This window comes from Hemitrygon akajei, chromosome 3, assembly GCF_048418815.1.
Source record: "Hemitrygon akajei chromosome 3, sHemAka1.3, whole genome shotgun sequence".
NCBI classification, from domain to species: domain Eukaryota; kingdom Metazoa; phylum Chordata; class Chondrichthyes; order Myliobatiformes; family Dasyatidae; genus Hemitrygon; species Hemitrygon akajei.
In genome coordinates this window covers 58,454,769-58,526,857 of record NC_133126.1, presented here as the reverse complement: position 1 = coordinate 58,526,857, position 72,089 = coordinate 58,454,769, and positions in this window count along the sequence as shown.

Below are 72,089 nucleotides of genomic sequence, written 5' to 3'. Positions count from 1 at the left end.
TTGACACCCAGAAGCTTAAAACTGCTCACCCTTTTCACGGCTGATCTAACTTGCTCCTAGAAGCCTCCTTGTCACCATCTGAAATTCTGCCAAACAGAAGTTATGTCATCAACAAACTTACAGATGGTGTTTGAGCTGTGCCTATCCATACAGTCGTGGATGTAATGAGAGTAAAGTAGAGGGCTAAGCATGTATCCTTGAGGTGTGCCAGTGCTGATTGTCAGCGAGGAGGAGATATTGTTTCTGATTGGCACTGACTTTGGTCTCCCAGTGACGATGTTGAGGATCCACTTCCAGAGGGCGGTTTATAAGCCTAGATACTGGTGCTTGTTGATTAGAACTGAGTGTATGGTTGTGTTGAACGCTGAGCTGCAATCAATAAGCAGCAGCCTAATGTAGGTATTGCTGTTGTCCAGGTGTCTGAAGGCCAAATGGAGAAGGAGGAGTTGATTCTAGCCATGACCACCTTCTCAAAGCGCTTCATCAGAGTAGATGTGATTGCAAGTGAGTGATAGTAATTGAAACTGTTTAACCTGTTCTTCTTGTGCATCTATTACTCTTGCTTTCTACATTAATTGTTGTATAAGCAAAAGCTCATTTTTAAAATTGCCATGTATGATTCTCAATCCCTTTATTGTCATGGTCCGGTCTGTAAAGTCCGCGTTCTGGTTCGTGGTCCGGTCCGTGGACTTCAGGCTCTGAGTCTTCCAGCTCTCCCTTGTTTCATTTGGGCTTAATCATAGGCACCTGATTTTTGTCTTGGGGCTGGGAATATAAGTGGCCCTGGGGTCGAGTGTAGGGCTGGTTTGTCTTATTGGTATCCTGTCCTCACCTCTGTGGGTATCAACCCCTGCTGTTTCCTGCCCAGGAAGAGGAGATTGTGGTGCCATCAGTCCAGGCCCATATACACAGGTGCTGGAAAATCTGGGAAGACACATGCATGGCCCTGCTTCGCTCAGTCAACCATAAAAACCAAAAAATTGCTGACCGCTATTGTACTCCTGTTCCTGAATATTGACCTAGGCAGATGGTGTGGCTCTTGTCTAGAGACATTCCTCTCAAGAATGAACCCAAGAAGCTCACCCCCTGCTTCCTGGGACCCTTCGAGGTTGAGAGCATTATCAATCTCACGGCAGTCTGGCTCAAGCTACCTACATCTATGAAGATCCATCCTACATTTCATGTCTCCCAGTTAAAACTGGTTTCTTTCAGTCCCGTGTGCCCTCTGACCGAACCCCCTCCACATCCCTGGATCATCGATGACCATCCGGCGTACATTGTCCGGCAGATATTGGATGCCTGCTGTCGGGACAGGGGTCTCTAGTACCTGGTTGACTGGGAGGGGCACAGCCCAGAAGAACATTCCTGGATTCCCCGCTCCTTCATCCTGGACCCTTCTCTCATCCAGAATTTCCATCGGGACCATCCAGACAAGCCTGGGGGTTGTCTGGAGGCTCCTGTTGAGGGAGGGGTACTGTCATGGTTCTGGTTGGCTGTTCCCCTTTAATGCTTCTTTCTCCCTGATTATGCCCTAATTTCAGTCATTAGATCTCCATTGCTGCTAGTTTACTCAATTACAGTACACCTGGTTTTCATCAGAGACTGGGAAATAAATACAATGGCGTCACTATCACAGGTTGCCAGTTTGTTGGTCTATTCCCATGTGATAACTTCATTCCTTGTCTGCTTAGAACCGTTTGTCCTAAGTTCAGCTCCAGTTTCAAGATATTCCATGAGAACCCCATCTCTGTGTCAAGACTCTATATCAGAGCTCTGTGTCAAGATTCCTCCAGTTTGCTGTTCAACGTTCACGTCTGCGCCCACATCCCCAACTCAGTCTGCATGTCCATGTCCTGGACTTGGGTTCTGCTCAGTTGCTCTGTGCAACATTTATGGCCTGGCCACAGCCTATATCTGTAACTTCCTCCAGCCATATGACCTCTGAGATTTCTGTGTTGTTCTAATTCTGGATCTTTATTTTGTTGGTCAATTATTAATCACTGAGAGTCATTCTTTTATCTGCCTAATTTCAAAGTTTCATTATCCATTCCTAAATCTTTCAAGATCTCTACATCTATTCCCCCTATATCTATCCTAAAAAGTTAGTGTGAAACTTATTACTTTAATCAAGGTTTTGATCAATCACCTTAATATGTTAGTGGAGTTGCAAGTCAATTTATGACTGATCATTCTATGGCACACCTTATCATTGCTAAGATTGCATAGAAACTTAAGATCCTATTTTGTCAACAGGGACACTTCGACCCAGCAATTAGATCCATGTATGTATTTTCATACGTAATTATTTCTTGTCCAAATTGTGTATGAAAGTAATTTCTTCCAGGGGAAAATGGTCCAGTGAAGAAATTGGAACCATCAGGAAGCTGTCAAACATGTCCATGAATGCTGTTGGCATTTTACTATTACTTGGTGCTATTACTAAAGGAGAAAGTTCTTGGAAAGTTTCCCAAGGTCTAAAGGTAGATCAGTCACCTGGACAAGATGGACTACACCTCAGGGTTCTGAAAGAGATAGCTAAAGAAATTGTGGAGCCATTAGTGATGATCTTTCAAAAATCACGAGGTTCTGGCATGGTTCCAGAGGACTAGAAAATTGTACATGTCACTCCACTCTTCAAGAAGGGAGGCAGAAAAAAAAAGGAAATTATGGGCCATTTAGTCTGATCGCAGTGGATGGGCAGATTTTGGAGTCAATTGCTAAGGATGAAGTCTCAGGGCACATGGAGGCACAAAATAAAATAAGCCAAATTCAGAACAGGTCTTTCCCAACAAATCTGTTGGAAATTTTTGAGGAAATAACAATCAGGATAGACAAAGGAGAATTGATGGATGTTGTGTGCTTGGATTTTCAGAAGGCTTTTGGCTGCTTATCAAACCGAGAGTCCATGGTTTTACAGGAAATATTCTGACATGGGCAGATGATTGGCTGATTGGCAGAAGGCTGAGTGGGAATAATGACTGAGCAATAGTACAAGAAGAGAGCTACCTTTTCAATTAGGTCTGCACTCAAGATTAAAGAGGCAAAACTTCATGACAGTTTCCTGGCGTTTGACAGTAACCAATCACTGCACAGGATTAATGAGAAAGGGTGAATAAAAATAATACAAGCACAAGTGGAGCAGCCCTTCTTGGAGCAACCATTGTTGTGAGTGGGTCGGTCTTTACAGTGACTTTGGCTCATCAGACTGGGTGAGGTAAAGTGTCTGGTAATTTCTCATTTTTTTTCTTTTTTTTGTAATTTTTTTTATTGAAGTTCATCATCAAACAAACATTTCCATAAGATGTATTTCAGAAATTGTACATATATCATATAATCATATATATCACAAATCTCCACAAAGTATTTATCTGAGGTATACACTTACAGAAAAGAGCGGAAAGAGAAAACAAGCAAAAGGAAAAAACTATGTACAAGTAGGGAGTGATCTTTTTTTTTTACAGCATATTCATTGATTTGTGAGAATAAAATCAGGCCTATGAGGCATTATGTAGTTAAACCATTTTTCCCAGTATGAATCAAATTGTTCCAGCTTATGATTAACAGATGCTGTTATCTTGGGGCATAATAGTGCAATGAGAATGGCTTCAGGGGCAATGTTTGTACGGTGTATGAGATGAAGAAATTCTGGATGACTTCCACACCTACACCAGGTGCTCTGAGCTGCAACACCTCAGAGAATGTATTAAGGAACTGGAACTGCAACCAGATAACCTTTGGCTCATACGGGAGAATGAGGAGGTGATTGATTGGAGCTGCAGGGATGTAATCTCCCCTAGGTTGCAGAAGATAGGTAATTGGGTGACTGTCAAGAAAAGGAAAGGAAATGCATGACCAGTGCAGATTACCCTTGTCGCTATTTTCCTCAATAATATGTTTATCACCAGGTCTCTGGCTCTGAGTCTGGTGCAGTAGCTCAGAAGAGAAGAGAGGTGAAGAGGTCTGCAGTGGTAATAGGAGATTTCATAGTTAGAGGAACAGAGATGAGATTCTGTGGGCATAATAGAGACACCCGGATAGTACGTTGCCTCCCAGCTGTCAGGGTCAGGGATGTCTCAGATTGGGTTCACCGCATTCTAAAAGGAGATGGTGAGCAGCCAGTATTAGCACAAGGTGAGGAGGTCCTGAAGAGAGAGTTTAGGGAGCAAGGTAGAAAGCTGAAAAACAGGACCTCCATGATAGTAATCTCTGGATTGCTGCCCATGCCATGCACCAGTGCGGGTAAGAATAGGGTAACTTGGCAGGTAAATGCATGGCTGAGGAACTGGTGCAAGGGGCAGGGGTTCAGATTTATGGATCATAGGGATCTCTTCTGGGGAAGGAACGAACTGTCCAAAAAGGACTGGTTACACCTGAACCCGAGCGGGACTACTATCCTTGTGGGCAGGTTTGCTAGAGATGCTCAGGAGGATTTGCCTAATTTGGCAGGGGGATGCGAATCAGATTGATAGTGCTGAGGATGAAGTAGTTGGTTTACAAATAGAGACAGTATGCAATGAAACTGCTAACAAGGAGAGGTTGATGTTGGGGCAAAATTGCAATCAACAGGATGTTGCAATGTAAAAGACAGACAAAATTGAAAAGGGTGAATACTGGACTGAAGGCGTTGTATTTGAATGTGTGCAGTGTACGAAATAAGGTAGATTAACTTGTAGCACAGTTACAGATTGGCATGTATGACATTGTAAGCATCATTGAATCATGGAAAAAGAAGATTATAGCTGGGAGCTAAACATCCAATGATACTCATTGTATTGAAAGGACAGGCAGGTAGACAGGGAGTGGCCTGGCTCTGTTGGTAAAAAGTGAAATCAAATCATTAGAAAGAGGTGACATGGGGTTGGTAGGTGTTGAACTGTTGTGGGTAGAGCTAAGGAACTGCAAAACTTTAAATACCCTGATGGAAGTTACATACAGACTCCCAAATAGTAGTAAAGATGTGGTCTAGAATCTACAATGGAAGATAAGAAATGCATGCCAAAAGGGCAATGTTACAATAGTCATGGGGGTTTTCAATATGCAGGTAGTTTTGGAAAATCAGGTTAGTCCTAGATCTCTGAGTGTTTGATAGTTCTAGGCGGCCTGTACTTACTGGAATTTAGAAGAATGCAGGTGGGGGTGGGGGGGAATCTCATGGAAACCTATCAAATGTCGAACGGTCTAGATAGATTTGATGTGGAGAGGATGTATCCTATAGTGGGGAGTCCAGGATCGGAAGGTATAGCTTCAGAATAGAATGGGTTCCATTTAGAATGGAGATGATGAGGAATTACTTAAGCCAGATGGTGGTGAAGCGGTGGAATTTGTTGCACAGGGGGCTATTGAGCCTGGTGATTGGGTGTATTTAAGGCAAAGGTTGATAGGTTCTTGATTAGCCATGGCTTGAAAGGTTATTGGCATGAGGGAGGGGAATGGGATTGAAAGGAAAATAGATCAGTCAGGATGAAATGGCATAGCAATCTCGATGGGCCAAGATGGCTTAATTCTACTCCTATGTCTTATGGTCTTAAGGTCTTATTTCTCAGGTGTTAGCTAACCATTGCATATTTCTTCCTTGGTACCATAAGGAGAGTTTGAGTGTAATCTGCAACCTCTTGCTCTTACACTGAAGAACTACGAACAGAATATGTAGGATTGGCACACATAATTTGTCTGTCTCCAATTTCTGTGTTTGAAATAATAGAGCCTGCATTATCAGTTGTCCTTTCATTACAATTCTCATCAGAGCTGTAGGCTACAATCTCTAGCTGCTTTTACTGCCAATGCTTCACCGTGGTTCAGGTTCCCTTGCAGCATGGGATTCAATTAGGTTGGCCATTACTAGGAGGATAGCTGCAGATATTAGAGATACATTTATCTAATTCCATACTTCATCTGCATTTTCCTTCAACTAGATGACAATGTCTCTGTGGCTGCCAAGTGGGCAGAGTACTTTGAAGACTCATGAGATCAGCCTGGCAATGATATAGCAGGAGTGAGCTTCACAAGATGCTCTGATGGCAGCAACATAGGTATTGTCTCAGAATGTGATTTTGTGTGAAAACTCCAAAGCCTTGTCCTTAACATAATATTGCTCAATATCATAATATTTTCACAAGGGATGCAACTGGACAGAAATAATTTAAGCAGTGCATATGCTTGATCCAACACAAGAGGGTAAAATCAGATTTCTGGGCATTTATCTAAAATATCTATGAGATAGAGCCACATGGATTGAACAGGTTTGAGTTTAGCAGTAATCAAACACACTCATAAAAATTTAAAGAGGACTATTTGAATAAATTCATGACAAGTGGCTAGAGGCAGTTCGAATTGATTAGAAATGTTAGCGAAAGCACAAATTAAATTGTAAATGCACTGAGCACAAATAACTCAGACGCTGCTGATTTTGGGTGCAAAGACATGCACATGGCCATAAGGTGCACTTGAAACAGAACACTGAGATAGTCTGAAATTAGCTTAAATCTCATTAATATTAATTGGACAAACTACAGGAGGTTGTAATACCTCCATGGGCTGCTCACCACTGGGAGAACTTAATTCAAGTTATTCAATTTACCAATAGTTCAAAGGTAACTTTTCTGAGAATGAACAATAAACTGCTTACTTCACAACCTCAGGCTGCCCAGATGACTTTGCTAAAGTAATACTTTTAAACTATCATTTTTGTTCTAATGTAGTTAGTGAGGTGGCAACCACCCACCAAACCATAATTTGATAATGACCAGACAACTGTTCCTTGTGATTTTATTCAATGGATTATTATGGGCCAAGACACTGGAGATAACCCTGTTCCTCTTTAACATAAAGTCAAGGAATCCTACTATACTCACCTAACAAGACAGATAGTATCATAATTGAGCACCTCATCCAAAGGACAGCACCTCCAACCATGAAACACTATTGCACTGGAGTGTCAGCCATAGAGCATAGGCACAAGAGCAGAGTTTGGCCACTTGACCCATCGTGTTTACTCTGCCATTCCATCATGACTGATTTATTATCGCTCTTAACACAATCCTCTGACTTTTGATGCCCTTACTAAACAAGAACCTATCAACCTCTGATTTAAATATATCCAAAGTCTAGGTCTTGTGTTCAAATACCAGATTTGAACCCACAGAAGTTCAGAGGTCAGGATGGCTACTAATTGACAAATATGGTCAGCACTGAGTCCAGATAAAAGGTCTTGACCCAAAACATTAACTGTCCATTTCCTTCCATAGATGCTGCCTGACCTGATACAATTTTATAGCAGTTTCTGTGTTGTAACTGAGCCTCATAGAAACTTGTGACATAAGAATAGGTTAGGGAATAAAAATCTAAAAAAAACACAGATGCTGGAAATCTGCAACAAAAACAGTTCAGGTTGCATGTGTTGGAAGACATCAGGTTAGAAATCCTTCATCAGAGTGAGGAATAACATTTAATTGTAGAGTCATAGAGCAGTACAGCAAAGAGACAGGCTCTGCAGTCCATCTAGCCCATGCCAAAGCCATTTAAACAGCCTACTTCCATTGACCTGCACTGCGACCATTGTCCTTCATATCCCTACTATCCTTGTACTTATCCAATCTTCTCTTAAACACTGAAATCGAGCTTGCATGCACCCCTTGTGCTGGCAGAGAATTCCACACTCTAATGACCCTCAGAGTAAAGAAGTTTTCTCCATGTTCCCCTTAAACTTCTCACCTTTCACTTTTAACCCATGACCTCTGGTTGTCGTCCCACATAACCTCAGGGGAAAAAGCCCACTTGTATTTACCTTATCAACATCATTCATAATGTTGTATACTCCTATCAAATCTCCTCTCAATCTTCTGTGTTCTAAATAATACAGTGCTAAACTATTCAATCTTTCTTTTTAACTCAGGTCCTCCAGACTTGGCAATATCCTTGTAAATTCTCTCTGCACTTTGCTAACTTTTAAAATTTTTTTCTTGCAGGTAGATGACCAAAACTGCACAGAAAACTCCAAATTAGGCCTGACCAATGTCTTATACAACTTCAACAAAACATCCCATCTTCTATGCACAATACATTTATTATGAAGGCCAATGTGCCAAAAGCTTTCTATATGACCCTATCTACCTTTGATGCCACTTTCAATGAGTTATGTTCCTGTATTCCTAGATCCCTTTGTTCTACTACACTCCTCAGTGCCCTTTGATTCACTGTGCAAGACCTACCCTGTGTGGTCCCACTAAAGTAAGAAACCTCACACTTGTCTGCATTACATTGCATCTGCCATTTTTCAGTCAATGTCTAATCCCATTTACTATCTCATCCTGAATGCCAAGGGACTAAACCTGCAATTCCATTTGGTGATGGTTGTTAAATAGTTGTTTATCCGGAGGAATACTTATGAGCCACATTTTCTTACATTAATTGTTTCCAAATATGTGTTTCATTTTGCAGTGTTTTAAGATATGAAGCATACTATTTAATGGGAAATGCTACTCCAATACATTTGAGACAACAACAGTAAATAAGTACGGTCTCTCCTATGTCCATCATAATTAAACTTTGCTGGGATAAGGGCACAAATAAATATAATTTTCAGATTAAAAAGTAAGAATTACTTCATTCATGTCTTTAAGGATTTAAGAGTCTCACTGCCAATATAAACCGACATTAATCATAATTATGTTACTTGTGGCCTCATCAAGTTGCCTTGGGTTAGACTATATGAAGTTCTTCAGGGAACTCACTCTTATGCTTCAGTAGATTGTGAAATTTGGGATTGGAAATGCTTTAGGAAAAAGGAAAGGCACATCCAGTGGTGTCTTTATTAGATACACTTGTACACCTTCTTGTTAATATAAATATCTAATCAGCCAATCATGTGGCAGAAACTCAAATTATAAAGCATACAGTGATAGTCAAGAAGTTCAGTTGTTGTTCAAAACCAAACATCAGAATGGGGAAGAAATGTGATCGAAGTAACTTTGACAGTGAAATGATTGTGAAAGGCAACCGAGTGTGCCTTTCATGTCTCTGCAAGTTCACAAAATTATTTCTTTCACTTCTTTTACATGTTTTTCAAATATGGTTCTGCCACTGTTGGAGACGGTGAACTGCATTTTGGTGGTGTGTTTTTGTGCTGATTGAGCAGTCTGGCACTTTGTTTTTTTTTCCCAAAAGGCTTCCATTAGGATTGAAGTGACGCATACGGCCTCAAGGCCAAGAAGCCTGGAGATGGAACAGGAGCCCATGATCAACTGCATTTCTTGCAGATATCACCTGTTATGAGTGATGGACAAACCTGATGGACAATGGGGTGCAGTGTTAACCATTCCCCCCCCCCCCAAGAACTACGAACTATTGCTGTTGCTAAGCTGCTCATGAGAGAGAGATAAAGCCCAAGCAAGAACATCTGATACAGATAAGAGAGGGGAGAAAGATTTACTGTATTATGACTCTTCCTGGATCACTTACCTTCCACTACAAGGACTGTACTTTGCTCGTTAACATTCCTAAGGAGACAGCAGGGGTGGCCTGATTTGATGGACACGGTCATTCAGAGTTGATGGATAACTGAGACCCCGTGAGTGGGGATTGTTATGAACCCCATAACTGGGTTACTTACCAGCAAAGATAGAGAGGTCTGCTGAAGTCTGATGGTACTATTTTTAAACATTTTTATTTATAAAGGGGCACAAAAGTAAGGTTAATACAAACATTCAGATAATATACGTCGTCAATACTCAATCTAAAGCACGGGTATAGTAGTAATCAACAATAAGAAGTAGCTCTATCGTTTGTCTAGGGGTAAAACTATTGTCCGATGGAAATATAAATGTCTCGCCAGTTCATGAAGGCTTTTAGCCATTTGAGGGACCGCTGGGTGTTCACGGGTTGGAGAGAGAAAATAAACTTGCCAGCCTTTTGGACTCAAAGCATTGAATCGGGAATGTGAGTTCCCCGTTGTCAGTTCGGAATCCTTTTTGGGGTTATCAGCCACGTGTGTCCCAAGCTAGGGGAACCGAATCACACATGGCTCCCGAACAGTTTCCCGTCCTTACGGGAGCGATGAGCGATGGTGTCTCCGTCCGGTGCGTCGCTGGGATACTGCCTCCTGCAGTCTCCTTTTTATCATGACTGGCAGATTTGAAAATGTCAATCAAGGTAGGGTGATACAATCCCCACCCCACATTGCCCGAGGGTGTCCATGTCCCTGATAGCTGGCACGTACTATAGAGTTGCAATTCACACAGGTGCCTCTAAGAACAATGGTCAAATCCGTTGCATTGTCTCTCATTTCCTGGGTCCAAGACCCGAATTAATAGCGATCTTGCGATTCTCCGGAAGGAGGGGGCTGGTCCTGCACCCTTCGGCCCCTCAGAGCTGTGGTACATTCATAACAGGATAAAAGACAGGTCTGGAGAGACACCCTTCAGACACACCAGTGGACACTGACTGAGTGTTGGGAACCCACAGAAAGGTGGGGGCTTTGGAGACCAAACCAGGAGATCGGTCAGTAAAGCTCACAGTGTTACTGCAGGGCCGGTGGGGACTTGTGTGTGTGTCCACTCATGCCAGAGTGACGAGTCCACCACAGAAGAACGGTCTAGCTGAAGACCAGAGGGGTCATAACTGAATGACCACAACAATATGACAGATTATGAAAGCCACAAAAAGGTTTGCTTGCCGCAACTGTTGCTGTTACATCTCGCTCGCTCTCTCTCTCTCCAACGATTTCAACACAACAACCATAACTACTTCAGCATTTATGAACTGAACTCTATACTTTCCTATGACAACTCATTTACCCCTAGACATCGATATAGCTTGTTTATTATTGATTATTACTATCTCTACACTTTTAGGTTTATTACTGCTAACTTGTTTTATATGTATATTTGCATTTTTGATATTGTACTGTGTAGTTTACCAAAAAAAACCTTTAGTTTGGTACCACCAGACTCCAATGGATTCTTCTTTCTCTGCTGGTCAGACACCCAGTTACGGGGTACATAACAAATTGGGGGCTCGTCTGGGATTTGATTACCAAATTGGGGGGACAGTGAATCGGGATAAAAGTCGCTTATCTGATCTGGTTGTGTGGATAACCAGAGAGGAAACCAGCAGAGATGGAAATTGACAAATTTTTAAAAGACCTGACTTCGGGGGCATTAGAGGATGCCAAGAAGGTGGAATTGGTCAGCTTTGCAAAACAATTAAATCTCTCTGCGGTGAAATCGTCGATGAGCAAGTTGGATGTACAGAGAGCAATAGCTGTGCATTATGTATCCAAGGGTGTGTTCACGTTGGATGTATTGGACCTGTTCCCTGAGAAATAAACAGTCGAGGGTGAGCTTCAGACACAGACAGAAAGATTAAGGTTGGCTGCAGAGAAGGAGGAAAGAGAGGATGAGCTACAGATACTCCAGATAAAGGAGATAGAAGCTGCAAGGCAGAGGGAAGAAGCTGATAGGCAGAGGGAGGACAGAGAGAAAGAGAGGCAGTTTGCGCTGGAAATGGAGAGGTTAAAGGCATTGCAGGGAAGAGACCGGGCAGCTAACCCAAATGAGGGGTTCAAGATTGGTCAGGAGATCCAGTTAGTACCTCCATTCGAGGAGATGGATGTCGATAAATTCTTCCTTCATTTTGAGAAAGTGGCTGTGAATCAGAACTGGCCTAAGGGGAAATGGGCTGTTCTGTTACAGAGCGTACTTAGGGGGAAGGCTCAACAAGCGTATTTGGCATTGTCTATAGATGAGTCTAAGGATTATGAGGAAGTAAAAAGGGCTGTATTGAGGAGTTACGAGTTGGTGCCAGAGGCATACCGGCAGAAGTTCCGGAACTTGAGAAAGCTGTGGAACCACATGTATTTAGAGTTTGCCCATGAGATGCAAATGTGTTGTGAGCGTTGGTGCACCTCAAAAGCAGTCGTTGGAGATCATGATAAACTGTTACAGTTAATACTGATGGAGCAGTTCAAAGGTTGTATCCCTGAGAGTATGAAGATGTACTTGGATGAGAAGGAGACAGTGACTCTGTCTGCGACTGCCAAATTTGCAGACGAGTGTGCCTTAACCCACAAAACAAAGTTTTCCCGAAATAAGAGCTACCAGAAAGGCAATAGGGACGGTAGAGAAAGCCCACCAGCTAAGACAGAGAATAAGCCGAGAGCTAGTGGAAAAGGTAAGTAGGAGGTAAAACACACCGGCAGGAAGATTCCCAACTTTACGTGTTATAATTGTGGGAAAGCTGGTCATATAGCATCTAAATGCTTTGCTCCGAAGAAGGAGACAGGAAAAGGGAAAATAGCAGTTCCGACTGGTTGCATTGAGTCGGTCAACAAATCGATGAGGAAGGCAAAGGTAGATAGAGCCCAAGAGGGGCGTGAGAAGTTTATTTTGGAAGGGACGGTGTCTGTGAAGGAAGGAGAAACCCCAGTTCCAGTGCGGATCTGGAGAGATACTGGGGATGTGTATTCAGCAGTGAAGCTGACAAGTAAGCCTGTAAACGCTGAGGACCCGCCCATAGATTCCAAGATTTATCCCGCATGCCCAATCACTCACAGCATGTCTAGAGAGGCGGCTGAGAAAGGAAACAGTTTAAATGAGTCAAGTATTGATTTAACAGAGACCTTTTTACCAATCTTGTACCAGGAGAAGTTAGAGGATGGTAAAACGGAGAATAGTGGAGCTAAGGAAAGTAAAGGAGACGAAGCAGATTTAGTGTTGTCAAGGAACAAAATTTTGAACCTGACACATAAGATACCTCTAGGTGGACACTTGGGAGTGAGGAAGGAGGTTATGGAGGCACAGAGTAAAGATGAGAAACAGATGAGGCAGTTAGAAGGTCCAGGGTTGGACACAGATGATCTGACTGGCTTGACAGAGCTGTTTTCAGTTGAAGAAGTTAAGTGTGTTCCCGATGATATGAGAGCAGTCCTAGATGAAAAGGATGCCGCTCCCTTGAGGGAGTCTGCTGGGTTAGCAGACAAAGTTGTCTTAACCTGCAAGGTTGAGTTTACTCCGAACAGAAGGGGAGTTGCCCAGAGAGTAACTGGGAGGATCAGGGGAACTTAGAATTTAAAAAAGGGACTGGTATTGAAAGCCTAGGAGAGGCAGATATCCTGTTTGCTTGTGTGCAGGATGTGAAGGATGTGGAGTCACAGGATACTGAACCTTGTGTGGGAGCTCAGAAATAGTCTGAGGTATCTGATTTAGTTGAAAAGGAATGCAATCCTTTTGGGTCAGATAGACTTGGTTCAGTGAAGAAAGGGTTAACCATGGCACCGGGAGAGAGTAAGAATTCTCAGTCACTTGTGTTAAAAGTTAGTGAGGAGATGAAAGCTGGTGATGTGAATATTATTGAAGGGAAAGCAAAAAGTATTGATCCTAGACTTCTGAATAAAGAAAATTTAAAGTCGAGTTTGGTGTCAGAACTGTTGACAAAAGTGAAGGGACCGTTAATTAAACAGTGACTTGTTAACAAGGTGATTGCAAATCAATTACAGTTTGTTTTGGAATTTAAGGATAAACAACTCAGTGATGTTGTTCAAGGATGTGATATTGGAGAGACAGAACTTAAAGTGTTGTTTTGACCAAGAGGGATTACCTGCAGATGTTAAATGAGAAACTAACAGAATTAAAGATCCTGAAGATAAAATTAATGAGTGGTGTGGAAGTTCAGCAACTGGGCTTCGTTTGGAGAACATTGGTGATAAGCTAGCTCATGGGAAAGGAGTCTGTGAAGGCCTGTTCCAAGCTGGTGAGCACACTAATCACATGAGGGATAAGTGGGAAAGAGGCAAAGGTTGACCAAATGCCACTTTGAATAACAGGATCTGGTTTTGCGGGAATTTGATTGTTTTTTGAACAAAGAATGTGAATAATAAAGACAACATCATGGAAGATTGAATGTTAAGGTTAAAAGTAAAATAGAGATTAGTATTTGCACAAACTTCTGTAATGTACCACAGTATAATCACACATGTATTGGTTCACAGTTTGTAATATACACCTAAGCTAAGAACACAATCCCTGGGTATTTTTGGCTAACATGAAAAATAAAAATAGGAGGTTATTAAGATGGAGTCTGTTGCTACAGGAATTCAACATTAAAATACAAAATGTAAAGGGGAGTAGTTACTGATTGTTTATCCAGATATTAATTTGAAAGTATATCTGTATTATTCTTGTAGTTAAGACCACTTCTGTATTTTGTTAGATAGATAGATAGATAGATAGATAGATAGATACTTTATTCATCCCCATGGGGAAATTCAGCATTTTTTCCAATGTCCCGTACACTTGTTGTAGCAAAAACTCATTACATACAATACAATACTTAACTCAGTAATAATATGATATGCATCTAAATCACTAGCTCAAAAAGCATTAATAATAGCTTTAAAAAGTTCTTAAGTCCTGGCAGTTGAATTGTAAAGCCTAATGGCATTGGGGAGTATTGACCTCTTCATCCTGTCTGAGGAGCATTGCATCGACAGTAACCTGTTAAACTCTGTAATTCAGTAATATGCTTTATTAGTTAATTTTCACCCTGGTGAAAATTTCCAGAAGGATGGGGGTGTTATGAGTGATGGACAATGGGGTGCAGAGTTAACCATCCCCCCCCCCCCCCGAGAAGTATGAACTATTGCTGTTGCTATGCTGCTCATGAGAGAGAGATAAAGCCCAGACAAGAATATCTGCTACAGATAAGAGGGGGAGAGAGACTGTTGATTTACTGTATTATGACTCTTACTGAATTATTTACCTTCTACTACAAGGACTGTACTTTACTCATTAACATTCCTCAGGAGACAGCAGGAGTGGCCTGATTTGATGGACATGGTCATTCAGAGTTGATGGATAACTGAGACCCCGTGAGCGGGGATAAAAGACAGGTCTAGAGAGACACCCTTCAGACACACCAGTGGACACTGACTGAGTGTTGGGAACCCACAGAAAGGTGGGGGCTTTGGAGACCGAACCAGAAGATTGGTCAGTAAAGCTCACAGTGTTACAGCAGGGCCGGTGGGGACTTGTGTGTGTGTCCACTCATGCCAGATGATGAGTCCACCACAGAAGAATGGTCTAGCTGAAGACCAGAGGGGTCATAACTGAATGACCACAACGATATGACGGATTATGAAAGCCACAAAAAGGTTTGCCTGCCGCAACTGTTGCTGTTACATCTCGTTCGCTCTCTCTCTCTCTCTCCAATGATTTCAATACAACAACCATAACTACTTCAGCATTTATGAACTGAACTCTATATTTTCCTATGACAATTCATTTACCCCTAGACATCGATAGAGCTGGTTTATTATTGATTATTATTATTCCTATACTTTTAGGTTTATTACTGCTAACTTGTTTTATATGTATATTTGCAGTTTTGATATTGTATTGTGTAGTTTACTAATAAACACCTTAAGTTTGGTACCACCAGACTCCAACGGATTCTTCTTTCTCTGCTGGTTAGACACCCAGTTACAGGGTACGTAACACACCAATTAAAGCATTGAGCAAGATTAAAATCATCAAAGGTGAGTGCAGAAGGTGAGCACTGTTCAGCACCAACTACAATCCTCTTGCTCACTGCTGCTGGAGAAAGGTCCCTGTCTTTGAATGGTCCCTCTCACCCTCAATGCTGTTGGAGAAAGGTCCCTGTCTTTGAATGGTCCCTCTCACCCTCAATGCTGTTGGAGGATGATGCTGGAGTCCTGGGTCTTTGGCAAGGATTAATCAATGTGGTTTGTGAATTTGGCTCTGTGTTCAGGTTATGATATGTTTCTGGTTCCTGGTTGCTTCTTTTTTGTTGGCATTCTGAGTCACTTTAAATAGGGGTGGTCTGCAGATAACAAACACTAAGCTGAACTAAACATGCCTGGACTCATTCAATTTTATGCTTTATATTCTGAGTTTTTCACTCATTTTTGTTTGTTGCCATTAGTGCGATTTGTTTATTTTTTTGCATTGGGGGGTTGGGGGGGGGGGTTGATGTTTTTCTTTGAATGGGTTCCAGGGTTTTCTTTGTTTCATGGCTGTCTGTGAAGAAGACAAGTCATGTATACTACATACATACTTTAATAATAAATGCACTTTGAATCTTAACCTTGGAGGTGAATTCTAATGCTTCCCTCTGTTTCCCATATGTCTTCAGAATTAATTAACTTTTGAACTCAAGATTCTTTTTGTATTATTTTTATTACTTTAAGAAAACCACTATACAATCTCACTTGGGTTGATCTCCAGGGTATATTTCTCACTTTCATTCCCTTAAAATGAACGATGTGATAAATCTTAGAAAATTACATGGTCCAAGGTGACAATGGTGAGATAGAACTGAGGGTCATCATCATTCATGTGAATACAACATGATTATTTTATAAAATAACAAAATTAAAGTATGTAAAGTTCAAAGTAAATTTATTATCAAAGTAAATACATGTCACCATATAAAACCCTGAGATTCATTTTCTTGTGAGCATACTCAATGAATCTATGGAATAATAACCATAACAGAATCAATGAAAGATCACACCAACTTGGCTGTTCAACCAGTGTGCTAAAGACCACAACATGTGAAAATACAAAAAGGAAGACATCACAATAATAAATAAATAAATATCTAAAACCTGAAAAGAAGGGTCTTTGAAGGTCAGTCCATAGATTGTAGGAACATCTTAATGATGGGGAAAATGAAGTTAAGTGAAGTTTTTTCATTTGGTTCAAGAGTCTGACGGTTGAAGGGAAATAACTGTCCCTGAACCTGGTGGTGTCCATCCTGAGACTCTTGTGTCTTCTTCCTGATGGTAGCAGCCAGAAGGGAGCATTGTCCTGGGTGGTAGGGGTCCCTGGTGATGGATGATGACTTCTTGCAACAATGTTTCATGTGGATGTGCCCAATGGTGGGGAGCACTTTTCCCATGATTGACTAGATGGTTTCCACTAGTTTTTGTAGTATTTTCCATTCAAGGGGACTGATGTTTCCTTACCAGGCTGTGATGCAGACAGTCAATATACTCTCCACTACACATCTATAGAAGTTTGTCAAAGCTTTAGATGTCAAGTTGAATCTTTGCAATCTTTGCAAGGTAATGATACAGTTGTCATGGGGGATTTCAACATGCAGGTAGACTGGGAGAATCAGAATGGTACTGGACCCCAAGAAAGGGAGTTTGTGGAGTGCCTCTGAGATGGATTCTTAGAACAGCTTGTACTAGAGCCTACCAGGGAGAAGGCAATTCTAGATTTAGTGTTGTGCATTGAACCAGATTTGATCAGGGACCTCGAGGTAAAGGAACCATTAGGAGGTAGTGACCATAATATGATATGTTTTAACCTTCAATTTGAGAAGGAGAAGGGAAAATTGGATGTGTCAGTATTACAGTTGAACAAAGGGAACTATGGAGCTATGAGGGAGTAGCTGGCCAAAGTTCAATGGAACAATACCCTAGCAGGGAAGACAGTGGAACAACAATGGCAGGTATTTCTAGGAATAATGCAGAAGGTTCGTTCCAAAGAGGAAGAAAGATCCTAAGGGGAGTAAGGGGCGGCCGTGGCTGACGAGGGAAGTAAAGGGCAGTATAAAAATAAAAGAGAAGAAGTATAACATAGCAAAGATGAGTGGGAAACCAGAGGACTGGGAAGATTTTAAAGAGCAACAGAAGATAACAAAAAAGGCAATATGCCAAGAAAAAATGAGACACAAAGGTAAACTAGCCAAGAATATAAAGGAGGATAGTAAAAGCTTCTTCAGGTACGTGAATAGCAAAAAAATAGTTAAGACCAAAATTGGGCTGTTGAAGACAGAAACGGGTGAATTTATCATGGGGAACAAAGAAATGGCAGATGAGTTGAACAGGTACTTTGGATCTGTCTTCACTAGGGAAGACACAAACAATCGCCCAGATATAATAGTGGCCAAAGGAACTAGGGTAAAGGATGAACTGAAGGAAATTTATATTAGGCAAGAAACGGTGTTGAGTCTGAAGGCTTATAAGTCTCCGGGACCTGATGGTCTGCTTCCCAGGGTACTTAAAGAGGTGGCTCTAGAAATCGTGGATGCATTGGTAATCATTTTCCAATGTTCTATAGATTCAGGAACAGTTCCTGCTGATTGGAGGGTGGCTAATGTTGTCCCACTTTTCAAGAAAGGAGGGAGAGAGAAAACAGGGAATTGTAGACCGGTTAGCTTGACGTCACTGCTGGGAAAGATGCTGGAGTCAATTATAAAGAGGAAATTATGACATATTTGGATAGCAGTAGAAGGATCAGTCCAAGTCAGCATGGATTTATGAAGGGAAAATCACGCTTGACTAATCTTCTGGAGTTTTTTGCAGATGTAACTATGAAAATGGACAAGGGAGAGCCAGTGGATGTAGTGTACCTGGACTTCCAGTTTTTGATAAAGTTTTTGATAAAGTCCCACATAGGAGATTAGTGGGCAAAATTAGGGCACATGGTATTGGGGGCAAAGTACTGACATAGATTGAAAATTGGCTGGCTGACAGGAAACAAAGAGTAGTGATTAACGGGTCCCTTTCGGAATGGCAGGCTGTGACCAATAGGGTACCGCAAGGTTCGGTGTTGGGACCGCAGCTGTTTACAATATACATTAATGATTTAGATGGAGGGATTAAAAGTAACATTAGCAAATTTGCCGATGACACAAAGCTGGGTGGCAGTGTGAAATGTCAGGAGGATGGTATGAGAATGCAGGGTGACTTGGACAGGTTGGGTGAGTGGGCAAATGTATGGCAGATGCAGTTTAATGCAGATAAATGTGAGGCTATCCACTTTGGTGGCAAGAACAGGAAGGCAGATTACTATCTAAATGGAGTCAAGTTAGGAAAAGGGGAAGTACAACGAGATCTAGGTGTTCTTGTACATCAGTCAATGAAAGCAAGCCTGCAGGTACAGCAGGCAGTGAAGAAAGCTAATGGCATGCTGGCTTTTATAACAAGAGGAATTGAGTATAGGAGTAAAGAGGTCCTTCTGCAGCTGTACAGGGCCCTGGTGAGACCCCACCTAGAGTATTGTGTGCAGTTTTGGTCTCCAAATTTGAGGAAGGACATTCTTGCTATTGAGGGAGTGCAGCGTAGTTTCACAAGGTTAATTCCCGGAATGGCGGGACTGTCATATGTTGAAAGATTGGAGTGACTGGGCTTGTATACACTGAAATTTAAAAGGATGAGAGGGGATCTGATTGAAACATATAAGATTATTAAGGGATTGGACATGCTGGAGGCAGGAAGCACGTTCCCACTGATGGGTGAGTCCAGAACTAGAGGCCACAGTTTAAGAATAAGGGGTAGGCCATTTAGAACAGAGATGTGGAAAAACTTTTTCACCCAGAAAGTGGTGGATATATGGAATGCTCTGCCGCAGAAGGCAGTGGAGGCCAAGTCTCTGGATGCATTCAAGAAAGAGTTAGATAGAGCTCTTATAGATAGTGGAGTCAAGGGATATGGGGAGAGGGCAGGAACAGGGTACTGATTGTGTATGATCAGCCATGATCACAGTGAATGGCGGTGCTGGCTAGAAGGGCCAAATGGCCTACTCCTGCACCTACTGTCTATTGTCTATTGTCAGACTCCAAGGCATTCTTGTGCTTTCTTTGCTCTCATGTGTTGGACCCAGGGCAGGTTATCCAAAATAATAACATCAGGACATTTAAAGTTAGTGGCCCTCTCCACATTTGATTCTCTGAGGACTGGCTCACAGACCTCTGGTTTCCTTCTCCTGAAGTCAATAATCATCTCCTTAATCTTGCTGAAATAGACTAAGAGGTTGTTGTTATGGAATCACTCAGCAAGATTTTCTTTCTCCTTCCTATATGATGATTCATCACTACCTTTGATTCCGCCTATGACAATGATGTGAAGATTAGAAAAGGAAGGATTAACTATAGGCCTGATGGATTCTAGAAATAGAAATGCTGGAGTGGCAAATGAGACAATTATGCAGTAGAGAAAAACAAACTGAAGGATATTCTGATAATATTAAATAAAAAAGAACAGGAGGGAAACTATATGGAACATGAAAGACAACGTGGACTACAGGAAGTGGCATACTTCAGTACTTTAATTCCAATGTAAATATTTCTTACTGCAGGTTTTATCGCACTTAGCATCAAGTTTATTGCTTTATTCCAGATCCCTATTACTAAGAAAGTTGTAGACCATAATAATTTCAAAAGTATTGAGGAAAAGTACGATAAGTACTTCCTGGTCAAACAAGAGAACTACAAAGTTTCAAAATATTAATGTACATTCAAAAATAATCTTGAAAGCTGCAGGATTCTTGCCTTATCAGATCATTGTTAATCACAGCATAGAAATATGGCTTTGGTCTTTTAGGGCCAGCTTAGCTCATCATTTTATTACTCCAGGCACAGAAGATATTCTCTAAAAATAGAAATTATGTTTATGCCTTGTGTATGAATAGAGATCCATGACCTTTACTGCTGAGCATTGCCCATTCATCAGTTAGTTAAAATATGGTATTCTTTGTAGAGAACAAGTATATTATGGGTGACCTTGAGAGCTCTATATTGACCAACATTAAATAATATCATGTACTTGGAGGTATTACGAAATTCTAAAAAAATTACTTGACTCTCTTACTTCACCATCCTTTCATATGGACGAACTAGTAAATGTATTTGCAACACACACAAAATGCTGGGGGAATTCAGGAGGCCAGGCAGCATTTTTGTAAGTGAATAAGCAGTCGATGTTTCAGGCTGAGACCTTTCATCGGGACAGCAAAGTAAGAGGGAAGATGCCAGAATAAGCAGGTCAGTGGGGATGCCAGAATAAGGAGGACATTCTAAAGGCCCTCAGTGGCCGGGGGGAGGGAGAACAAAGTAAGGAGCTGGGAGGGGAATGTATTTGCAATGCAGGTGACACATCAGTGACCTACTTGATGAATCTGCATCAGATGATTGAATGAAGAAGCTGGAGACATGTAATGGTAGCCTTCACTACCAATAGCAATTCCAAAGCAGAGTCAAAATTGTCTGTGGGTTAGATTACAACACAGACACAGCTCAGTCACGGTCCCTTGATAAAGTAGAGACTATGAAAAGCAGTGACATAGATTATTATAGTGTCTATTAACCATGCCACTTTATTATCCTTCTGAATGGAATTATTCTAGCAGTGTTCCATTAGTCCCTTTAGGATCTCTTAAAGTAGATTTATTTTCTTTCCAGAAACCTTTGCTGGAATGCATCCATAGCAAAAGGGCTCCCCCTGTCACACACATTTGCTTTACCTTAAGATGGTTTAAAGAAACAATATTCTGCTCTGCACATGCAAATGAATATATTTCCTTTTAACATTTGACAGAATTAGCTGTGCTTTTGGATATCAAATGAGATATATCTCAGTTGCTTATGGAGTTTAAGCACCAGATTGAAAAAGTGAGTGGGACCTGTCAGGACTTACTGTGCAGTTTGAGATCACACAGGTCTCTCTCTCTCTCTCTCTCCCTCCCTCCCTCTCTCCCCCCCTCCCCTCCCCCTCTCCCGCCTAGGAGGCTGGTCCAGATAAGACAGTCACTTGGCATTCAGGATGAAGTAGTAAACTAGATTCCACATTAGCTTAGTGGGAGAAGCTGGGGAGAGGTAGTAGACGGTTGCCTCTTGAACTGAAAGCCTGTGACTAGTGTTGTGCCCCTTAGGTTGCTGCTGTGTCTGGTGTTTTCATCTATATTAATAATTTAGATGATCATGTGGTAAACTGGATCAACAAATTTGAGAACGGCACTAAGATTGAGGGCATAGTGGACAGTAAGGGTGGTTACAAAGCTTGCAATGGGATCTGGGCTAGCTAGAAAATGGGATGAAAAGCGGCAGATGGAATTTAATACATTCAAGTGTGAGGTGTTGCCCTTTGGCAGAACAAACCAGTGTAGAACTTAACACAGTGAGCGATAAGGCACTGAGGAGTGTGGTAGAACAAAAGGATCTAAGAATACAGATCCATAATATCTTGAAAGTGGCATCACAGGTAGACAGGGTCGTAAAAAGATGTTTTGACACATTGTCCTTCATAAATCAAAGTATTATGTAGAGGAATTGGGATGCTGTCTTAAATTTGTATAGGATGTCGGTGAGGCCCAATTTGCAGTATTGTGTGCAGTTCTGGTTACTTACCTACAGGAAAACTATCAAAAAGATTGAAAGAGAATGGAGAAAATCTACAAGGATGATGCCAAGATTTGAGGACTTGAGTAACAGCAAAAGGTAGAATAGGTTAGGACTTTATTTCCTGGAGTGCAGGAGAATGAGGGGTAATTTGATAGAGGTATACAAAATTATGAGGGACATCAATAGGGTAAATGCTAGCAGGCTTTTTCCACTCAAAGTTCAAAGGTTTATTTTATTGTCAAACTATGCATGTACCGTACAACTCTGATAATTGTCTACTCCAGATAGCCATTAAATACAGAAAGACCATAGGTGTTGATGATAGAAAAGACATCAACTCCACCACCCCCCACCTGGCATGAAAAAGTAAAAAGGAACAAAGCAAAAGTAGCCCCAAACTCTCAAGCTCCCCACACACACAAAAAATTAACAGATCACCCACCTATCAATCGTCGAAAGAAAACATCGAAAAACTGAAGGAAGTCAAGATAAAATACAGACCAATAATTACATAAATCTCAGGGTATCGAAAACATCATTTCATCTATCTGCTAATGAGGAGACCAACTGCTCAAGCTCAGTCCTTCTGTGAATAGTGATCACCGACCCAGTTCCGAACACCACTGATCTGGCTGCTGACCATCTCTTTTAGGATCCATCACTGATCCCGTCTGCATTCACTTCAATGCTTCAGTCTTCTTTGCCACTTCAAGGTGGAGTTATTCATGACCCTGTGCCTCATCTCTGATCTTTTCCGTGAGTCAGCTTGCCTTCTCGGTCCTTTTTGAAAGCCTCTCCTCCCACAATCTCCAAGAGGCAGCTCTCCAGGACACAGCATAGTGCTGGATCCTTTGATCGAGTTCCAAACTGTAGGTCACAGGCTTCAATTGTTTCTATAACACAAACAAGACAAAAGGAACGGGCAGAAGGCATAGAAAAAGTGAAATAGTTTCAAAGATTTGCTACCTGAAAAATGTCATCCAAGGAATCGTTGCTCGCAGGTAGCATCCTGAGTTTGGGTGAGACGAGAAGTAGAGGCCATGGCTTAAAGGTGAAAGGTGAAATATTTAAGGAGAACATGAGGGGGAGCTTCTTCACTCAGAAAGTAGTGAGTGTGTGGAATGAGCGGCCAGAGGGGGTAGTGGATAAAGGTCCAATTTTAACATTTAAGAGAAGTTTAGGTAAGTATATGAGTAGAGAGGTATGGAGGACTATGGTCCAGTGTGACTTCATGGGACTAGGCAAAGTAACATTTTAGCATGGACTAGATGGGCCAAAGTGCCTGCTCCTGTGCAGTAGTGTTCTATGGTTCTATAGCTCTATAACAGGTGAAGATTTTGTTGCCACTAGTGCTTTTTTTTTTCTTTTGGATTAATATCTATTTATGGCCCAACAAATGGGCAATCAGCTTAAATTAAATTAATCAAGGTCATGTGAAGTGAAGAGTACTATTCATGGAAGATATTTCCCTTGAAATTACATCACCACAATTCTGAAGCATAGAAGGGGACCATTTGGCCCATTGTTTTTCTGAGGGTGTGTTAAGCTATCAAATTAGTTCCAGTCTTCCTTCCATTCTTTCACCAATGCCCTCAAGCTTTTCCCTTTCAAGCAAAAATTGAAATATCTTTTCAATGTCATATCTGTAGCTGCTTCCACCACCTTACATTTTGAGTACTGTGCACATTTCACTCCATTTTCCTTTTTCACTGTGGTACTGAAGATAAAATAAGTGTTTGCAACCTTTTCTAAGTATCAGATAACAAATTACAGACAACTATGTTAAATGCCTCCCCACTTGCATTCAACTGTTTAATTTCAAGCCCAATATACTCAACTGTCCAAATTAATTTTATAGGTCATAAAGACATACCAGTTACCCTTCATCTAGCATGGCATTAGTTGAAAAAATAGAAATGTATATTTCTTTCTGTGATTGATTTTATGAAACCAAAATCTGTCTACATTAGTGAAAGAAAACTAGTCAGTCATGATTCACCTGTAATATAAGCTAAAGTCATTGCTTTAATGGTTATTTCACTCTTCTCAATTAGATAATCAGCCACTTAACAGATAACACTGATGAATTCTGTAATCTGGCTGTGCATAATAGCTCTGTGAAAATGAAGGGAGTAGATATTTACTTAGCATTGTAAATCTTCATGAAAAGCACATTCCAAGTCATATCTTCCGAATTTCTCCTCAGACATTTCCTCTTGTCACTTTTACGCACAAGCCACGCACCTTTTTCCAAAAATAACATAGAATGAGATTATATTCAGTGAGAAGACTGCTCATCTCCCTACTTTGTGAATGATAAAGGCATTAGATCTCACATTCCACCTATTGAAGGAAAGAAATGGCTGCAGGTCAAACAAGGTGTTATCTACTTTGTCGATTGATGCATAGTGTACATCTGGATAGTGTGCCTTCAGTATTTGCACAAGGAAGAGGGGATCTTTAAATTTATCCTAGCTGGTGTCTGTCTGTCCCTTACCTGAGACATTACTGACTGCTGGTAGCTAGTACTCACAAGAGGAGTCAACATATTATTCATTCTTCGTTGTGTCTGGTAAAGCCAGCCATTATGTTTGTACCTGATATAGCGTGCCTGTGTTAATACAGTTACTGGCACAAGGTGAAGATTAGAGCTGAATCCACAGCCTTGTGACCTCATTTTGAAATGGTGTTGACAGAATGTGCTAGACCAGCAATCAAAGTCCCAGTATTTGTCGTCATCTCTTCCATTTGACCAAATAGATGGAGAATTGGCATCATATGCCTGAATTTTCTGGCTGGGATTTACAGTAAATTATTTGATGCTTCTTGCACTAACTATTGGTATTATTAGTGGTAGATAGTCACAACATAAAACAATCTTTTAATCGCTCCTTTGTCTTTAATATCAAAGCACATATATTTTGTGTGGGATTTCTAGAGCCCTCAGCAAACAAAGTAGAGAGAAGAATGTTCTTTGAGAATAATTTATGTTCAAAGTATTTCCTAACATCCTTTAAATTTTGCAGTGGTATTTGTAATTATAACTTAAAAAAAAGATTAATGTATTTAAAAAATATGAACTTCAATACCAACATACTTGGGACTAAAATTATAAGAATCAACATTTTAATTCTTAAGTTCTGTTCTAATTTATCATAATGAATCTCTTTTTATGGATGCTATTATGGCAATATGTGACATTGGTCCAATAGATTAATTTATGTATTTTCTACTGTTGAACCTTTACAACAACAGCTTGAAGATAATGTAACAAATGTTCCAAGGCACTTCATAGCATCATTATCAAACAAAAACTTGATATCAAACCACACAAGGAATAAGTAAGACAGAGGAGGTACAAGAAAATTTTAGCCTGAGAGATACAATAATAAAGGGTATCTTTAGGAAGGAAAGAGAGGCAGATAAATTTCAGCAGGAGTTGGTGGCTGAAGAAATAGTGGTAAGTGAAGAAACTGTTAAATTCTGGGGTGGTCAAGAACCACAGGAGCATATATACCTTAGAGAATTGAAGGACTGAAGGCAAAACCATAGCAGAATTTGAAAACAAAAATTAGAATTTTTAAACTTGGGCCTACCATAACCTGAAGCCAATGTGATCAGTAAACAAATGCGTGACAGGTGATGGTATTCGGCATAAATTGAGTTAGGACACAGGCAATAGAAAATTGGATCATTCAATTTACAGAAAGAAACCTGCCAAGAGTGTATTGTGCTCTAGTTACCCACAAGCCAAGCCAAAACAGCTGTCATGTCAAAAGCAATTCAGACTTCATCGTGGCCTGCAACTGAGAGAACATCAGGTTTGGGGAATGATCTAGGCCCAGAGGTGAAAACATGGAAGAACAGGCTAGAACAGGAAGAGCTTTGAATGTGGCTGACACAATCAGAAGAAATAGAATAAATCAGCAGTGTTAGTGATACGATCATGACAGCAGGATTCTTAAGTTGTTTTTACTTTAGGCGACCTCTCAAGCTGAGCTGCTGGAGGCCAGAAAATGCAGGGAGGAATAGGGAAAAAGGAAGAGGGAAAAGAAGGAAAGGAATGAGACTGTATCTGACCTTCTCTCTTGTTACTCACTGGGTCAGGTATTATTGGGTATACAATGAGGCATTACTGTTATCTGTAAATCCTTAGTGCTGATTCAGTGTCAGCAGGATGGTAGTGAAATGCAGGGCAGGGAAATGTGGAAAGTCAGTGAATCTCAGAGTTTTGCTGATGAAGACTCATCTGTGGGAAGGGCAATCTGATGCAGTGCAGAACTGACTGGGTCAAGTCATTGGAGCTGGAGCTGGTGTGGGATGTACTCATAACCATCTGGGAGACTGAACACTTTGTAGCTGTGACTTTGGGTGTGACTCTGTGACACCCGGAGAATAGGCTTCAGATAGGTGGATGGCCACTGGAAAAAGGAAGTGGAGTAAGGAATCAGAGCAATGTTCCCTGTGGCTGCTCCCTCAGTGAAAAGTATACCTCTTTGGATACTGCTGGAGGTGAGGTGACCAATCATCCACAGTAGCGTAGTAGTCAGTGCAACACCTCGAAGCATCAGCTGTAAGATTGGGCTTCAATTCCCTCCTCTGCCTGTAAGGAGTTTGTATGTTCTCTCCATGACGGAGTAACTTTCCTTTGGATGTTCTGGTTTCCTCCCATAATCTAAAGATGCACAGTTAGGGATAGTAAGTTGTGGGGATCCTATGTTGGTGCCGAAGTGTGCTGACACTTGCAGGCTGCCCAAACAGTTCCCACTGATTCAATTTGATGAAATATAATGCATTTCACTGTAGGTTTCGATGCACACATGACAAATTAAGCTAACCCTGTTTAGCACACAGTTGCAGCAGATATCAGTGGTATTGTGGCAGGCTCTGAGGCTCTGCACAGAAAGGTAAAGTCAAGCAGAATGACAATGATATGAGACTAAATAGTTTAGGAGACAGACAGTTCCTGCAGCTATGAAAGGTGTTCCAGGCTCTTTGTGTGTTCTGCATGGATGCCAGGGTGAAGTGTGTCTCGAAGTGACAGCAGAATATTCTCAAGGTGGTGGATAAGCAGTCAGGTTTTGTTGCAATGGGCATGAATGACATACGTAAAATGGGGGAGGAGAACCTGGACAGTGGGTAGAGGGAGTTGGTAAAGAGACTGAAGAGCAGGACTTTAAGGTAGTAATTTCTGGATTACTGCTGGTGCTAGATGCTGTTCAGGGTAGGAATAACAAGATAATAAGATTATATGTGGCTGAAGATCTGGTGCAGGGACAAGTGTTTGGGGTTCTTGGAACATTTGAACCTCTTTTAGAGCAGGAATGACTATTACAAGAGGAAGAAGTTGTCCTTTAAACAGAGGAGACCAATACCTGACCAAGGGATTTGCCAGTGTTATTATGGAGGGTTTAACCTCATTTGGCAGATGGATGGGAACCAGAGCACCAGGTAAAAAAATGGAGGGACTGAGATGAAAGTAGATGTCATGACCAGTAGACACAATGAGATGGACAGGTTGAAGTGTGTGTCTTTTAATGCTGGGAGCATTATGAGTAAGGGCAATGGGCTGGGGCTACAGATTGCAGCTGAGGCCATAACAAAGACCTGGTTGAGAGAGGGACAGGAATGGGTGTTTTTTATGTTCCATGGGTTCAGTGTCTTAGAAAAGATAGAGGAGATAAAAGAACTGAGGGGAGTTGCACTATTCATCAGCAATTTTGTTGTCTTGAGTAATAATAAAATATTTCTATTCTAATTAGGAGCAATGTTGAATCTGTGTTCTAGAGGGGTCATAAACAGGGGCTCATTGACTGAGTCTATATGTGTAGCATTCAAAAATAAGGAGGGTACAATTACTCTGTTGGGATCCTACTACACACCCTTAACTGAGGAATAAAGATGCAGGCAGATTGGGGAAAGCTAAATATGGATATTCAGGGGACAATCACATTGGAGAGGGGCAAATTATGACAGTGTTAGGCTGGAACTAGGGAGAATTCATTAGGATGTGTTGTTTCAGGAAGAGGTAAGGACCCAGCAAGGTTAGGGAAGATTGGAGGTCAAGACAGGAGGTGCATTGAGTCAAGATGAAAAAGAAAATGAATGTAGAGTTGAGGAAGCTAAGATCAAACAGAGCTTTTGAGGATTATAAAGAAGCCAGAAAATAACTCGAGAGAATTAGGAAAGCCAGGAGGAGCCATGAACAATTCTAAGTAAGTCAGATTAAAGAGAATCCCAAGGCATTCTGTACATAGATCAAGAGCAAGAGGATAGCTAGGGAGTCGGTAAGACCACACAAGGATAAAGGAGTAAGCATTTGTTTGGAGGTTGAGGTCCTATATGCATATTTTGCATCAGTATTTACCAAGAAGTACATGGGGAAAAAAGGAGATCAGTGTGGAACATACTAATTTGCGAGGCCATTCTTAGATAAAGGAGGTATGTTAGGGATCATAAGAACATTAATGTGTATAAGTCCTCAGGGTCTGATGGGATGTACTCAGGTTAGTAAGAGAGACAAGAGATGAGATTGCTGAGGTTTTGATGAATATCTTCCTGCCCTCTCCAGCCACAGGAGAGTTCCAGAGAACTTACGTGTAGGTAACACTGTTCCATTTTTCAAGAAAGTAAATGGGGATAATCCTGGAAACCATAGACTGATGAGTCTCAGATCAGTGGTAATGAAGTTACTGAAAAAGATTCTTAGGGATGAAATTTATCAGCAATGAGACAACCATTGTCTAATTACGGACAGTCAGTATAACATGTGACATCACCATTTCCTTTAAATTTTTGAAAGCCACCTCACACTGCTTTTCCCATTGCCATTTCATCCCAATCTGCAATAATGAGTTTAAGGGGTCGAGCATAGTAGCCAGAATTGGCAGAAGCCTGTTCTAATAGTTGAGAAATCCTGTAAAGGACTGCAACTGTGACACATCCACTACTGCTTGAATATTCTCAGCACACTGGTGTAATCCTTGTGCGTCAGTAGTGTGACCATTGTGCATCAATAATGTAACCACAGTAACTGATGCTTAGTTTAAAGAATTCACACTTGTATTTTGTGCTGAGCCCATAATCTTTTAACACTATCTTATGGTTTTTGAGATTATCCTTGTCACCCTTACCAGTGACACTGAGTGTCTGAACAGCCTTCCAGCACCTGATCAATACCTTTTATCCAGAGTGCAGGTGCAGATGCTAATCCAAAAATAAGTCTATTATAGCAATAATGTCCATTGTGAGTATTTACGATGATAAACACTTTGGACTTTTCTTCCATTTCCATCTGTAAGTAGGCCTCAGGTAAGTCTATTCTGCTGAAGTGCTTTTTTCCAGAAAGTTTTGCAAAGTTATCTTCTATCCTGTGCAGAGATATTGATCTACTTTCAGTACTGGGTTGATCGTAACCTTAAAATCACCACAGGTCCTGACAGACCCATCTTTTGTGGCTATGGGACTACTGACATTACCCATGGGCTCCACTCAATCTTGAACAGAATTCCTTCAGCCTCCATGCAATCTAGCTGCTCTCTTGCACATTGGTAAATTATTATTTTGTATATTATTATTATTTCTAAGTGTATTTTTAAATATTGCTGCTGGAATGTCATGATTTTCCACTTGGGATCAATAAAGTATTTTTTATTATTATTATTACCACATTTGGTAACAGACAGGCTTTGCAGAATTTGGATGTGGCTTTTTTATTTAACACTATTTTACCCTTGATTGTTTGAGAGTTCCATTGACATCACTGAATATTGCTGTGGCATCATCCAGTACCAGTCTTAATTCACATTTGGTTGACTCTGTTGCTGGGGGTGTGGCATGCAAATAGTGGATGGCTCTGCAATCAAGTTGTAGTTGTCTCAGCCAATCACATCTTTGCAAACTCATCCTCCTGCTTTTACCACATACAAACCCAATGTGGCTTGTTGGTTGTTGTATTTCACTGTACAAATGTCATTCCCACAGGAGTAACCTTTTTCTTCAATATAAGTTCTTAGTTGGATATCTGCAGGCTTTAGTTTATTATCTTCAAATTATTGTTCAAACTTATTTTGCGGAATGACTGAAACAGCTGAGAGAGTGCTCAATTCCATTTAAATTAATTTGCCATTCACTTCTGGTATAGGCCATATTACTTTTCTGTTATTAGTTTTCACATTGGGAATCTCAAGGCTACACAGTCCTGTTCACTCTCATCATTGTCAAGTTTTTCATCAAAGGTATGCAGATTAGTGATTTTTATGAAACTGCAACTTGACTTTTCATCTTTCTCTCTTCCCAGTCCAGACCATTAATTTTTACCTGCCGACATGCTCTTTGTATGTGTCCTACCTGGATGCATTTTCCGCAAGTTTCGCTTCTAAACTGTATTGGTCTGGAATGTGAGGCCTGGCCAATTTGTTTGAACTCAATTTGTTCGGACTGGCCAGTTTCTGATTAGACATTGTAATTTTGTTCATGCTCAATTTAATTCCTGACTACTATTCAATTGCATCTCTGTCTACTGTTTTCATTGATACAGCTATTTCAACTACTCTTTTAAATGTAAATTGTGCTTCAGTTAGGAGCCATTTTTGAATACTTTTGTGTGAGATTCCACAAACTAAATAATCTCTCAGTGCATTAAGCTCATTACAATGCTCTATCTCTTCAGTTCAACCACTTACTTTGATATGGACTCCCCTTATTTTTCATTCCAGTGATGAAACCTAAAGCATTCTGCAATCAACAATGATTTTGCTTCCAAATGTTTCTGCATTATTTTCATGATATCAGCAAAGCTAATTTCTGCTGGCTTGCTTGGAGCAGTCAAACTCTGAAGCAAACTGTGTGCCTTTAAACTCAATACACTCAGCAAAATTTTACTTGTTTCTCATTGACTTTAATTTGCTTCAAGATACCATTCAATTAGCTCAGTTTACATGAGCTAGTTGCCTGTTGAGCAATTGATTGCATCTGTCTTTCCAATTTAACTTGCTATTTCTGCTCTTTTTAACAAAAATTATGATTATCATCATCTGGTGCTCAATGTTTATGTTCCCACGCATTCTTCCATTTTCTGCCTTTTAAAAAATTTGATCATTTCTTCCCTTCTGAAGAATATATGCTGTGTTGCATTAAAAATCAATTATCATCTCACTGCACTTCAACAGTTTGGTAGCCATCTTGGGTTTGTTTTAAAATTACCTCATTGCCACTGATATGTTTTGTAACTATAAAACATTAAGCAGAAAACAAGAGTTAGGAGTTAAGTCATTTTTACTTTAAGCACAGTGAGCATGTGTCACGTGATATCACATTATGTGTGTAATTCACATACTTTTACATAAAACCTATACTGAATTCTTTAAACAAGCAAAGAAGAATTAATTAGTAGTATATTTACAAGATTAATTAAATTGTATCTGTGCAGCTATATATCAATTAAATAAAACCATTCACGGGGAGATGGGTTTTTTACTGGTGTATTCACTTTGCAGTGGGAGAGAGGGGAGGCAGATCAATGCACATAGGTAAGTTAGCAGTCCAGTCATAGTGCTAAGGGGAGTCATTGCTCTAAAATAAGTAGATCCATATATTACACTTCCTCCCCCTTTAGATTGTGTGTGTGTGTGTGTTTGTTTGTGTTCTACTTAACCCCTGGTGGAGTCATCAGGGTGCTGTCATGACAAGATATTTGCACTGATCTTTCTGGTGATTGGTCATCATACGATGTGCTGTGGGCACCTGAAACCTGGCAGAGCCCATCCCTGTCCAGGTTTTTGGAGCCAGCTGGATTAAAACTCAGGAGCCTTTGCTCCAAAGTCTAGCGCTGATGCCACTACACCACCAGACAGCCCTTTAGATTAATGTAACATAAAACTGTATATGTACAAAACATTCAATTTCCTTTTCACAATCATACTCAAATAACATACTTTCACAATAATGCTCTATGGTTAACTTCATTAAACTAAAGAGTCAGTCTTTTGTTTCTGTCAGGACAGCGTCTCTGGACCTCTGGAGTGGCATCAGGTTTGGCAGGTGTCTGTCAAAGACAACGTTCTCAGCTGCTGGTGTCACGTAGTCAGTGTCATGATCATCACTGAGAGGTAAATCTGGTGATAGTAATGTGTCTGTCATGTTGGATGCAATCGACTCAGGTGTGGTTCTTCAGTTGAGCATCCAGTATCTGATCCACGTGACATTTCTATGTGTGATCTCCAACATCTACTGTGTACACCAGTGGTCCAGTTCTTGCAGCTATCCTACTGGGTCTTCTCAGTACTCCTGCGCCAGGACTTAAGGTCCAATCTCGAATCTCCTTACTTAGCAACTAGCCAAACTGTTTATTTTGCACTTCCCTTAGTAGATCTGCTTTCAGGAGTTCTCAGAAACATGCGAAATCTCAGATTCCTACTCATGAACAGCATTGCAGGTGTTTGATTTGTTTTCGCATGAACAGAGTTCCAATACACAAGAAGAAAATTGTCTACCTTGTGCTATATAGAAATGTTCTCCATGCTTTAATGGACTTCTTGAATGTTTGGATAAGCCTTTAAGCTAGCCCATCTATTGCTGGGTGGTGAGAAGCTGACTTGAAACGTCTGATGCCATTTTTCTTCATGAATAGTCTGAACTCCTCTGACATGTATTGAGGTCTGCTGTCACTCACAATTTGTTCAGGTAAGCTATTTCTGCAAAGATAGTCCTCAGAGCTAAAACAGTCTTTTCTGAGGTGGGTGACTTCATTGGTATGACCACTGGCCATTTGGAATGAGCATCCACAGCAATCAGAAAAATGGAGTCCATGAATGACCCAACAAAGTCAATATACACACTTTTCCATGGTGAATATGGCCACTCCCTTGGGTGTAATGGTGCCCGTAGGCATGCATTTTGAACATTTTGGCATCCTGAACAGCTTTTGGTCTAGTCTTCAGTCAGTTTATCAATTCCCAACCACTACACTTCAGGCTAGACTCTTCATCTTCACTGTAGTCAGGTGTTATTCATGCAGATCCTCTAACACACTGGTGCGCAGTTAGAGGGAACCACAACACGAGATACACACATCAGCGTTTTTTGCCATACCAACAGTTGGTGTCGTTTCACTGAAAACTCTGGAAACAGACGGTTGCCATGAGCTGGCCATCCCTGCATGGTGATGTCACAGACTTTTGACAATATTGGGTCATTCCTTGTTTCTTTTTGTATTTCAGAATTTGTTACCGGCAACTGGTCCACCAGTGCAGTGTGAAACACTTCCGCTGGGTCACTGTATGAAGACATTTCTTCTTCAGTTGCCAACAGTGGAAGACATTGTTGCTGTGTTGTTTGGTACCCTTGAACTCTATGTCACAAGAATGGAATGCTTGGAACAGCATGCAACATTGAAACCAGGTAGCAGACATTACCAGAATTCCCTTCCCGGAATTGAAAATGGCCACAACGGGCTGGAGATCTATCACTAGAGTAAAACTTTTGTTCGTAGAAGTAGTGGTTCCCACACTGGCCTCACTAGCCATCCCAGAACCTATAAAACAGAAAAAGAACCAGGCCACCCTCAAGCCTAGAGGATTGCCTGAGGAGTTGAGACTGTCTGCCCAGTGCAACATCTAATTATTTCTCAAATGAGCCCCAGTTAAGCACATCCCCTATTTTATCTACTAATTTATCTAATTTATCCCAAGTATTAGTTACTTTCTGCATGACAACTTACTTGACCACATATGTAAAATCACCTTAATTTGTTTGAAGCTGTGACCATTTGTTTATTCACTATTCTCACTATTTTGTTTAGAACAGTATTGTTGATCAATACTTCCCAGTCTTTAATTATTTTATATATTTTGTTTCCATGCTGAGAGAACCGTCTTTCATCATGAATCAATTCTGTCACAAAGGATCAGCCTGTTGATTTCTCTGCATTTGTTGAATATTTACTCTAGTAAATAGCAGACTCTGATATCTATGACATTATTGTTACATAATGACTTGCAGGATGCTAACCTTAATATTAATTTGGGACAGGCTTAGTAGGCAGGTTTCCCATTCTAATGGCTGAGATATCTGCCGAAATTTGCACTTCCCTACTGGGCCATGAGATTTTAAGCCATGAAGTACAATTTTCCAATTGGCATTGATAGGCTTTGTGGAGTTCTTCCTTTGCTTGGTGCTCCTGTGGTTACAAAGTAGATACAAACAATACATGAGGAACAGTTCAATCCAGTTGACTGGGAGATTGGTTTTGCTGAATGCTGATGCAAATTGAGTGCATATGTTGTGTCTGTACTGCTACATATCAAATAAATAAAAGCACTCATGTGAGAGATGAACTGGTGTACTCACATTGCAGAGAAAGAGAGCGAGAGAGAAGATCAATGTGTATGCATACACAACAGATCAATGCACATAGATAAATTATCAGTTCATTAGTAGTACCTTGGTGAGTCATTGCTCTAAAAAAAGTAGATCCATACATTACATTTCCTTCCCCTTAAGATTAATGTAACATAGAACTGTATATGTAACAAAACATTTAACTTCCCTTTAACAAACTATATTCAAAATAACATGCTTTCACAGTAACAGTCCATAACTAACTTCACTGTACTAAAGATCGAGTCTTTTTCCCTAGTGCTCTGTTTCTTTCGGAATAGCACCTTTGGACCTGCGGAGCGGCATCAGGTTTGGCTGGGGTCTTGTCAAAGGCAACTTTCTCTGATGCAGGAGTCTTGTTGCAGTCAATGACATGATCATCACTGAGGGGTAAGTCTGGTGGCTGTACTGCGTTCATTGGATGCAGTCGACTCAGGTGTGTTCTATGGTTGAGCATTCAGTATCTGGTCCACATGCCATCTCCATGTATGATCTCCAACATCTACTGTGTACACCAGTGGGCCATTTCTCATAGCTGTCCTACTGGGTGTCCAATTGTCTTCTCGGTAATCATGTGCTAGGACATCCTGTCCAACATCAAAGCTCCTTGTTGATTTACTTGGCAACTGGTTGACTGTTTATTCTACACTTCCCTCCGTAGATCTGGTTTCAGGACATCTATGTGAGATCTTAGATTCCTGCTCATGTACAGCATTGCAGGTGTTTGATTTGTCGTCGCATTAACAGAGTTCTGATACACAATGTTACGTATCCCGTAACTGGATCACTTACCAGCAAAGATAGAGAGGTCCGCTGAAGTCTGATGGTACCATTTTCAAACGTTTTTATTTATAAAGGGGCACAAAAGTAAGGTTAATACAAACATTCAGATACCATAAGTCGTCAATACTCAATCTAAAGTGCAGGTATAGTAATAACCAATAAGAAATAAACTCTATCGTTGTCTAGGGGTAATGTATATATTGTCCGCTGTATATCTGAAAGTCTCTTGCGGTCACTGCAGTTCCACCAGCTGCCGTCTTTTGTGGTGTCGCGTTGGTGCACTTTGTTAAAGAGAGAGAGATAGAGATTAAATGAAACAGTTACCCGGCGGGTTTTTCCAACCTTTAGGAGTTCGATTCGTCGGAGTCTCGTTGGGGAATGGACGCTCACTTGTGGCCTCCCCTGTAGCTAAGCCGTTCTTTTGTGGTGAGGTCGTCAATCCCAGGCAAGGAAAAGACGCACACAAACCCCACCACCGGCTGTCGCTATTAAACGCCGTCACAGGATTTCTAGCGTGTCTTCTGGTGCATCTGGGGGCCGTCTTTACAACCCCTCTTTTATCTGAACTCACGGGCACTCAGATGTCAATCAGGTTGGGATGATGCAATCTCTCTCCATCTCTCCACCCACGTTGCCCTGAGGGTATACACGTAGTACAGTTCCCAATTCACAAAGGTGTCTCCACGAGACAATGACCAGAGTCGCCAGCTTTGCCTCACCATGAAACGAGGGACTCCGCACGTATCTCTCTCTTCTCTTGGGTCATTGACCCCCCCCCCCCTTCACTAGGGCTCTGGCGGTTTTCACAAAGGAGGGGGCTGGGATCATAACACCTCCCCTCTTAAAAACGTTTTTACCAGCGGTTAAAACGGAGTGGTACAGACTCTTACAGAGTTTTAGGATTTAACATAGTACAAGAGCTTTTCTTTTAACTACAGAGCTGTAGCGTCATACATTTTTCAGTGTCTAAACAGTTAGCGATTACAGTGTCACTTCCTTTAATATGGTAACATCTTGTCCCTGACTAAAGGCTGGTAGCATCAGATTTCAACAGGCAGGGTTCCAAGGGGGTTGTCTTTGTTATTCACATGCTTTGTCAAAATCCCGTACAGCCAGTTTTTCTATTTTAAAATGGCGCCCCTATTAGCCGTCACCTCTTTTCCGGTGAGTTCCTACGTGGGGGACCTGGGTAATTTGGCGAGGTACTCTCCAGCCTTTCCGTTCCATAAGGGTTATTCTCTTAACACCGTGTCCCAAACTTAAATCATCGTGGGAATTTCCACCCAAATCTTTAATGTTACACAGGTAGCTAACCCTTTTGTCAAGACCATGCAGGCTGATGGGTTTCAGTTCGAACCTTTTCTTCAGGCCGCATTTAAAATTCGGCTTTTTCACAGCGCTCTCTTGAATAACAACAGCGTGTGGGGCACCTTTACATTCCAAATCAACCTGTAATCGATGCGCAGGCACTGCGTTACCAAGCCATCGTTTCTGTAGCTTGGTTGCTTCTTCTGACACCAATCTAAACTTTAAATTTTCTTCATTCGATTTGGGAACTACAAACTTCCCGTTCCCTTCAATAATAATGTTTATCCCCCCATGGTCGAGTTCCACTTTGAGGTTCACCACCCCTTCGTGTACCAACACCTGGGAACCCTCCCTTCCCCCAATTACCAGGGTTAACCCTGTCTTCACTGAACCCAGTCCATCTGACCCACAGGGACTGCATTCCTTTTCAACTGAATCAGATACCTCAGACCTTTTCTGAGCTCCATTACTAGGTTCAGTACCACGTGCATCCACATCTTGGACACACTCAAACGGGACATCTGCCTCTTCCAGGCTTTCAATACCCGTACCCTTTTCAAATTCTAACTTCCCCTGATACTCCCAGTTCCTCTCTGGGCAACTCCCTTCCGGAGTAAACTCAACCCCGCGGGCTGAAACAACCTCGTCTGCCAACCCAGCAGACCTCTCCAAGGTAATGGCATTCTTTTCATCTAGTACTGCCTTCATCTCATTATCGGGAACACCTTGATAACTCTCAACTTCTTCAAACAGGGCTGCCACCCCCGACAGATCATCCATGTCCAACTCTGGACCTTTTAACAGTTGTTTCCGTTTCTCCTCTTTATTTCCTACCTCTAGGACCTTTCTCTTCGCTAAGGGCAGATCTCGCTCCTCTCCCTTAACCCCTTTCACTTTACTACTCTTCGGTTTACCACCCTCAGAACCCTCGTGGTACAGGGTCGGTAGGACCGTCTCGGCCAAATCAATAGTGGCCAGATTTAAACTGCTCGCTTTCTCAGCTGCCTTTCTCGACAGGCTGCGAATGCTCGCACCTGTGGTACAGACTGGAGATGTGAGGGGCGGGGCTGCAATCCTCACAGGCTGTTTGGGCCGTGTCATCCTTGTCCAAACCTGCCCCCCGGCTAAATCATTTCCGAGGAGGACGTCCGCGTCAGTTCTCGGGAATTCTGCTGGCACCCCTATTTCGACTGGTCCAGATACCAGCTCACAATCCATAATTACCTGATGTAGGGGCACCATTTCTATTCTTGTACCTATCCCCTTCACGGCGACCATTCCCTTTCTCTGACCGAAATCTAGTATCTCACGGCGGATCAACGACAGCTCCGCCCCGGTGTCTCGCCAGATTCGGATGGGAATGGGTGGGTCTCCCCCCTTCACGGACACGGTTTCGGGTGACAGCCAAGTCTCTGACCCTTCTCGTACTCTGTCTACCCGGGGCTCTCTCGTCGATTTACTGATTACCACGGCACACCCGATAGGGACCGCTGCTCTCCCTTTTTCTGGCTCCTTTCTCGGAGCAAAGCACCTAGAGGCAAAATGTCCTCCCTTCCCACAATTAAAACAGGTCAAGCCCGGAAATCTCGGACCACCTGGCCTTTCCCCCTCAACCTTACCACTAGCTCCCGGCGGGACCTCTGCCTCAGCCGGTGGACTTTCCCTACCGTTCCGACGGTCTCTCGGGTAACCTTTTGGCGAGGAAATCTTTATCCTGTGGGTTAGGGCGTATTCATCTGCGAACCTAGCAATTTCTGAGATGGACTTACTCGCCTTCTCATTCAAATACATCCGGATCTCCTCCGGAACACACCCTTTTAACTCCTCAATCAGAAATAACTCCCTGATACGCCCATAATCCCCGTCCACCTGTTCTGCGGTGCACCAACGGTCCGAGAGCACACCCTTTTCATAGGCTAGCTCGGTATACGTTTGATTCCACCCTTTCCGTAAATTTCTGAACCTTTGTCTATACGCTTCAGGTACTAGCTCGTAACTCCGGAGAATGGCCTCTTTTACTTTGGCATAATTCTCCGCTTCCCCTTCCTCGACGGCCAAGGCCGCATATGCTCGTTGTGCCTTCCCCTTTAACACACTTTGTAACAACGCCACCCACTGCTCTTTGGGCCACTTTTGATTTACTGCCACCTTTTCAAAAAGCAAGAAATAACTATCAACATCCGACTCTTCGAATGGAGGTACTACCCTCAACTCCCGACTAACATTAAACCTCTCCTCTCGATCTAACCCTAGATCTCTTCGCTCTTTCTTTAACTTCTCCATCTCCAAGTCATGTTCCCTCTGTTCTTGTCTCTCCTCATACTCTCTTTGCTTTTCGGCTTGTTCTCTCTCGTTCTCAGCTCGTTCCCTCTCATTCTCAGCTACTTCTAGCTCTTTTAGCTGAATTTCATGCTGTCTTTGCTTTTCAGCTTGGTCCCGCTCTTTTTCCACCTCTAACTCCTTTAGTGGAGCTCCTGGTCCCTTTCTTTCTCTCTCTCAGTCCTTTCTTTCTCTCTCTCAGCCCGTTCTTTCTGTCTCTCAGCCCGTTCTTTCTCTCTCTCAGCCGCTTCCAGCTGCTTCATTTTAAATTCATGTTCCAACCTTAATTTCTCCAACTCTAGCTGTTCCATTCCACTCGCTGGTACTTTTTCAGGGATATTTTCCAAGACCTCAGCTTCGAACACTTTCTTCCCAATGTAATACCGAGTTATGGCCACTCGCACCTCCCGCTTTTTCATGGACGACCTCACTTCTGCGAGGTCCAATCCCTTCGCCAAATTTAACAAGTCTGATTTGGTGGCCACCTCTAGCGCCTCTACAGTTGGGTTTTTCATAAATTCATCCACGTCCATCTTTGCTGGTTTCCCGTCTGGCTACCCGCGTACCAGATCCAATTTATTTTATGTTTTGTTTTGACTTACAAACCCAATTCACTGCCCTCCCAATTAGGTTTCAGATCCTGGACGAGCCCCCACGTTGTTACGTATCCCGTAACTGGATCACTTACCATCAAAGATAGAGAGGTCCGCTGAAGTCTGATGGTACCATTTTCAAACGTTTTTATTTATAAAGGGGCACAAAAGTAAGGTTAATACAAACATTCAGATACCATAAGTCGTCAATCCTCAATCTAAAGCGCAGGTATAGTAATAACCAATAAGAAATAAACTCTATCGTTGTCTAGGGGTAATGTATATATTGTCCGCTGTATATCTGAAAGTCTCTTGCGGTCACTGCAGTTCCACCAGCTGCCGTCTTTTGTGGTGTCGCGTTGGTGCACTTTGTTAAAGAGAGAGAGATAGAGATTAAATGAAACAGTTACCCGGCGGGTTTTTCCAACCTTTAGGAGTTCGATTCATCGGAGTCTCGTTGGGGAATGGACGCTCACTTGTGGCCTCCCCTGTAGCTAAGCCGTTCTTTCGTGGTGAGGTCGCCAATCCCAGGCAAGGAAAAGACGCACACAAACCCCACCACCGGCTGTCGCTATTAAACGCCGTCACAGGATTTCTAGCGTGTCTTCTGGTGCGTCTGGGGGCCGTCTTTACAACCCCTCTTTTATCTGAACTCACGGGGTCTCAGATGTCAATCAGGTTGGGATGATGCAATCTCTCTCCATCTCTCCACCCACATTGCCCTGAGGGTATACACGTAGTACAGTTCCCAATTCACAAAGGTGTCTCCACGAGACAATGACCACAGTCGCCAGCTTTGCCTCGCCGTGAAACGAGGGACACCGCACGTATCTCTCTCTCCTCTTGGGTCATTGACCCCCCCTTCACTAGGGCTCTGGTGATTCTCACAAAGGAGGGGGCTGGGATCATAACAACAAAAAGCAGGTTGTTCATCTTGTGATGCAGAGAAATGTCCTCCTTGTCTATTGCTTTAATGGACTTCTTGAAGGTTTGGATAAATCTTTCAGCGAGCCCTTTTGTTGAAGGATGGCAAGGAGTTGGCTTGAAATGTCTGATGGCATTTTTCTTCATGAATAGTCTGAACTCTTCACTCTTTCTGGTGAAGATAGTCCTCAGAGTGGAAACAGTCTTTTCTGATGTAGTTGAATTCATTGGTATGACCTCAGACCACTTCGAATGAGTATCCACAGCAATCAGAAACATGGAGTCCATGAATGGCCTAGTGAAGTCAATATGCACTCTTTGCCATGGTGAAGGCAGCCACTCCTATGGGTGTAACGGTGGCTGTTGGGATGCATTTTGGACAGCTTTTGGTCAAGCCTTCAATCTGTCTGCCTATTCCTAGCCACCACATGTAGCTCTGACTTTTCATCTTGACTGTACCCAAGTGTCCTTCATGCAGATTCTCTAACCCTTTGGTGGGCAGTTTAGAGAAACCATGACACAAGATTCACACACCCATGTTCTTTGACATACAGATAGTTGGTCTCATCTCACTGAGAACTCTGGAGACATAGGATTATCTAGAGCTGGCCATCCTTGCGTGGTGATGTCATAGGCTTTTGACAATGTCAGGTCATTCTTTGTTTCACTTTGTATTTCAGAATTTGTTAGTGGCATCTGGTCTGCCAATGTGGTGTGAAACATCTCTGTTGGGTCACAGCATGAAGACTTTTCTTCTTCAGGTGCCAGCAGTAGAAGCTATGGCAAGCCATCAGCACTGTTGTGTTGTTTGGTACCCTTGAACTTGCTGTCATAGGAGTGGGCTCCTAGGAATAGTGTCCAATGTTCAAACCAGGTAGCAGACGTCACCAGGATTTCCTTTCTGGGATTGAAAATGGACACAAGGGGCTGATGGTCTGTCACTAGACTAAAACCTTTGTCTGTAGAAGTACTGGTGGAACTTCTTTATTTCCCTATACTAGACTCAGGGTCTCTCGGTCTATCTGTGCATAGTTGTATTTTGTGTTCATCAGTGATCTTGAAGCAAATGCAATTGGACATTCAGATCCATGTTTCATAGTGTGTAATGAAAATGGCATCAACTCCATAAGGGGATGCTTCATACACCAGTCTGACAGGCAGAAATGGGTCATAATGGGTGAGCAGTTCATCAGATGGTATTAGTTTCTTTGTTTCCTTGAATGCTCTTTCACATCTTTCTGACTATTCCCATTTGCTCCTGTATGTAATAGTGCATTCAATGGATTCAGCACTATAACAATGTTGGGGAAAACCTGGTGGTAGTCCTTTACAAGACCCAAGTATGATCTGACTTGTGATACTTTTTCCGGTTTAGGTGCCTGTAGCACTGCTTTGATCTTCTTTTGTGACTTATGTAAGCCATGCTTATCGATGAGATGTCTACAATATGATATATCATTCTTAAAAATCTTATTTTCTCTCTTTGCCTGCAGACCATACTCACTCAGCCTGGTAAGCACTTTACCAAGGTTCTGGAGGTGCTCTTCATCATTCTTGGCAGTCATGATGATGTTATCAAGGCAACATTGTATTCCTGGGATATCTTGTAACACATGTTCCATTGGTCTTTTCCAAAATACTGGAGCTGATGTGGCGCCAAAGATGAGATGATTATACTGGAACAGTCCCTTGTGAGGAACTTCCAGCTTGACTCCTCAATCTGCATTTGCAGATAGTTTTGTGACAAGTCAATCTTTGAAAACCTCTCCCTACCTGCCAAAGATGGAAAAATGTCTTGTATTCATGGCAGGAGATACTGCACAGTCTGCAACACCGGGTTGATGGTCACCTTGAAATCCTCAAATAGCAAGTGGCTCTGGCATTATCTTTCCTGATCACCAGGTCAATGGCCATTGGACAATTGCCTCATTCAACCTTGGAGAGAATTCCAGACAGCTCCAAGCTCTGAAGCTCAGCATCCACTTTAGGACATAGTGCTTAAGGCACTGGACACTCTTTATTGAGTTTTGGTGTTGCTGCTTCATCCAGATCAATTCTGGCCTTCATATTTTTGTGTTTACCAATGCCCTTCTCAAAGATCTTCTCTTTAGCTTTACACAACTGTGACAGACCCTGGTTAGTGCTCCCACTTGTGCTGCAGTTGTCTGTTGATAACACATTGAGCGCTTTGATTGTGTGTCAGTCTGGTTGGATTTTTCTCAGCCCTCCACTTTTCAACACATAAAGCCTAACTGCTGTGTTGGATCTATATGTCATATTCACTTTCAGATTGCCTTTGGGAGACACTTTTTCACCTGTGTAAGTCTTCAACATCACTGAGATCTTCTCTGATGGTAGCTTAGTAAACAGTCTCTTGCAGTCAACCTCTGAAATTATAGACAAAGCAGACCCATTTTTGGTTTTCCAGCAGAAATATCTATTGTGATCTATATGATTCTGTAATCTGCTTCAGTAATACTATGCAGTTCTAGGTGTGACAGTTCACCTTTTTCAGGCTCTGTGATGTCTAATTCTGTTTTACATTTGGTAACTTTATGCATTTGCTTAGTTTTGTGTTTGAAACTTTTCACTCAGTGTCATCTTCTCTTTGGTTGTGCTTTTTGTCTGCCTTGTATGCTCACTCTGTGTGACCTTGTCTGTGGCACTTTCCGCAACCTTTTTCTTTGAACAAACACTCATTTGCATCATGGCAGGATTTGCCACATCGAGAATATTCTTGGATTTATGCACCATTCAGGGATATCTTGTCAACTTCACACTTAACTCTCTTATTCTGTAGTTCCGCAGCATCCTTTGATGCAGTCTCTAACAATATTGTAGTGGTCAATGCCCATTCTAAGTTTAGGTCTCTTTCTGACAGTAACCTCTTTCCAGTGCTTTGACTCTGCATGCCTGTCCCTTAACACATCAGAAAGTCCAACTCTAAAGTCACAGTTTTGGGAAAGTTTGCACAGTTCTTCAATGTAATCAGAAATGCTTTCTTCCTTTGACTGCTTCCTTTTGTGAAATCTAAATATTTCAGCTATTATCAGTGGCTTAAGGCTCAACTGGTTTTGTAAAATGGTAACAATTTTTTTGAACATCTTGTTTGTTGGCTTTTCAGAAGTTAATAAGCTGTGTAAGAGCCGATACATTTTAGCACCATTAAGCTAGTAAGTGTGGATACTTTCTTTTCCTCATCCACATCGTTTGCCTTACAATACAGTTCAATCCACTCGATATACAATTCTCAACCCTCATAAACACTATCAAATTCATCATCTTTCTTGACTAAGGCCATTATCATGTTATTTTCACTTTAACTTTGACTATTATGTGTCTTTTACTATGTACTCTTCAGTTACTTGTGCATCCCCTTGTTAGCGTCTTTGATGACTTTGTGCACACTGTTTAACTCTTTCCTCTCACTGTCCTGTAATCATCTGTAACTGTTGGTGCAGTTGGTAATATTCTCTAATGTTCAAGCTTGTACTCATCACCAATTTGTTGTGTCTGAGCAACTGCATATCGATTAAATAAAAGCACACATGTGGGAGATGGCTTTATCTGTGTATTCACATTGCAGCGAGAGAGAGAGAGAGATGGAGCAGATCAATACACATGTGTAGATCGCAAACACGAGGAAATCTGCAGATGCTGGAAATTCAAGCAACACACACAAAATGCCGGTGGAACGCAGAAGGCCAGGCAGTATCTATAGGAAGAAGTAGAGTCAACATTTTGGGCTGGGACCCTTCGTCAGGACTAATGCTGCATTCCACCAACATGTTTGTGTGTGTTGCATACGCATTTCAATGTGCATAGATAAGTTATCAGTCATATGTAGCATTAAGGGAAGTCATTGCTCTGAAAGAAATAAATCCATACATTTCACAAATATTCCTGAATTATTAAATACACAGTGGAATGCTGGAGTGAACTCAATGGCTCATTGGCCTAATTCTACTCCTATGTCTTGTGGTCTTTTCCTGTTATCAGCTAAACTGCATAAGTATAAGAGTGCTGCCAGATTTTATAGTTCTGTTTTTTTTTGTATGGTGATAGTATATATTGCTCTTTTTCAAAATATGGTCTTATAAGGTATGACAGGGTCACGGCTGATTTCACATACAATGAAATTACATTTATGCAAGGCACACATTGTGATTCTTAGAGACTTAAAGAATTCCAGTTGTTCTGCTCCATTGATAGCAGTCACAGTTTAACATGAAAACAAATTAAAGGTAATAACAGGGAATCAAATTAAATATAATTGGACAGCTGGATTGAAAATTGCTTTGGCACCAAAAACCAGGAGGTAATGACAAATGGTCAATGTTGTGTAACATCTGCTTACAATCCCTGCATGGTGAGCCAGCACTTGCACAAAATAAACTGTAACCTATTAAAAGACTTCTGCACAATTTTATTGCTCTCTTAATAGATATCAGCCATTTTTTCTTGCAAAGCTTGGTGGCTTATGTTTGTTACCTAGCAATACATTTCCAGTTATTGTAATGATTGTTTAGATTCTTCTTTTTGACATAGTTTCAATAGTTTGCTGTGGCCTGTATCATGTTAACCAACTTGTTAGAAACAAAATTCATGGAGTTGATCATTTAACCATTTACTTGACAAATGGTAGAAGAAGCAGAAGGGTAAAGTCAAATAGACACATTGTAAGGCAAAGCCCTTTAGAATAAAAAAAATCAATAAGTTGGGGGGAGGGGTGGGGGAGACTCAAAATTAAGAGCAAGGACATAGAGAATTATGGAATAGAAATTATTTGGATGCTTACGTGGTTTAACATCAGAGTCTTAACATTTGTGTTAACATAACACTTTTGTAAGAGCTTCTACGATGCCACTGGAAAGCAGAAGTTCTCCTCTGCAGCACCAAAGAGAATCATCAAATATTCCCATTTAGGACTACTACAGCTGAAGTCCACAGTCATGGCCACGGGTACTCAGTAAGCAACATTTTAAAAATCTATCGATCCTCAAAGTCAGCAGACTCTGGACTGCAGATGTGGGTCATGAGTGCAATTTCCCTTTAAGAAAAAGGAAGCACAGAAAGTATGCTGGGGATGCAAATAAGATAAAAATGCAGAGAGCTGAGGACCTACTCCCTATCACCCTGCTGGCTAATGTACAGTTTCTGGAAATTAAACTGAAGAGCTCGGGGGCAAGATTGTAATACCAGAGGGATATCAGATATTGCTGTCTACTTTGCTTCACAGAAATAGATCTCCCTCCCTCACCTCACTCCCAGCCCTCTGGACACACAAGCTGCAGCCCAAGTACTTCACGTTCCACCACATGGATGAAAGAATGGAGTCACATAAAGGTAGATGAGGTGGAGTTTGCTTTGTGATGTGTTATCACAAAGTTATTGTGGTGTACAGAAGTGGAAGTTCTGTCTCAGTCCTGTTGCCCAACTTGGTACATCTAGTGGTTAAGTGTCATCCATTTTATCTGCTGGGGGAGTTTTCTACCATTATCCTGGTTGTGGTGTACCTTCCATCTAGGCCAACATTAGGCAGGCACTGGAGGAGCTGAGCGCTGTGATCAGCAATCACGGGACAGCGGAACCTGATCATTACAGGAGATTTTAAACAGGCCAGCTTGAAGAGGTCTCTGAACAACTAGTGCCAACATCAGCTGTATATCAGAGGAGCTAGCACACTAGACCACTGTTATACCACCATAAGGAGTGCCTATCGTGTCATCCCATGCCCACACTTTGGCAAGTCCAATTACCTGGCTGTAAATAGGCAGAGACTGCAGACCACAGCACCAGTGGTGAGGACCATGAAGGTATGGTCAAAGAAGGCAAAGGAGCACTTACAAGACTGCTTTGAATTGGTAGTGTTACATACCAGCAGAGAAAGATATGAAATTGAGTCAGGTTTTTATAAATTAACAACAAAATTTATTAACCACTACTCAAAAACATTGAAAAGTAAACAAACAGCTAACCTAAATGGAAGTTTACAGTGATATACGTCTATAGTTATCAAACAGTCGAACTTAGAGATAATTCTTAACAAATCTTATTCAAGCACAGTCTTAAAGTGGTAGTTTCAGAAGTCCAAATGAAATAAGTGAGAGGAGAGACTTACCGAACCAGTGATGAGCAATTCTCGAAGAAAATACGAAACTGCTGATGCAGATCCCAGCTGGTAATTGCTTTTCTGAAGAGATCGCGAAGAATAAGATTTCTCAAAGTAACTGACTTTTCGTTAGAGGTGGTCACCACACACCCAAGACCATGCAGTGGTTAACCAAAAGTGTGTCCCACAATCCATGTAGGACTGTACCAAATGTCAATCACCTTTGAGGCACACAGAGCACCGTTGATTTCTACCCAATTCTTTGGGTTTGCATGAAGCTGCCGATTCTGCACTCTCTTCTACGATTATGTAACCACTGACTGTGACTCCCAACAAAATAATTACGCAACAAATTTCAGTCTCCCCTTTTATACCAGCTGGAACATGCCATCACATGACATCACATCACCCCACTATCACGAAACAATTACATTATGCTCATGAGAAACTCATGGGACAGGTAACAGTAGACTGGAAAATGTTCAGGGATTCATCTTCAGATCTGAATGAATATGCCACAGTTATCTCTGAATTCATAAAGACCTGTGTGGATGAGTGTGTCTCTACCAGAAAATATGAAACATACCAAAACTAGAAGCTATGGATAAACCAGGAGATTTGCTATATGGTTTCAATTTTGTAAATTTTTTGCTTGAATAAGTTTATTCTATCAAGCCCTATAACATCTAATTCCCAACCCTCTGTTCTGGACCAAGCGTTTTTGATATGGAAATATAACATGTTTTCGTGACTTATTCTTGGATAACTGTTTCATGTCTTTTGAACAGTCATCTAATAAATATAATTTACTTAGGTCCCATTTTTTAGATACTCTTAAATTAGAAATTTTCTGAATAACATGTTACAGACTTTTCTGAATTCATACCCAACTGATATCATGGAAAAAAAATAGGTTTAAACACTTATCAGAAGGGATTAATAGCAACTATTTACGATATGAAAATACAGCCAGGTATATCAGATAAAATTAAGAATGAATGGGAAAAAGAACTTAATCTTTCCCTACCTACAGAGAAATAGGAGAAAACTTTTCAATTAGTTAACTCCTCTATATGTGCTAAACATTCATTGATACAATTTAAGGTGGTGAATTGGATCCACATGTCTAAAGAAAAGCTTGCTCATTTTTACCCCCACGTAAATCCTATCTGTGATAGACGTCATTCGGAAGTAGCCTCTTTGACTCATGTGCTCTGGTCTGTCCCTTTTTTGGAGAAATATTGGAAAGGTATCTTTGATATTATTTCAACAGTTTTGAGTATTGATTTACATCCTCATCCTATTACTGCAATTTTTGGCTTACCAATGGTGGAAAATAGTTATTTATCGCCTTCAGCTCGTCGGATGATTGCATTTGTTACATTAATGGCCAGAAGATCCATTTTATTGAATTGAAAAGAGATTAATACTCCAACTACATTGCAATGGTTTTCCCAAAGTATATCTTGATTAAATTTAGAAAAAATCAGAAGTGTCATTTTTGACCCTTTGGTTAAATTTGAAGAAAACTGGAGACCATTTATTCAAGACTTACACATGAGGTAACTCGACCTTTTCTGAATCCTTTTTATTATCCTTAAATATCTGGATAGAGGAGCGGAGTTATTGACATTACTGAATATATCTGTTGTAATATAAAAGCCCAGCTTTGTTTAGTTTAGTTTTTTTTTATTTCTAATTTGGGTTTTTTTTTTGGTTATTTTTTTCTATCATGTTAAATACACCATGTGTTTGAGAGGCTTAGTCCATTTGTGTTACCTACAGCTTATACTATGTATTCCCAATCTCTCTGTAATTACTATTGTTATGCCTATATTTGAAAATTAATAAAAAGATTTTTAAAAAAGACCTGTGTGGATGAGTGTGTCTCTATGAGAAAATATGAGACATACCCAAACTAGAAGCTATGGATAAACCAGGAGATTTGCAGTCTGCTGAAGACAAGCTCTGTGGCATTTAAGACCAGTAATCCAAAACTCTAAGAAGTACAAGTATAACTTATAGAAGGCTATTTAAGAGCGAAAAATCAATTCTGATTGAAATTAGAGATGGAATTGGAAGCACATCAGCTCTGGCAGAGTCTGCATGCAATTACTTCCTAATGTCATACATGGCTGTGATGTTTCAATGCCTTTTGTGCACATTGTTAAATGGAGAATACAAACATACATGTGCGAATCCCTGCAGAATCTGGTGACCGTGTGATCTGTCTCATTGGCCGAAGTAAGAACGTTTTTCAAGAGAGTGAGCCCTGACAAGGATTGGGCCCCAATGGAGAACTTGGTAGGTCACTGAAAACCTTTGCCAACCAATTGCTGAGAGTGTGCAAGGACATCTTCAGTCTCTCATTGCAGTAGTCGGTTGATTCTACCTGCTTCAAAAGGACATCAATTATAACAGTGCCCAAGAAGAGCAGGATGAGTTGTCTCAATTACTGTCAGCAGTTGATACTCATGCACAGTGATGGGATGCTTTGAGAGGTTGGTCCCTGCCGCAATTCATCCCTGCTTAAGGAAAATCCAGGATCTGCTGCAATTTGCCGACCAGCACAATAGGTCTGCAGCATGTGCAATTTTCTACTCACCCTTGAATCACCTAGACAACTGCAATACCTATGACAGGATGCTGTTTATTGATTACAGCTCAGCATTCAGCACTATCACACAAAGGATGGAGGTGTTGTGGATAGTGTGGAGGGCTGTCAGTGATTACAATGGGACATTGATAGGATGCAAAACTGGGCTGAGAAGTGGCAGATGGAGTTCAACTCAGGTAAATGTGAGGTGGTTTATTTTGGTAGGTCAAATATGATGGTAGAATATAGTATTAATGGTAAAACTCTTGGCAGTGTGGAGGATCAGAGGGATCTTGGGGTCCAAGTCCATAGGAGACTCAAAACTGCTACACAGGTTGACTCTGTGGTTAAGAAGGCACACGGTACATTAGCCTTCATCAAATGTGGGATTGAATTTAAGAGCTGAGAGTTAATGTCGCAACTATATCGGACCCTGGTCAGACCCGACTTGGAGTACTGTGCTCAATTCTGGTCGCCTAACTATTGGAAGGACATGGAAGCCATAGAAAGGGTGCAAAGGAGAGTTACAATGATGTTGCCTGGATTGGGGATCATGCCTTATGAGAATAGGTTGAGTGAACTCGGCCTTTTCTCCTTGGAGTGACAGAGGATGAGAGATAACTTGATAGAGATGTACAAAATAATGAGAGGCATTGATCATGTGGATAGTCAGAGGCTTTTGCCCAGGGTTGAAATGGCTAGCATGAGAGGGCATAGCTTTAAGGTGCTTGGAAGTAGGTAGAGAGGAGTTGTCAGAGGTAAGTTTTTTACACAGAGTGGTGAGTGCATGGAATGGGCGCAGGCGGCGTTGGTAGAGTCGGAAACGATAGGGTCTCTTAAGAGACTCCTGGATGGCTACATGGAGCTTAGAAAAATAGAGGGCTATGGGTAAAGCCTAGGTAGTTCTAAGTTAGGGACATGTTCGGTACAGTTTTGTGGGCCGAAGGGCCTGTATTGTGCTGTATGTTTTCTATGTTTCTACTACCATTCCATCAATACCAATCAACAGGCTTCAAAACCTGGGCCTCTGTACCTCTCTGTACAACTAGATCCTTGACTTCCTCACTGGGAGACCAGTCAATGCAGATTGGAAATAACATCTACTCACTGATTATCAATCACTGACACACCTATAGGATGTGTGCTTAGCCTACTGCTCTACTGTCCATGACAGTGTGACTAGGCACAGTTCAAACACCATCTATCAACTGGCCAATGACACAACTGTTGTTGGCATTATCTCAAGTGGTGATGAAGAGGTATACAGGAGTGAGACAGATCGGCTGGTTGAGTGGTGTTGCAATACAAACTTGCTTTCAACATTAGTAAGACCAAGGAAATGATTTTGGATTCGTAAAAGAGAAGCTGAGCGAGCACATAGCACTCTTCACTGAGAGATAAGCAGTTTCAAGTCCCTGGGTGTCAACATCTCTGAAGACCTATCCTGGTCCCAACATAATGATGCCGTAATAGCAACATAGAAAACCTACAGCACAATACAGTCCTTAGAGCCACAATGTTGTGTCGAACATGTACTTACTTCAGAAATTACCCAGGGTTACCCATAGCCCTCTATTTTTCTAAGCTCCATGTACCTATCCAAGAGTTTCTTAAAAGACAATATTGTATCCGCCTCTACCACCGTCGCCAGCAGCTCATTCCACATACTCACCACTCTCTGCTTAAAACACTCACCTCTGACATCTCCTCTGTACTTCCAAGCACCTTAACATTGTGCCCTCTCGTGTTAGCCATTTCAGCCCTGGGAAAAAGCCTCTGACTATCCACATGATCAATGCCTCTCATTATCTTGTACACCTCTATCAAGTCACCTCTCATCCTCAGTTGCTCCAAGAAAAGGTCAAGTTCACTCAAACTTTTCTCATAAGCCATGCTCCCCAATCCAGCCAAAATCCTTGTAAATATCCTCTACACCCTTTTTTATAGTTTCCACATCCTTCCTGTAGTGAGGTTTTTTTTAGTGTGTCGCACCAGTCAGCTATTCTTGTCTGGCATGTGGTGTCAGGATTGGTCTCCTTTTGAAATAACAAGGTCATGATATGAATGTTCCTGATTCGACCCTTTTTTTTATGAGGCCAAGCGGCTAGCTCGACGCTCAACCCGGTAAGGATGGAAAGCCTGCTCGGGAGTGGCCCTACTTGGATTTGAACTCGGGATCCTTCGTTCCGGAGTCTGGCGCTGATGCCATTGAGCCACCAGCTGACTGTAGTGAGATGACCAGAACTGAGCACAGTATTCCAAGTAGGATCTGACCAGTGTCCAATATAGCTGTAACATTACCTCTCAGCTCTTGAACTCAATCCCACGATTGATGAAGGACAATATACCATATACCTTTTTAACCACACTGTCAACCTGCGCAGCAGCTTTGAGTGTCCTATGGACTCGGACCCCAAGATCCCTCTGATCATCCACACTGCCAAGAGTCTTACCATTAATGCTATATTTTGCCATCATATTTGACCTACCAAAATGAACCACCTCACACTTATCTGGGTTGAACTCCATCTGCTACTTCTCAGCCCAGTTTTGCATCCCATCAATGTCCCGCTGTAACCTCTGACAGCCCTCCACACTATCCACAATACCTCCAACCTTTGTGTCATCAGCAAATTTACTAACCCATCCCTCCCCTTCCTGATCCAGGTCACTTATAAAATAAAAATGAGAAGGGGTCCAAGAACAGATCCCTGAGGCACACCACCGGTCACTGGCCTCCATGCACAATATGACCCGTCTACAACCACCATTTGTCTTCCGTGGGCAAGTCAATTCTGGATTCAAAAAAGCAAGGTCTCCTTGGATCTCATGACCTCTTACTTTCTCAGTAAGCCCTGCATGGTGTACCTTACCAAATGCCTTGCTGAAATTCATATACACTACATCTCCTGCTCTACCTTCATCAATGTGTTTAGTCACATCCTCAATAGTTCAATCAGGCTCGTAAGGCACGACCTGCCTTTGACAAAACCATGCTGACTATTCCTAATCATAGTATGCCTCTCCAAATGTTCATAAATCCTGCCTCTCAGGATCTTATCCATCAACTTACTAACCACTGAAGTAAGATTCACTGGTCTACTCCCTTGAAGAAGGGAACAACACCTGCAGCAGTCCAAGGCGGTGAAAAAGGCAAATGGTATGTTGGTATTCATAGCAAAAGGATTTGAGTACAGGAGCAGGGAGGTTCTACTGCAGTTGTACAGGGCCTTGGTGAGACCGCACCTAGAGTATTGTGTGCAGTTTTGGTCCCCTAATCTGAGGAAAGACATTCTTGCCATAGAGGGAGTACAAAGAAGGTTCACCAGATTGATTCCTGGGATGGCAGGACTTTCATATGAAGAAAGACTGGATCAACTAGGCTTATACTCACTAGAATTTAGAAGATTGAGGGGTATCTTATTGAAACGTATAGAATTCTAAAGGGATTGGACAGGCTAGATGCAGTAAGATTGTTTCAGATGTTGGGGAAGTCCAGAACGAGGGGTCACAGTTTAAGGATAAAGGGAAAGCCTTTTAGGACCGAGATGAGGAAAACTTCTTCACACAGAGAGTGGTGAATCTGTGGAATTCTCTGCCACAGGAAACAGTTGAGGCCAGTTCATTGGCTATATTTAAGAGGAAGTTAGATATGGCCCTTGTGGCCAAAGGGATCAGGGGGTATGAAGAGAAAGCAGGTACAGGGTTCTGAGTTGGATGATCAGCCATGATCATACTGAATGGCGGTGCAGGCTCGAGGGGCCAAATGGCCTGCTCCTGCACATATTTTCTATGTTTCTATATTTCTATGTTTTAATACTTCAGAACCTATTCTCTCCCTATTGATGATGCAAAGATTATTGACAGAAGCTCAGCAATCTCCTCCCTTGATTCTTACAGTAGCCAGGGGTGTATCTCATCCGGTACTGGTAACTTATCCAACTTGATGCTTTCCAAAAGCTCCAACACATCATCTTTCTTAAAGTCTATATACTCAAGCTTTTTAGTTTGCTGTAAGTCACCAAGGTCCTTTTCTGTACTGAATACTGAAGCAAAATATTCATTAAGTACCTCCACTACATCCTCCGGTTCCATACACTCTTTTCCACTGTCACACTTGATAGGTCCTATTCTCAAACATCTTATCCTCTTGCTCTTCACATACTTGTAGAATGCCCTGGGGTTGTCCTTAATCCTGCTCACCAAAGCCTTCTCATGGCTCTCCTAATTTCATTCCTAAACTCGATCCTGCTAGCCTTATAATTTTCTAGATCTCTATCATTACCTAGGTTTTTGAAACTTTCGTAAGTTTTTATTTTCTTCTTGACTAGATTTTCAACAGCCTTTGTACACCATGGTTCCTGTACCCTACCATCCTTTCCCTGTCTCATTGGAATGTACCTATGCAGAACTCCATGCAAATATCTCCTGAACATTTGCCACATTCCTGCGGTACATTTCCCTGAAAACATTGGCTCCCAATTTATACTTCCAAGTTCCTGCCTGATGGCTTCATATTTCCCCTTACTCCAATCAAATGTTTTCCTAAGTTGTCTGCTCCTATCCCTCTCTAATGCTATGGTAAAGGAGATAGAATTGTGATCACTAACTCCAAAGTGCTCTCCCACTGAGAGAATCTGACACCTGACGAGGTTCATTTCCCAATATCAGATTAAATACAGCTTCTCCTCTTGTAGGCTTATCTACATATTGTGTCAGGAAACCTTCCTAAACACACCTAACAAACTCCACCCCATCTAAACCCCTTGCTCTAGGGAAATGCCAATCAATATTGGGGAAATTAAAATCTCCCATCATGATAACCTTGTGATGAAGAAGGCATGCTAATGGCTATCTTTTATTCGTAGGTTGAGGATTTGGTATGCCACCAAAGATTCTAGCAAATTTCTATAGATATACTGTAGAGAGTATTTTAGCTGGTTGCATCATCATCTTGTATGTAGGGACCACCACACAGGACTGTAAAAAGCTGCAGAGGGTTGCAGCTCCATCATGGGCACTAACTTCCATAGCATCGAGTAAACCTTCAAAATGTGATGCCACAAAAATGCAGCATGCATCATTAAGGACCCCATTATCCAGGACATGCCCTCTTCTCATTGCTACCATCAAGGAGGAAGGACAAGAGCCTGAAAACACAATTGACCTTTTGAATAAAGCTTCTTCACCTTTGCCTTCAATGGAAACTGAAACAACCTATACACACTACCTCACTATTTTTGCACTCTTTTTGCACTGCTTGTTTAATTTAATTTTTAATATACTTACTGTAATTTATAACATTTTATTTATTGCATTCTACTGCTGAAACAACAGAGCAGATTTCATGTCAGTGATAAGGTTTTTAGCTTGTAAATCTCTGCTTTTCAATGGCAGCTCTTTTCAAAGACAGACACTATGGTTTCTTCAATGATCTAAGAGCTGTGATACTGAAACAGAACTTCTAAATATCTCTCAATCCTGACTATATTGGCAGTCTGCTAAAAGATGGGAGCCTTAGGTTGCATTCTTTAGCCCAATAATCCTCAAGAGGGAGCATTATTGATTTCTCATCTTGTCTGAATAGTCTGAAGATCAGATGTTACAGGGGACATGTCTCACCAGTGATACTTTTCTTTCAGATCGTGCATCACTGCAGGGATATTAGATGGCTTGTCATACTTTATGCTGTCATTTAAAACCTCCATTGCAAAGTTGTGGTGTTTCAATCTGAGGACAAGAATTTTCCAATTAGGTCAGATTTTGTGAGAAATTCAAGCAGAGCTCTATGTAGCCATGGCCAAAGCAACATAGCCTTGGATGCCAACTTGCTCTGACAAATGAAGCAGTTCAACCATCTCTCCTAGTGTGATCTGCACATGAGTAATTGTGGCAATGTTACATACTCCAAGAGAGGAATGATGAGGAAATGAGACAAAAATTTGGGAACTTCACCTAAAGTCCTCATTCTTCCAATCAATTACACACCAGAGCATGGCCGTGTTGATGCTTCTACTGCCGACTTCTGCTGTTGTACTCAGTGTAAATGGAATTGGCTTTGACAGGACTCTCAAGCCTCTCAAAATTTAAAGGCCATCATAAATGTCCCAAAATTTAAAGGCCACCACAGAATGAAAGCATTAGGGCATTTTGAGCTGAAAGGAGAATAAATCCAATAGTAAATTTCAAAAGCGGGCTGACATAGCAATCAAAAATCCTTGGCATTATCTTATAGAGGTGGAAGCGAATGACTGACAGCAGTTCTGATCATCATCACACACTCTATAATTTCCAACTAGGCACTACTGGCTTCCTCCAAAACAAACATGACTACTGTTTAAAAGCACATTACTGATGCAATTTTGGAATAAGCTTGAAATCATTAAAGCTGCTAGCCCAGATTTTTAAAATTTGATTTCAAGGATTAATGCAAAGTACCTAAAATAGAAGATTCCAGCAGACCATCTTAATTTAAAAGTATAACATTGTGATTATTAGGCTATGTCAATGAAACATAAATTGCAAAGGATAATTGAGGACTTACTGCATCTTCCATAAAGTCCACAAATTTCTTTCCACGTCCTGCTTGCCTCTGAGATGTTGACACTCAAGTCTGGACTTGTGCAAGTGACCATGAACACTACCTCACTACTTTCTCCTTTTTTGCACTACTTATTGAATTTTATACTTAATGCAATTTATAATTTGTTATATTTATTATGTACGGCAATTTACTGCTTCAGCAAAACAATGAAATTCATGACATATGCCAATGATATTAAAATGGATTCTGATTCTGATTCTGAATTAGAGGTGAGTCTGATGCCAAATATATATTGCAGTATAGTTCTCCAGTAGTAATATACATAACAATTTGGATGGCTCTCCCTCAGGCTCCCTGTCAGAACCCCCAGACCACAGCAGAAACCATCCATTTATTCAGAGCCCTTGCTTCCCCACCTCAACGATCGCAAATCTACCACAACAGATCTACAATCTCATCTTCTGTCCTGTTTCCCTCCCCAAGAATTCCATAGCCTGTCCCCAAAGTATCCTGCAAGCAAAATCTAATTCCTCCACTCAGACAGATAGACAGACAGACATACTTTATTGATCCTGAGGAAAATTTGGTTTCGTTACAGCCGCACCAACCAGGAATAGTGTAGAAATATAGATAGATAGATAGATAGATAGATAGATAGATAGATAGATAGATAGATAGATAGATAGATAGATAGATAGATAGATAGATAGGTAGATAAACAAACAAACAAACAAATTAATTAATTAATTAATTAATTAATTTTAAAAAAAGAGTTAATCATGCCAAGTGGAATTAAGTCCAGGACCAGCCTATTGGCTCAGGGTGTCTGACACTCCGAGGGAGGGGTTGTAAAGTTTGATGGCCACAGGCAGGAATGACTTCCTGTGACGCTCAGAGTTACATCTCGGTGGAATGAGTCTCTGACTGAATGTACTCCTTTGCCTAACCAGTACATTATGGAGTGGATGGGAGTCATTGTCCAAGATGGCATGCAACTTGGGCAGCATCCTCTTTTCAGACACCACCGTCAGAGAGTCCAGTTCCACCCCCACAACATCACTGGCCTTACAAATGAGTTTGTTGATTCTGTTGGTGTCTGCTACCCTCAGCCTGCTGCCCCAGCACACAACAGCAAACATGATAGCACTGGCCACCACAGCCTTGTAGAGCATCCTCAGCATCGTCCGGCAGATGTTAAAGGACCTCAATCTCCTCAGGAAATAGAGACGGCTCTGATCCTTCTTGTAGACAGCCTCAGTGTTCTTTGACCAGTCTAGTTTATTGTCAATTCGTATCCCCAGGTATTTGTAATCCTCCACTATGTCCACACTGACCCCTTGTATGGAAGCAGGGGTCACCGGTGCCTTAGCCCTCCTCAGGTCCACCACCAGCTCCTTAGTCTTTTTCACATTAAGCTGCAGATGATTCTACTCGCACCATGTGACAAAGTTTCCCACTGTAGCTCTGTACTCAGCCTCATCTCCCTTGTTGATGCATCCAACAATGCAGAGTCATCAGAAAACTTCTGAAGATGGCAAGACTCTGTGCAGTAGTTGAAGTCTGAGGTGTAGATGATGAAGAGACAGAGAGACAGGACAGTCCCCTGTGGAGCCTGAGTACTGCTGACCGCTCTGTCTGACACACAGTGTTGCAAGCGCACGTACTGTGGTCTGCCAGTCAGGTAATCAATAATCCATTATCCCCAGGAGCTGATCTCTTTAGTGACCTGTAGTCTTGAAATGCCTAGACCCCAATCTCTCATCTTGATTGTGACCAACAGTTACCTAATGTTTTACCTTTGGACATTCTGCAATGGCTGACCCTACAAAAGAAAGTCCTTTCAGTATTATGGTCTTGTGGTCGCGCTGATACGCAGCGAGTGAAATCAACACACTGAGTCAAGCAGGGTCTGGTTGAACTGTTCACTGTTTCAATCCATGCGCGCTTAAGTCCCCGCTCCCAGCATACCCCGCTCTTTGCGGGGCGGAAGTGACATCGGCTTCCAGGCCAAGGTCTGCCCCACACTCAGAGCCCTGTTGGCTGCGGACTCGCCCGCGGCTGATGGAGCCAGTTCGCTTGCTGTGTGGGCGAGCCGCCACAGTCTATTCATAGAGCACATTACCTTAGATCTCATACACCTCTGGAACTTAGTAGATGGCCACTGTAATAATGGGATATGGACAATGGAATACAGTGCAGTATACAGTATGGTCATGCACTGGAATAAAGGCATAGACTATTTTTCAAGCAGAGAACTATTTCAAAAAAAAACCTGTAAGTTCTAGTGCTTCCCTCAAGGTTAGCTTGCAGGTTGAGTCAGTAGCAAGAAAGGCAAATGAAATACTAGATAGATAGATAGATAGATAGATAGATAGATAGATAGATACTTTATTCATCCCCATGGGGAAATTCAACTTTTTTTCCAATGTCCCATACACTTGTTGTAGCAAAACTAATTACATACAATACTTAACTCAGTAAAAAAATATGATATGCATCTAAATCACCATCTCAAAAAGCATTAATAATAGCTTTTAAAAAGTTCTTAAGTCCTGGCGGTAGAATTGTAAAGCCTAATGGCATTGGGGAGTATTGACCTCTTCATCCTGTCTGAGGAGCATTGCATCGATAGTAACCTGTCACTGAAACTGCTTCTCTGTCTCTGGATGGTGCTATGTAGAGGATGTTCAGAATTGACCGTAGCCTACTCAGCGCCCTTCGCTCAGCTACCGATGTTAAACTCTCCAGTACTTTGCCCACGACAGAGCCCGCCTTCCTTACCAGCTTATTAAGACGTGAGGCGTCCCTCTTCTTAATGCTTCCTCCCCAACACGCCACCACAAAGAAGAGGGCGCTCTCCACAACTGACCTATAGAACATCTTCAGCATCTCACTACAGACATTGAATGACGCCAATAGCACTCATTTCAAGTGTGCTGAGTGAAAAATAAGCAAGGATGTAATGCCGAAGCTTTATAAGGCATTGGTCAAACTGCATTTGGAAAGTTGTGAACGGTTTGGGGCCCCTTATCTAAAAAAGGATGCACTGGCATAGAAGAGGGTCCAAAATAGGCCAAAATGAGAAATGAGAAAAGTCCAAAATGAGAATGATCCTGGGAATGGAAGTGTTAATGTATGAAGCGCATTTGATGGCTCTGAGCCTGCACTCACTTGAGTTTAGAAGAATGATGCGGGATCTCATCGAAACCTGTCAAATATAGCTAGAATGGAAGCAAAGAGAATGTTTCCGATGGTGGGGAGAGTCTAGGACCAGAGAGCACAGCATCAGAAGGTTGTCCCTTTAGAACAGAGATAAGGAAGAATTCCTTTAGTTAGAGGGTGGTGAATCTGTGGAATGCATTGCCACAGATGGTTACTGAGGCCAAGTTATTGGATATATTTAAGGAGAGTTTGATAGGTTATTTACTAGTAACGGTGTCAAAGCTTATGGGGAAAAGGCAAGAGAATGGAGTTGAGAGGGATAATAAATTTGTCATGACGCAATGGCGGAGCAGGTTCAATGGGCTGAATGACCTAATTCTGCTTTCTATGTCTAATAATCTATTGGCCCTCTTTCTTGGCCAGCTGCACACGAGCTTTTAATACATCTGTAGTTGAATAATTTAATTTCTAGGCTGAATTTTGAGATAATCCTAAATGTCAATGCTGCAAAACACCGAATATCTATTCCTTACAAAAAATGCCTATACACTTACAGACTACATATCCATTGTTTTCATCCTACAGCCTTTCTACTTATATGCAAAGTTGATTAGCAGGCAAGCAGATTTGATCAGAGACCACTGACATAGAACGTTATCTTTTTCCATAAGTACTGCCTGATCTGCTGAACATTGCCATCCTTTAAAATTTGAGCAAGATAACCCAATCTGGCAGCTGTCCAATCAGAAAACAGCTCCATGTTATTTTGTAAAACACGAGGCATTCAAAGCTCTAAAGTAAAAAAGAATTTTAATAAATTCTGATTTTTTTAGGACTCTTTAGTAAATGGGGTGTGTGGCCTTATTTTCCATGCTCAGTAATGGATCAGCGTTAACAGCACGTTGCAACTCAAAGACAGCTGGCATCAAATAAGTCAAAGCAATTTGCTCTGTATGTTGGGAGTATTGATGTTAGTAAACACTATGCTCAACACAGCAGCTCAATGTTTATCTGCAGGGCCAAGACATGTTGGAGAGAACTCTGAAATAAGATATTTTAATATCAAGATTTTTATTTTCTCCTGCTAATATATACTTTATATCAGCTTGTATAATTGTTAATAAACAGATATCATGGGAGGTAAACACATTTGTTAATATGGAAAAGCAACTTAAAGACAATAAACAAGAGAAAATCTGCAGATGCAGGAAATCCAACCAACACTCACAAAATGCTGGAGGGACTCAGCAGGCCAGGCAGCACCAACAGAAAAAAGTGCAGTCGACGCTTCAGGCCGAAACTTTTCCATAGGCACTGCCTAGCCAGCTGAGTTCCTTAAAGACTATCAGGTAAGATACCACTATTCTTATCTAGCCTTATACAATGAACCACTCTTCATGTTTAATATTTTTATTTCATAAATGTTCTGTAATTATACAATTAGGCTTATTCTGTAAATACTGTACAATTTTCATCAGTAGAAAAAAAATCATCAGACAGCTTTCCAGCTTTCTGCAGCATTTCTTCCTGTATTCAATTATTAATGCATTTTTACTCAACCAGTTATTGCCTTATATAATGTTCTATTTAAATCTCGCATGGCTTTATAACATCCAAGTATAGAAAAAGGAAGAAACTTGGAATAAAGAAACTCAGTGACCAGTGCTGCCCTAGTGACAGGGTTACAGATATAGACAGACTCCTTATGTAAACTGAAGCAAGAAGAATGATGCAAGTGCATGATTCCTTGGAGAGAAGCATTAATAATGTAAGCTCTGCTTTGCATTCCTGTACATGATGTACTCATAACAGAATGGGATTTTTTTTGCTGTTCTTGATTCTCAGCTTAAGACATATTGACATATCAGGCTTGATAAACAAATGCTGGATAATGATATACAATTAATCACCTTTATTTCATCACCTTGGCAGTAAACCATCCGTTTTCCTGTTTTACTTATTCTATTTTTCTACTCTATCTTCACTGCTCTATCTCCACTCCCACCAGTCACTACTCAAACAATTCTGTATTCTTCTGCCAAAAGAACAAGGCTGTTCTTAAGCCAACTGTTAAGAAATAGGATATGCTTCAGTGTTTATGACAGCTCTTTCCTTTCCCTGCCTAAATACTGCTCTGCTTGTCTGTCACTTTAATGGTATAGATAATGCTCTCAGCTACAAATCCGTGATGGGAATTAGATCTTGTTTTAAAAAGACTAAATCAACAAAGTGTGGACAATACAAAATAATGCATCAAATCTATAAAATATGTGAAGTATCAGGATAGCTTAGATGATAATTGGACAGAACCTGAAATTTATAGTGTCTCCACTTAACTTTGAGGATTCTTTCCTTAAGGTACCCACATTTGACATCAGTATTTATTGATGAAATACCAGAAATGACATGTATAAAACTGATGAATATTAATTAAAGTAGGAATCTCATCCAGTAAACTGCAGATTGTTTTGTTCTCTTTAGAGCAAATGATACTTAGTAGATTTATCAAAATGACAGCCGAGATGAGAGGTTTCAGTTATTTACAAGCCTGTTGACAGATGATATAAGGAGGGCACATTTCCTCTGGCAGAAGGTCAATGATACTGATTTAAGAAAATTGACAAAAGAATCAAAAGTGAGAGTTTTTTGAACAGTGAGTTATCATTTGGAAATTAGGATATGAAGGAATGGTGGAAGCTGATCCAATTTTGCTTTTCAAAAATAAATGGACATTTTGGAAAACATTGCAGTTTCAGGAATGTGTAAGAAAGTAGGATTAATTGGATATCTCTTGCAAAAATCCTACATAGGCAGAAAAGGCACTTTCTCTGAGAGCAATGGTTGGCTTTGGATTAAAAGAATTTAAGAATATTAAACAACTCAAACCCAGTCTGACTTTTTACATGTATGAGAGTGCAAGTATCGGAAGGTGGTTTTTGGGAGGGCATTGGCAGATAAAGGGGAAAGTGTCTTATCCTCTCCTGCGAGATAAATTGTTCATTTACATATTACAGTATGGCTGCTAGCAACAGGTTTACCTCACTACTGGGATTAACCTTAGTTTTCTAGGCCTCTTGAAATCTGACAACTAAAGTAAACCTTACCCATCTTCCTCCAACACCATTGGCCTGAGGAAATTAAACATCTGCAAAACAGATAGTGGGAAAGTCAACTAGCAGCCAAAAGAAATGCCTTTATTCACACAGTGTGGAAGAAGAAGTGAAGGTTGTCATTTAATGACAATGTTCTTGTGACCACAAATTTTTTGACAGTTTCTCTGAACTAATTCTTGCTGGACTGAAGTAATCAAAAGTGAACATAAAGAAGGCTTTACCAGTAATCAGAGATCATTTCATGAGAACATAAGAAATAGGAGCAGGAGTAGACCATCTGGCCCATTGAACCTGCTCCACAATTCAGTAAGTTTATGGCTGATCTGGCCATGGACTCATCAACACCTACCTGCCTTCTCCCCATAGCCCTTAATTCCCCTACAATGCAAATATGTTCTCCAAATAAGTTATATGTGTGATTCTCTCTGATGAGGCAGAAGAATCTATGCAGGCTTGTAACAAGAGTAGACTAAGTCTGTGAACTGAAATAATTTAAGTTCAGTGTCCAATTTGAACTGGTTCTCTTTGCAAAAGACTGATTTAGGGGAAAACAAAGGAATGGCATCAGAGGCATATCCTAATTTAGGAGAAGAGCTATGAGATAACACTACCTACAAGAGAAAATCTGCAATGCTGGAATTCCAAACAACACACACAAAATGCTGGAGGAACTCAGCAGGCCAGGCAACATCTATGGAAAAAAAAGTACTGTCAGCATTTCAGGCTGAAGGCCTTCAGCAGGACTGGAGAAAAAAAGCTGAGGAGTAGATTTAAAAGGGGGGGGGGAGGTAAAGGAGAGACAACCACAAGGTGAAACCTGGAAGGACCTGGACATGAGCCAAGAAACCTTGGGCCTGAGCCAATGAAAACTGGACCTCGGCTACCCAATAAGTCAGAACCCATGGAATTGAGTGTAATGGTGCAGAACTGATAAGGAAAAAGAAGAAAAATTAAAGTGAAGAATTTCTGAGGTAGAACATAGAAGTATTGCAAGAGAGACCCCCACAGCTTGGGCAGGGAAAAGAAAGATCAATTGTTTTGCTAATAGCCGTCCCCTATTTTAGTGTTGTGGGAAAATTACTTTGGGTTAGTACTGGTACAGGAGGAACAATAACATTCAGGAATCATTAACTCAATAAATACAACTTGCATGGATATTTGCATTGATACAATAACTTTGATACAATAAAGTTGTGTGTTTGAATGAATTAGGATTCGTTTTGTCAGTTACCTTACCTAGGTCAGATGATCAAAGAACGGGTTAACAACTCACCAAAAACAAGACCCATCTTGTAGTCATTGACTCTCAATCCATGATCACATCATTCCTGCATGATTGTTGTGAATACTGCCCCCTTCAATCACCAAAATAGACACTATAATTGACATCCCTTGTGATTACTGACTCCCTTTTCACATGATCAGCAACCACATTGCTTTTGATTCCCAGTATTTATCAACTGAGGTATTTGGCTATCTCTGTAAAATTATTTTCCAGAAATAAGAACCTTCATTGCTCCAGAGCTGAGATCTCATATACTCCATAGTGACAGGGATTTGTCAACGCAGGTGATTCCTAAGTGATTTCCTGTTGGAAATAACGGCAAATGGATGTGATGTGACTGAGCCTCTTTCTATTCATCTCATTGATGATTAGGACCCATGACTTTGAGTAATGAGAGCACTAGTGAAGCAAACCCAATTATAAAACTAGAGAATTTTGGGTGTAGGACAGAAACTGCAGAAAGACAAAGAAATTATTTATTCTTCTCCAATTTTCTAGGGCAGGCATAAGACTGGAGACTAAAGACATGAATCTGCCTTGACAGCAATACGCAGATACTGGCTTCTGTCATGGAGCTAAGCTTTATTTAATCAACTATTTGTTGTTCAGTCATTAAGTCGAGTCCGACTCGTCATATCCTCATTGACCGTAGGGTCCATAGGCTTTTCATGGCAAGATGTGGAAGCAGATTGCCAGGCCTTTCTTCCGTACAGACTCTGCTGCCTCCCAGTTTGGGACCTGACTAGGTTTGAACTCAGTGTCATCTGCCTTGAAATCCAATGCTGATGCCACTACATCACATGGATTAAATGCAAAATACCATTAGGCTATTGCTAAGTGCCAATCTAATCATATCAATGCTCCTCTTAACTTGATGTGTTAGCCTAAGCCACATTTGTCCTGACTCATAGAAATACAAAATTAAAATCAATATTTATATCTCTTATTTACATGATCTTTAATGATTGGTCATTTGTGGTTGCAAAATACTTGTTTTCTTGGTTTCTTCAAGGTTCAGTGTGGTAACTTATTTTGTCTTCTTCTGATTAATGGGTGTTTTATTTCATGATTGTACCAGAGTCGTCCCACTAAGTCTGAAGATTTATTCTTGCTTTCCAATAACCCTTGTCTGAGAATGTCTGTTCATGACCACATATTTTACCTTATCTCAAGATAATCCCACACAGACTAACATGGTTCAGCCATTAATTCAGTTATACTCTTCCAACATTCAGTGAATATTTTGTTAACGATGTTCAAAGCAGGTTTATGTGGCAGGAAAATAAAGACAATATCTTGACAGGGAGCAAAGCTGAGACACAGCCATCATTTCTGGAAGAAAAGAAGATGTCAAGACAAAGACAAAATGATATGCAGAGTCCTAAAGAGAATTTAGTCGGAGGTATGAGCACTTTGATTTACAAAGACAAGCAATAAATATATTTGATATAATATTTCAGAACTGCATGTTTAAATTATTGAGAGATTACTGTGTTTATATAAATCTTACTTGGTGCATCATTATTCAATCTGAAGAACTTGATCCCCTTACTAGTTTACCAATAAAATTCATTTCCTTTAATACAGTGAAAACTGACATTGTATGAAGTTAATTGTTTAAAAAAAATACTGCCAAACCACTAAGCAGTGGTCAGACTATACAGAAAAGACAGTGAGAAATCATTGTTATAGAATCAGTACAAGCACACTGTAAAGATCCTCCAAGAGGACCACAAATTTGTCATAGGGTTTGGAGGCTTGCGTGCCTCAATTACCCAGGGAGCTATGCTGGTGGGCGTAAGAGTCTTGAGCTTTGATTTTTGGTAGGGTCACTCATGCCAAATAGGCTGAAGAGTAGAGGCCAGACTCAGAGTGGTCCACCGGTCCTCCAGGTTTGGGTTCAGCTCAGGGCTAAACACCCTGACTGGTCAAAGAATATTGTTAGAGAAATAGCAATGAAGAGTTCTATATCTGTGCAAGACTATTCCCGAGTTTCCACCTGGGATTGCATGATTGACAATGGTGATAACTGAGAGGATACCTGGGAGACCAAAGAGAACTCAGCAGTGTATTGACAAGCCAGAAATGAGTACCCTGAACCATACATGGGGCACAATAGAGAAGATGGCTAAGGACAGACAGAGATGCAGGACCTTCATTGCTGCCCTAAATGTCAGCGGCATAGCAGGCACAGAGAACAATGCAAAGCTGGATTTGTTCCTATTCAGGGTGTGCACAGATGTTTTTGTGTAAGAATGTGGAGAGGCAAGCAATCTTACATGGTATAACTCAAGAGCAGAGCTAGCTGAGACATTTAGAGATCTTGCGCACAAATCATTGAATTAGTTTTATTCTTTATTTTATTTAGAAACATAGTGCTTCTAGCCCATTGAGCTGTATTGCCCAGCAACTCACCTATTTAACCCTAGCCTAATCACAGATGATTTACAATGGACAATTAAATATGGCCCAATAGATTAAAAAAAGTCACCAAGGACTCATGTTAGGACATTTTGCCAAACCTACTTAAAACACAAGTTCATCCTCAGCTAGAGTACATGGTCCATTTCTTTAGAAAGGTTGAGAGCCTTTGGAGAGGACACCAAATAGATTTACCTGAAATATTCAGGCATGTATTCATGTGGTAAGATTGAAGAAGCTTGATTTATTTTTTTCTTATACCAGTGAAGACTGACAGGAGATTGGAGAGGTATTTAAAGATCATGAAGCGTCTGAGTAAAGAAAAACTATCTTAAATGTCAGGAGGACTGACAAATAGAAGGTAAGATTGAAACAAACAGATAAACAAGTAACAATGTGAGAAAAAATTCTTTTCAGCAATGAATACTCAAAATCTGGACTACCTTCCCTCTTGGTTGACGGTGAATTTAAATAGTGGCTTTCAAAACAAAACTGAAAAAAATATTTGGAGATGAAAAATTGCACAAGAAAGAGTATCTATGGAGTACTTAAAAAGAGTTAGCACACATGGCATGGGGGTGGTGGGAGAAATCCTCCGGTGCAGCACTCTTTCAAGATTTAATGATCAGATAAACTCTTTGGAGTAGGTGCATCAGTTATCCTAATCCAACTGCTTTGAATAAACATACATTACTTTACAATCCGACTATGTGGTGCAAGTCCCTTTTCTTCATGCAGTTGAGCACCACCTCACCTAAAACTATTAAATCTAAATGTTGCAGGAAAGAGATTTCCATAACAATAGGAAGCAGAATGGTTGCCCAAAATTGTATATTTTGTGAATAGGGATACAAATTCTGCAGATGCTGGAAATCTTGAGTAACACAAACAAAATGCTGGGGAAATCCACAGGCCAGGAGCAGGATGAACAATCAGTGTTTCAGGTGAAAAGTTTCATTAGAACTGGAAAAAGGAGGATGCTAGAGTAAGAGATGGCGGAGAGAGAAAAGCATGAGGACAAGGGTGATAAGTGAATGCTGAAGGAAGGTGAGTGGGTGAGGGGAGATGAAAGGGAATGATGTGAGAAGCTGGGAGGTGATAGGTGCAAAGTTCAAAGGGCTGAAGAAGAAGAAAGAACTGAGGGAGTTGTGGTAAGGCAAGGGTTAAAGACAACATCCTGGTGAAGATGATGGTGGCATTGTGTCGACAAGCCACGCAAGGGAGACCACCAGGACCACCACTTCTCTCTCCCATACAAGTAAAGTTTGAAAAGTTTTACATCCCAAACTAGACTCCATGCCGCTCTGTAAATCTGTGCATAATATTTCTCTGCAGCAATACGGGAACATGATGCAAAGGCATTCAGGACGTTCACTTCCATCACAACATGTGACATGACTACACCTATTCAATAAGGTGAGCGATCACTGGCAGACATCATTGAACAATATAGATCATAATGTGTGAGCACAATGTCTGACATCAGCATTTCCTTTAGCTTCTGAAAGCCGCATCACATTGCTTTGTCCATTGACATTCCTTCCTGGTCTGTAGCAATAAGTTCAAAGAGTGAAGCAGTAGTTGATAAAACCTAAAAAGAACCACAAATGTCTTTGACCTTGGAGCATACGCCACTGTTTGAATTTTCTCAGCACACTTGTATAATACTTGTGAGTTAATGGTTTGACCACAATAAATGATGCCTGGTTTAAAGAATTCACACAGGTCATGTCATACTCTAAGCCCATAACACGAGTCATGGAGTCATAGAAATGTACAGCATGGAAACAGAACCTTCATGCAATCTATTTAAAATGCCTACCCTTATCGACCTCCACTGGAAAAACAGCCCTCCATACCCCTACTATATATGTAATTACTGAAACGAGCTTACATGCAGCACTTGTGCTGGCAGCTTGTTCCACACTCTAAGCATAATACAGGCACTTCAGCCCACAAAGCTGTGCCGAACATGTCCTTACTATAGAAATTACCTAGGGCTACACATAGCCCTCTATTTTTCTGAGCTCCATGTACCTGACCAGGAGTCTCTTAAAAGAACCTATCATATCTGCCTCCACCACCGTTGCCGGCAGCCCATTCCACACACTCACCACTCTGCGTAAAAAACTTCCAAGCACCTTAAAAAGATGCCCTCTTGTGTTAGCCATTTCAGTCCTGGGAAAAAGCCTCTGACTATCCACACAATCAATGCCTCTCATCATCTTATACACCTCTATAGGGTCACCTCTCATCCTCCGTCGCTCCAAGGAGAAAAGGTCGAGTTCACTTAACCTATTCTCATAAGGCATGCTCCCCAATCCAAGCAACATTCTTGTAAATTTCCTCTGCACTATTTCTATGGTTTCCACATCCTTCCTGTAGTGAGGCAACCAGAATTGAGTACAGTACTCCAAGTGGTGTCTAACCAGCATCCTATATAGCTGCAACATTATCTCTTGGCTCCTAAACTCAATCCCATGATTGATGAAGGCCAATGCACCGTATGGCTTCTTAACCATAGAGTTAACCTGCATAGCAGCTTTGAGCGTCCTATGGACTCAGACCCCAAGATCCCTCTGATCCTCCATACTGCCAAGAGTTTTGCCGTTGATACTATAATCTGCCATCATATTTGACCTACCAAAATAAACCACCTCACCTTATCTGGGTTTAACTCCATCTGCCACTTCTCAGCCCAGTTCTGTATCCTATCAATGTCCCTCTGTAGCCTCTGACAACCCTCCACACTATCCACAACGCTCCCAACCTTTGTGTCATCAGCAAATTTACCAACCTATCCCTCCACTTCCTCATCCAGGTCATTTATAAAAATCACAAAAAGTAACGGTCCCAGAACAGATCCCTGAGGCACACCATTGGTGACCAACCTCCATGCAGAATATGACCCATCTGCAACCACTCTTTGCCTTCCATGGGTAAGCCAATTCTGGATCCACAAAGCAAGGTCCCCTTGGATCCCATGCCTCCTTACTTTCTCAATAAGCCTTGCATGGGGTACCTTATCAAATGCCTTGCTGAAATCCATATACACTACATCTACTGCAAACCTTTCATCTTTCAGCCTTAACCTATGACCTCTGGTTGTAGTCCCACACAACCTCAGTGGAAAAAGCCTACTTGCATTTACCCTATCTAGTTCCTCATAATTTTTATACATCTATAAATTCTCCTCTCAATCTTCTATGTCCTAAGGAATAGTCCTAACCTTGTTCATTTTTCCTTATAACTCAGGTCCTCCAACTCAGCAACATTATATTAAATTTTCTCTGTATCCTTTCACTCTTATTTACATATTTCCTGCAGGTAGTTGACCAAAACTGTCTACAATACTCCAAGTTCACCCTCCCTTTGCAGCTGGATCGTGGACTTCCTATCAGATTGCCGGCAGATGGTAAGTCTGGGATCCCTCACCTCTGCCCCTCTGACCCTCAACCCTCAGGGCTGTGTTTCTAAGCCCCCTCCTTTACTCTCTGTATACTGATGACTGTGTCAACACTCACTGCTTGAATCTGCTAATTAAATTTGCTGACGATACTACATTGATTGGACTTATCTCAAATAATAATGAGGCAGCCGCCAGAAAAGGAGTCATCACCTTGACACGGTGGTGTCAACAATCTCTCCCTCAATATCACAAAAACAAGGAGCTGGTTTTGGACTACAGGAGGAATGGAGACAGGCTAACTCCCTATTGACATCAGTGGATCTGGGATTGAGAGGATGAACAGCTTTAAGTTCCTTGGCATACACATCACAAAGGATAGCATATGGTCTGTACACACCAGCTGTGTGGTGGAAAAAGCACAACAGCTCCTTTTTCACCTCAGATGGTTGAAGAAATTTGGCATGAGTCCCCAAATCCTAAGGGCTTGGGATACAGGGGGACAATTGTGAGCCTCCTGACTGGCTGCATCATTGCCTGGTATGGGAACTGCACTTTCCTCAATCACAGGACACTGCAGAGCGTGCTGTGGACAGCCCAGCACATCTGTAGATTTGAACTTCTCACTATTCAGGACATTTACAGAGATAGGTGCATTAAAATAGCCTGAAGGAGCATTGGGGAACCAAGTCACCCCAACCACAAACTGCTCCAGCTGCTACCATCCGGGAAACAGTACTACAGCATAAAAGCCAGGACCAGCAGGCTCCGGGACAGCTTCTTTCATCAGGCCATTAGATTAATTAATTCATGCTGATACAATTGTACTTCTATGTTATATTGACTGTCCTGCTGTACATACTACTTATTATAAATTACTATAAATTGCATATTGTACATTTAGACGGAGTCATAATGTAAAGATTTTTACTCCTTATGTATGTGAAGGATGTAAGAAATAAAGTCAATTCAATTTAAGTTAGGCCTCACCAATGTCTCACACAACTTCAACATGAAATCCTATTCCTGTACTTAATACTTTGATTTATAAAGACCAATGTTCCAGTAGCTTTCTTTATGACCTTAACTACATGTGATGGCACTTTCAATGAATTATGGACCTTCTAATCTTCTAATCTTTTTAACACTCTTTTGAGTTTTTGGAGATATTCCTTGACATCCTCACCAGTAACAATGATGTCATCCAGGTAACCCTGAGTGTTTGGACAGTCTTGCTGCACCTGGCCCATAGTTTTTTACCAGAGTGCAGGTGCAGATGCTTCTCCAAAAATAATTCTATTATAGTGAATAAGCCCAGTGTGAGTGTTTATAATGATAAATGCTTTGTTCTCTGCTTCCATCTCCATCTACTGGTTTGCCTTAGCAAAGTCTACATTGCTGAAGTGTTTCCCTCAAAAAAGATTTGCCAAAATGTCCTCTATCCAGAGCTGAGGGTATTTTTTTCCAGAACTGGGTTGATTGTGCCATTTAAATCACCGCAGATCAGGACAGACCCGTTCTTCTTGAATACTGGGACCACTGGCATTGCTTATGGGCTCCACTCAACCTTGGTAAGAATTCCTTCAGCTCCATGTGATGTGGCTCGCTGGCTACTTTATTATAGATGGAATAGGTGAACTTTGTAAAACTTAGGTTTGACATTTTCATTTAACTCTGTTTTGGCATCCTTGAATACTGCTGTGGCATCATCCAGTACCTTTCTTAGTTTGCTGCCAGTTGACTCGATTGTAGGGGATGTGACATCAAATAGTAGACTGATCTCCAATCATGTCATAGTTCTCTCAGCCAATCACACCTCCACAATGCTGACGCTCCTGTTTTATCACATACAAGCCCAATGTGGCTTGTTGTTTTTCATATTTCACTGTTACGAATGTCATTCCCACAAGAGTAATTTTCTCCAGTGTAAGTTCTTATTTGATATCTGCAGGCTTCAGTTCAGTACCTTAGGAATGCCATTCTAACTCATTTTGTGAAATGACTGAAACAGTCGATTCAATGTCCAATTCTATTTTAATTAATTTGACGTTCACTTTTGCTGTATGCCAAATTGCTTGTCTATTGTTAGTTTACATGTTATAAGTCTCAAGGCTACCCATTCTTGTGTCATCCTCATCATTAACAGATTTTCAGCAACAACATGAAAATCAGTGGTCTTTTTGAAAGTGCAACATGACTTTATAGCTTTTCAATTCCCTGTGTAGTTCATTTATTTTTGTTTGCCCAACCTGCTCTTCGCTGCTGTTCACACTGCTGATGCATGACTGTGTCGCAGGATTTAGCTCAAACTGTGTCATCAAGTTTGTTGATGAGTTTGGCCACATCAACAACAATGATGAGTCGGAATACAGAGAGGAAATGGAGCAGAAGGTGGACTGGTATGATACGAACAAGTCTGAATGTGGAGAAGACAAATAAGATCATTGTGGACTTCAGGAAGATGCAGACAAACCATCCCCCTGTGTGAATACCTGGTTCCCCCGAAGAGCGAAATAAGTGCACCAAGTTCCTGCTAATTCACATCACAGGTGACCTCACCTGTCCTTGAATATCGGCTCCCTGAACAAGAAGACACAGCAGCACCTCCACTTCCTAAGGAGATTGAGGCAAGTGAGGCACCACCCTCCATCTTAACTGAATTTTACAGGAGCACCATTGAGAGCATCCTGATGAGCTGCATCTCCATCTGGTATGGGAGCAGCTGAGCATCAGACCGGAAGTCCCTACAAAGGACTGTGCGAATTGCTGAGAGGATCATGGTGGTCTCTATACAATCCACCAGAGACATTTAGCAGGAGCAGTGCATACACAGGGCCCTTAGTATTACCAAGGATCCCACTCATTCATCCAGTATCCTCTTTGAGTTTCCATCATGAGGAAGGATACTCTGATGCAAAAGGATTAGAATGATCAGGATGGGAAACAGCTTCTTCTCTCAAGCCATTAGGTTTCTGAACTCCCTACCACATTGCATTCAAAATGTT